This window comes from Onychostoma macrolepis, chromosome 15, assembly GCF_012432095.1.
Source record: "Onychostoma macrolepis isolate SWU-2019 chromosome 15, ASM1243209v1, whole genome shotgun sequence".
Taxonomy (NCBI): Eukaryota; Metazoa; Chordata; class Actinopteri; order Cypriniformes; family Cyprinidae; genus Onychostoma; species Onychostoma macrolepis.
The window spans coordinates 3,696,461-3,768,549 of NC_081169.1; the positions used below are offsets into that span (position 1 = coordinate 3,696,461).

Consider the following 72,089-nt stretch of genomic DNA (forward strand, 5'->3'; position numbering starts at 1 on the left):
TATAATTATTTTCAAAAATGAAAATATTTATTCTTTTTTTCTTTCTTTTTTCAGATTGTCATCCGATTGTTGTAAGTGATCAGTCAAGCAGTCATCCTGCATCTTGGATTTGCCATGTTCAGTTTGTACAAACATTATCTGATATTGAGTGAGGCTTTTTCTTTTGCTCCCCTTTGTTTGTGTGTCAGTAGCTGCTCCACAGCTCAGCACAGCACAGGCTTTGTAAGTATATATTTTTTAAGCTGACTGTCAAACATTTTCTCAATTTTTTTTTATTTAGGTTCATTAAATATAGGTCATGCAGCAGTTATTTATTTATTTATTTAACAGGCTTGCATTATCTGATCTGTTTTAAAAGTTATGTATTTTGTAGTTTGTTAGTGAATTTTAATTATTTAATTACACAACATATTATGTGAATAGTGTAATAATGTTCCTGCTACATTTCTTCTAATATTTTTGTGATTACTTTTCTTCCTACCTAGTCTTTATGCTAAGTTAGGAAAACCAGCTTCATGTTTAAATAGGCAAACTTGTGCCACATATACCAGACTGACACACACACACACACACACACACACACACACATACCAGGACAGCCAGGCACAAGAACAGTTTCTTCCCCAGATTTTCAAATAGTTGTTGTCAAATAGTTAAATGTAAAGTAATCTAAAAATTACCCTTATGACTGGTTTTGTGGTCCAGGGTCACATATTAAGTCCTGTTTTCCTTGAAATTGAACAAAATGAAGTTTTTCCTTTGAATTAATGAGATTTTTCTGAGCCCATTGGCAGATATTTGTTCGTTTTGATCGTGAAATCACTTTATTTTGATCAGTTTCTCAGAAAACAAGACTTTGTATAAAGTGCACTGCAAAACAAGACAGAAATACTGAGGAAGAGCATCGGTTTATTGAAGTGTGATCAGAAGGTTCGGTAAATGTTATTTAGTTACACACTTTGTTAAAAGAATGAAAAGTAATGGAGATCTGTTGAAAGTTGTATTTTCAAACTTTGAAGTGTTATTAATTTGCATTTAGAGACCATATTGACATGCTGCATTCAGTTTATCCCTTAAATCTTACATTTTTCTTTACCTTCATAAAATCTGCATAAACCCTGTACCTGCTAATATGCATCACTCAAATATGATTAAATACATATTTATTTTTCTTTCAATAGTGCCAAGTTATAATCACTCCAATCCAAGTCATTGTGAATGAATGATCGACAGGGTCATGTATGAATGTGCCAGAATGAAGGAGTTTGTCTTCACATCAAAAACAAAACATAATAATAATAAATAAATAAAATACATTTAAAAATACAATAAAGTAAAATAAACAAATTCATTACTTAAAAAACATTAACTTATACTAAACACTAAAACTATATAGATATATATAAAAATAAAAAAATGACTAAAACGCACAACAAATTGTAACTAAACATTTAACAAAATTAAGCTCAAAATTAAGTTTGTTAAAGTGCTATAATAACAACTTAAGCTTAATGAAAAAAAAAATAATAATATATATATATATATAAACGCACAACAAAATTACTAAAACTTTAACTGGAATTTTAAAATAAATATTGAAATAAAATATTATTAACTGTTAAGGTCTTTGCACACAGAGTCTGAAATTTCGGACGAAGTACACAACTCCGTTACTTGAGTGAAAGTACAGATAGTGCTGGTCAAATATTACTCCATTACAAGTGAAAGTTGTAAAGACAGAATTTTACTTTAGTAAAAGCACAGAGGTACTTGCTTTTAAAAGTACTTAAGTAGCAAAAATAAATCTACAGAACAGTTAAATGCCTTTTTATTCTCATCTTATTTTTATTGTCTGTGTGCCGTTGTTGTCTCTGTGAACTGGAAGCTTTTGACACTAAAAGAAATTGTTTGTATGTGCAAGCATACTTGGCAATAAAAGCTCTTTCTGATTCTGATGTATATTTTTTATAAATATATATTTATTTATTTTTCTGCATGCTGGTCACCAGCGTACCACCAGCATCCCATGCTGGTCACCAGCGTACCAGCATACCACCAGCATCCCATGCTGGTCACCAGCATACCACCAGCATCCCATGCTGGTCACCAGCATAATACCAGCACCAAAACACAACATATGCTGGTCTTGCTGGTATGACCAGCTGGTCTATGCTGGTTTTTCCAGCAGGGTAGTCATTGTACTTTAAGCCACATTAAGCATTTTTCACGTTCACATGTCCTGCAGGAAGCGGTGTGGGACGCTGAAGACCAAGCGGTTGCCGTGGTAACGAACAACTACGCTTTTGCTAGCGACATGAGATTGGGCTACTGTATAAACATTGTGGGTTTATGCATGTGATGCATGAAAGTGACAGCTAATAAAACTAACAAATCATAGAAATGAACATCTATTCATTATGTTTATATGTGTAATGTCTTTCATTTCTTCATCAAATGCGTGTGATTTTTGTTGGAATATATTCCTCTATATCTGTTTCTGCTGGTAAGTGCTACAAATTAACAAAAGACTACATGCAGATAATTTATCTGAAATCATTATTTAATGATATATTATACACTTTAGATTACAGAACAAGCAATGTTTGCAGTGTTCCTGCATGGCTTTGACCAGCAGATGTCGCTAGCGTGCCGTCACTCATGCATTGCGCATGCGTGGAGTAAGTCATTATTACGAGAAAGTTTCTCATTATTACGAGAAAATAAGTCATAATTTTGAGAAAGTTTCTCATTATTACGAGAAAGTTTCTCATTATTGCGAGAAAATAAGTCATTATTACGAGAAAATCAGTCATTATTTCGAGAAAGTTTCTCATTACGAGAAAATAAGTCATTATTACGAGAAAATAAGTCATTATTACGAGAAAGTTTCTCATTATTACGAGAAAATAAGTCATAATTTTAAGAAAGTTTCTCATTATTACGAGAAAATAAGTCATTATTACGAGAAAGTTTCTCATTATTACGAGAAAATAAGTCATTATTACGAGAAAATCAGTCATTATTTCGAGAAAGTTTCTCATTATTACGAGATGTTAAGTCATTATTACGAGAAAGTTTCTCAATTATTACGAGAAAATAAGTCATTATTACGAGAAAATAAGTCATTATTTAGAAAGTTTCTCATTATTACGAGAAAGTTTCTCATTATTACGAGAAAATAAGTCATTATTACGAGAAAATAAGTCATTATTTCGAGAAAGTTTCTCATTATTACGAGAAAGTTTCTCATTATTACGAGAAAATAAGTCATTATTACGAGAAAATAAGTCATTATTTCGAGAAAGTTTCTCATTATTACGAGAAAATAAGTCATTATTACGAGAAAATAAGTCATTATTTCGAGAAAATAAGTCATTATTTCGAGAAAGTTTCTCATTATTACGAGAAAATAAGTCATTATTTCGAGAAAGTTTCTCATTATTACGAGAAAATAAGTCATTATTTCGAGAAAATAAGTCATTATTTCGAGAAACTAAGTCATTATTACGAGAAAGTATCTCATTATTATGACTTACAGAATTATATTTTTTTCTCAAGGTGGCGGAAACGGGCTTCCATAACTTTCAGTTATTTCAAAGTAAAAAAAAAAAAAATAGGTCTACTTACATTAGTGCTGCTTAGTGAACCCTGTGACATTTTAAGAGAACTCAAGTATGTAACGTACACGTTCTGAGGAGAGAAAAGGACAAAAACAGTTTTTTTCTGTAAGTTAAATGAATCGAAAAATAAGCTATTAGATAGTCTACATGTAACATGGATGGGTAACGATTAACAAACGTAAACGACAACAAATTAGTTCAGAAAAGAACAGAGTTACAATGACTAAAAGTGAACATAATGAACAAAGCTGACTAAAAATCGCCGTTTGTGATTTAATACTCTCCATTTCGCCCCACTAAGTTCATTATGATAGTTAACATCGCGGCTATTAAATTAGCGGTTAAAGTGGTATACAACAAACATTTAAATATAAAAACATACAGTTAAGCGTGTCAGTACAGAAATTTGTGTACAAATAGTAAATCTGTATATTTATTTTGGAGAATTTACTCACCTTTTGTTCGACAGTCCTGCGCTGTGGTTGTTTCTTTGAGGAGAGGAACCGTTAATGATACTTTGTATTTGAAATCGCACTTGCGCGCGCGAGCAGACAGCAGGTGCGCGAGGACATTTTCTTCTTCCTGACAACAGCATACTTTTTTATTATATTAATTGTTAAACAATTATTTCTGAATAATTGAAAGTTATTTCATTAGGGAAATAAAAATTATAAATATTACACTACTGATTGTTATAATTAGTGTATTTTTAATTAAATCAATGTGTTGAGCCATATTTAGTTCAATAATATTTTTAATGTTTGCTTTAAAGTTTCAGGGAAAACAATATCTACCTTCAAATAATTTTACATTTGTTTCTAAACTAAAAACTATTTTTCAGTTATTGCAGTATTTAAGTTATACAACAAAAGTATTTAAAATCCAACAAATGGAGGCATAAAAGTGCAATCTGACAGAAAGAAATAAAGAAAATAATCTGTAATACCATGGTGTAGCCACTGCCTGTATGGCCTTGTGTGTATATTCCCTATTGCTGAAAACAGTGTTTTCAGACATAATTTACGTGGCTGATTTGTAGATTTTGCATGTCCCTTTTTTTGACAATTTGTAAGACTATTTAGTCTTTTCTAATCATGCCCAAGTTTTTTGTTTTCACATGCCAAGTGCCACAAAAGTGATTACGTTCCATACCATTCCAAAAAAGTAAATAATAATAATAACTAGATAGGAAAGTTTGTCGAGACTTTTCAAAGTTTAAGTTTGAAAAATGTTAAAAGTTTTAAGTTTGATGGGTTTCAGTCTGAAATAGTTTGAAATTTAAAGTAGTTTTAAAAGCTTAAAGTTTGACACATAGATAGATAGATAGATAGATAGATAGATAGAGTCAGATTATAGATAGATAGATAGATAGATAGATAGAGTCAGATTATAGATAGATAGATAGATAGATAGATAGACAGATAGATAGATAGATAGATACAGTCAGATTATAGATAGATAGATAAGAAACATTAGATAGATGAGTTTGAATGGATTAGAAATAGTCAGTATGACCCCAATCAACTTTCTTTAGTTAAAAAATGTTTCCCTTCATCTCAGTGCAATAAGATTTTGTGACTTTTCAACATTTTCTATCTGTATTCACATAAAAAAAAAAAAAAAAAAGGGCTTGATTCGGTTGTTCTGAAGGTATGTATTATTATTATTATTTTTTTTACTAATATGGTCTTTGAAAATTGCAAATGAATGGGAAATACAAAAAAATCTATATATTTTTTTTAATTTGTCAAAAAATAATAATAAATCTAGCATAGGTCTGAAAATTTTCACACAGAAATGAAAGCCTGGTACTAGATCACAAATGCAATGTAGAAAAGACGCGCACACACACGTGTGACTGCAACAAAGAGCATTTTTATAGAAATTGGCAAATAAATATTGTTATAATGTTTTTATTCTTTTCATTGTTATTATATTTCAAGCTTTGGCAATATTGTATTTTTTTTAAGTCATGCCAATAAAGTAATATTGAATTAAATTGAATTGAATTGACAGATAGATAGAAATAGTCAGATGATAGATAGATAGATAGATAGATAGAAATATTGCCACATTGATGGTTTAAGAAGGTGTAATTGTTCAAATAACACGTTGTTGTTGTTGTTTTTAAATATATATAAATAAATGTAACCCTAAAGTGTTTTTCAAGTGTAATATTTCTGTAAAGGCTAGGGACAGAAAAATTGACATTTCCATAGAATGACCCATTTACACTAGAGCAGTAGCCACACAGTGAAATAATTATAGATTCTATTTAAGTGAAAATAACAGTATTTTTTGCAATATGCTATTTACACTAGGTGCAAATAGATATAGATTCTATTCTATTCTATTTACACTCTGCAAATAGCAATATTTTTTGTTTTACTATTTATAATACTTATTGCAAATAATAGCAATCATCTGCACCTCAGTATTGTAGTACAGTATAGTATGCAATAATAATGTATTGAGTGTAAATTATAATTTTAATTCAAATTATTAAATGGATGCCACCTTATTGGGACAAAACCTTTTGTGTTGTTGACTACCCCAGTCACACCTTGGTGGGCGGAGTTAGTGTAAATAATAGTCATTACGATGCTTTCAAAATTGTTTTAATATATCGTGCAGTCTTAGAAAACGATCTAATAATATGGTTAATATATTTTCGCCCGTGGAATGCGCCACTTCCGGTGTTTTATGGGTAAATTGCAGTCAACATTTTTTGTAATAGTCCAGCACTCGAACAGAGGCATCGTGACAGCCCTACAAACTCACTACAAGCTCCGCCCCTCACTTCCGTGGACGCAGGTTTGGCGCCAAAGAGTGGAGCTGGAGGGATGGATGTAACTTTGCTCAGTGTGGGACGGTGCAGCAGGATATTTCTCTTCACTCCAGGTAAGTACTAAAAGGATTTCTGAGAGGTGATTAAGCGTGTGTTTTAATTAACAAATAAAATGTCCTTACTTTATTTAGGAAATGCTAAGTGACGGGTGATGGCGTTTGGTAGTCCTCCATAGTTAAAATGCTATTGACAATCGTCTAACGTTGCATCCCATTAAATGCACTGAAAATATAACGTTCAGTTAATGTGTTTTTCATTATTTGTATACTTTCACAATGGTGTAGATGGAAGATTTTAACTTTTATTTTTTATATTCCCACCGTGCCACACCTCGGATCCAAGATGGGAATCTGTCTTGCTGATCTTGCTGACTGTCATCATCTGTACTTCACCGTACCACAGGTAAGTAAAACAATCTTCTGTTTTAGAAGTGGTGCAGGGATGTTATCATAAACCTCCACAGAAATTTACTCACAAAAAAAAAAAAAAAAAACATTGCAGATTTCCATGGGAAAATCTCAAAAGAAATCAGAGATTAATTGGTTATCAGGTTCTGACATCTAGCAGATTTAGCATGTTTTATGGATCAAAAAAGGGAAAAAATGCACAGTTTGTGGGACTCTAGGGCAAAGGTTTAGTTTTTTTTTTTTTTTTTATTGTAGCAAACTTAAACTTCTCTTCAGATTATCTAAATATGGCATTATAATTTCTAGCAGCAGGATGAATAGTTTCAAATTCAGTAGTAAATTACAGTGTCTGTAAAGGATGTGCAGTTCTCTGTTTGCTTTAAGGGATACTTAACCCCAAAATGAAAACCGTTACCATTTACTCTCCCTCATGTCTTTTCAAACCCATATGACATTGGTTAATCTTCAAAGTGACACAACTAAAGATATAGATGTTAGAGAAGGATGGTGAGATGGTAAAGATGACAACTAATGTGAAAACACAGAATTATATTTTTTATTGTTATTGACAAACGGTTTAGAACAAACTATATACAAGCTAAAAAAGAACAAACAAAAAAGTTTTAAATAAAGAAAACATCAAATGTTAAAAAGTGAAAAAACCCACAAACTAAACAGACAGATAGATAGAACTATTTACTTTTTACTGTTCGACTGAGCTAACCTCTAAAACGCGTCTATTGATGTGCGTTAATTTTATCCTCATGGGCAGCTTGGAGATCAGGTCGTCAACATTTCAGGGATTTCAGGGATCACGTAGACCATGGAGTCACTGGTCAAAAAGTGGCAGGTATCGTGGATCTCAGAGACACCGATAACTTCAGCCACGGTTTCTTGGACCCGTCCCTGAGCAATCTGTAAGTTTTACAAAAAAAAGCAAATAAATAAAATAAAATGAGTACTGGACGTGCCAAGTGTTACACTGCATCCCAATTCACCTCCTTATACTATGCCCAATAAGTATGTACGCCTTTTGTGAACAAATAGTACATACTTTAGAGTGTGTAGTAGAAAAGCATGCAAGGTTTGGGACATACTACTAAAAGTGCTTTAAGTATTTGAAAGTTTACAGACAATCATAGTTGAGGGGTTTTCTTTTTTCCTCAGCATTGTTGCCGTTTGTTTATTACTGATTAGCCTTAATAGGCTGCATTCACACTAATGCACAGATCTATTTCAACATATCAGATGTTTTGTCCTGTTCTGAAAACATATGTGTTTACATCAATTTCATATCAAAAGTATTCAGAGATGCAGGTGCATTTAACTGTAGCCACGAGCTTCAGGACAAACCAACGTGAAAGTCTGTCAGTACATGAATTTCACCAGGATCAGACATAGAAGTAAAGAGTGCATTTAAACTGGCGTGGCGAATACTCAGTTGGCTATAATTGATTATGGTCTATTTCTGCATTTTCGTCTGTGGAATGTGCCACTTCTGGTGTTTTATGGGTAGATTGCAGTCAACATTTAATGCAACAATTAATTTCGAGAACCCTACTATTTAGGATAGATAGTATCTAAAATTGAGATGCAGTGTCAGTGTATCAGTATTGGAACGCTACACTGTTAGTATATTTCTTTTTCTATAAATTTGCTTTTCTAGATATTACATTCTTGTTTATTGACCTGTTGTATTAAAACAAAGACTATAACTTCAGATTATAGTTGTGCTTATATTAAGAACAGATGTGCTTTTGTTCATGTGATATTCATTAATTGACATTTACAGTTACAGCTCCAAAATGCATGTTTTATGGCCATAGTAGATGGATTTGTTGTGCATTATGTACCTTCACAGTGGTGTAAGTGGAGGAGTGAAATTTTCCTCGGCCATCATTGAGGATGCAGGGACGAAGGTGGGTGATGATCACTTCATCTCCTGCGTACAGGTCGCTCAGCGCCTCATCCCTCCACAACGAAACCTCAAAGACCTTTTCACCACACGTGAGGTGAAGATCCTGGATGGGGACGTGAGTGCGAGTCATCCTCACCCCACGCAGCTGCAAAATTTAATTTCAAGTGAGTGTAGCATTTCACAGTCCTGTTCCTCACCCAAATTAAGTTAATTATTCTTAGATTAGAGAACACATTTATTATTAACTAATTGCTGATTAGCATGTATATTACTAGCATATTGGCTGTTTTTATTTCTTATAAAGCACATATTAATGCTTTATTCTGGATCCCCACACCTAAACATAACCACTGCAACTACCATACTATCAGTAAACAGCAATAAACAGTTTTTTGGGGAAAAACTCCTGGTTATTACTGAATGTGTTCCATAACCTATAGTGTTACCATAGATAGATGGATAGAAAATTAGTGGTGTTAATCAAGCACATTTATTTTAAATTCTAAATCTTTATAAATAGTGTTGGTGAAGATTGTCAGATTTACCTTCTGCATCATTAACTTTACTATGTTAAATATAAAATATTTAAGGTGTCTTTACATTTTAGTTTCTAACTTTTATTTCTGAACCTTGTTGTTTTCAAAACTTTTGGTGCCTTTAAACTGCTATCCCTGAAATATTCAAAAATATTTTTTTCATTGTTCTTTTCTATTTACAACCTTTTATGAAACGATTAACACCCACTTTAGTGTTTTGTACAGAATAAAGAAATAATTGACATAAAAGAATAATGAAAAAATAATCAAATTAATGTCTTATAGCAGAGGTGTGAAAGGTTTTCTTTTCTTTTTTTCAGGGGTGTGAAATTAACATGCAAAGTTAATTGTTAGTGATTTACATTTTGAATAGAATAATGGCAATAATTTATACATATTAATAGATCTTATTTGTAAATTGCGCCTTTCTACAAACCCAGTAACATTATTGCATATGAGTAGATGAAAATTAATAATGATCGTAAATGCTACTACTAATAATAATGATAATAATATGATATATTCTGATATTTTTGTTTTTATGTTTGATCTTTTTTACAGTCTGAGTAATTCTGAGATTTGAACAGTCTCAAGCATCTATCTTGATAAAACAATATAATTTAAGCTGGCACAGGTATTGCACAAATAACTAATTATCTATTCTAGGCAACTTGGAGTTGGAACAGGATGATAGAGAGGTAACACTGTTAAACTGGTAAGTTACTTAAGGTTAAACTCTTAAAAGAATGAATTTAACACTGCAAAATTTACTGGATCAAAAGAAAATAGAAAATTCACTCACTTCTTTGATCTGCCCTTGGAGGCTGAGGTAGCCTCCCCTTGAAAATAGGTCCTCCTCTCCACCTGTCACACTCGCTGAAGACGGACACAGGGCCTCTCTTGCAGCATTCTGTGCCTCTTCACTGATGTCCTGTGTCACTGTTTTGAACTTCAGCGTTCCGGGCCCGACAAATAAATACATTTGTCCATACGTGTTGGACAGGGTGTAATTTTGCAAAATATAACTCACCCCTTCCTCAAATTCAGGGGTGAGCCCTTGTTTTTTATTAAGGTACACCTTTGTACCATCGCTTAATGCACTGACCATTTCAGTTTTCACTTTAGCTACTTCTATTTTTTTTGCTTTCATAGTGTAGGTCAGTGCGCGGCGATTGAGACGGGTGTCCACGCACTTGCACCTCAAAAATACTGGGGGAGAAGTTGGAGCTGCCATTCTGTGGAAAAGGAAATACAGAGAAAGGTACTTGTAAAAACTGTCTAAATAAATAAATATAAATAAAAACAATCAGAGAGTGGAAAGAGGGCACTCTTTACTTCATATTTGACAGGATTTCTCTTTTTTTTTTTTTTCATTCTTCACAACAATTTTTTTTTTTTATTCATGTAATTGATTTTATTTATTGAAGATCATTCAAAATATTTAAGATTTACCTCAGAAAATTAATTTTCCTGTCAGAGAGTGGAAAGAGGGCAGTCTCTGACTGGATTCCTTTTTTTTTTTTTTTCATATTTGACAGGATTTCTCTCTTTTTTTACTTCATTCTTCACAACAAATACTTTTTTCATTCATGTAATTGATTTATTTATTGAAGATCATTAAAAATATTTAATATTTACCTCAGAAAATAAATTTAAAAAAAATATTATTATTTTTTTATATACTTCATACTCTGACATTTTCCCCTTAACTTTTTAATGATCAGTAATGTAAAAATCTTAAAAAAGTACACTTTCCTGTCAGAAATCCTCCTCATACCAAATCCTCATCAATTGTTAAAAAAAAGAAGACTGTCACAACCTCTGTTGTCAGTCTGTCTTGTCACTGTCATATATATATATATATATATATATATATATATATATATATACATATATACAGTAGGACCAATCACTTTAATTTTATTGGAATAATTGATTTTTTTTTTAGCTTTGAAGTTATAACTTTTTAACATGGTTTGTAGAACAGTAGAAAGTGACTCACCTCAGAATATAGGCTGTCTTGAAGTTGTTGCAGATGCAAATGAGAGGATGTCAATGGGTCAGTGCCCTTGAACTTGGCAGGAGTCCAATCAGAGGATGTCGCCGAGGCACATGATGACAAGGCAGTTTTTTTTCCCTCTCTCTCCCCCTGTGTATCCCCCCACTCTACAGAAGAGTGCTTGTGTGTGTGTGTGTGTGTGTGTGTGTGTGTGTCTGTGTACAGGTTTGACTGTAATTATGTGTGAGGGCCAAATATTCTCACTCATATGAAATATTATGACAACTAACTAGTGAGGACATAGCACTGGTGCTCACTAGTTAAAAAGACTTAAAAATGGGCCAAAACATGTTTTTATTTAAATCCAGTGTCTTGCACATGCTGGGTTAGGTAATAGAAAATATCATTAACCTGATATAAATGTCAAGGGAAGTCTGTATAGTCAAAATAATAATAATAATTTAAAAAAAAAAAAGTTTCTGTGGACATTTGTATTGCATTGGCATCAAACAGAAAGAGCATGTAAAAAAAGTAGGAGAATTCATTGTACATCATAATGTTAATTTGATTAACACAGTCATGCAGCTAACAATGTAATTTTTTTTGTCTTGTTTTTTTGCAGAACATAATTTTATTCATTATAATGTATTTATGTAATTTATTTTTTAAAGATTTTTATTTATTATGAAGTATGTTTAAACGTATTTTAATGAATTTTATTTTTTATGTATTTAAATGCACTTATTTTAATTAATTTATAATATATGTATTAAAATGAAGTAATTTAAGAATTTTATTTATGATGTATTGAAGTGTAATTATTTTTTAATGATTTTTATTTAGGATAGTAATGTATTTAAATTAGCTTATTTTTAATTAGTTGTAATTATTATAATGTATGTATTCAAATTAACTTATTTTTAATAAATTTTATTATAAATTGTCAAGATCTGTCTGCTCTTGTAACCAATTGCTTCTTTCTGTTCACCAGTCCCGTTTAAAGATTAAGGGTGGCTTCTGCAGTTGCGGCTCCTAAACAATGCACTTCCAGTTGCCCACATTGGACACTTTTAAATCTAGATTGAAGACTCATTTAATCTCTTTAGTTTATGATGTTGCCTTAGAAAGTTTATGGTTTATCTTGCATGCTTTTATTTGTATTTTGAGTTTTTTTTTTTTTTTATCGATTTGTTGTTCCTTTTTGATATTATGTTTATAAATTGTACAGCACTTTGGTACAGCGCTTGTTGTATTTAAATGTGCTTTATAAATAATCGTGAACTTAAACTGTATGAAATAATAAATTTTAATAAACTACATATTTCCATTAATAAATATGAATTCATAACACATATCTGTGCTATTATGAATTGTATTTATTATATTAAGGGATGTATTCAAATTAATTTAAAGTAATGCTCAGTACTATACATTTTAAATTTACTCAAATTTTGACCGTTATCCCCAGTGGGCATTTGATGTCAATTTAACATCAATATGACATCAAACATTGATGTCAAAATTACGTCACGAAATAGGTCAAAAATGAAAGTCATTTTGACGTCAAAGTGTCGATGTCAATTTGATGTTATTTTGATGTCATGCTTTGTTGGCATTTGATGTCAGGATGTCATGATGTTGATGTCATTTTAATGCTATTTTGATATCATTCAATATCAAGCTTCGATATCAATTCAACATAAATGTGACATCAAACATTTTTTGACATCACAAATTTATTGACATATTTTGATATTTCAATGTCAAGCATTACTCAATTTCAACCTAAATGTACAATGACTGACAACATACACATACTTTGAGATCTGATATGTTTTTATTTTATTTTTTTGTAATATAGTGGGGCCGCTATGGATTCACACTTCCAGAGCTCTCAAGTGCCTGTAAAAGAGAACAAGAAAGCAAACATTAAAATGGGCCCTGTCCATTAACATAACTAATGCTTAGTACCCATCAGTAGTAGGCTACTCTTTATTATATTATATTATTATTAATAGTATATAGACAACTAAAAGATAACCCACATTATAGCCTAATCACATGCAGTAGTCAGAGGTGCAGATGTGTACTAATATATGATAATGGATCAAACCTTTTGTTAATATCTGTTAATAGTGTCATATGTCAGGATCTCATTTCACTGCTAGTAATCAGTCCACATTTTGTACTGAATTGTAGAATGTGAACATTCATTCAAAGCCAGAGAGCAGCGTTTTCAAAACATCATATTCTCTTGGCTCTTCCCTATGTAAGGCTAGTGGTGTCTCATTTCCATGGTGAATATTTTTACCCCCATGTCTTGCCACTCTGTTTAGAATGACATGGTGTAGGCGTAAAACGAAGGGGAAGGGTAAAAACAGAGAAATGGGATTGGGCCTAAATCTACATCGTTGTTTGCAGCAGCTCCTACCTTCCGGCACAGCGCCCAAATGGTTGGCCATCAGGCTACCAATGGAAGCTTCTGTGATGCCAGGTTGTGACTTCTGGATGGCACCTGAAAAATTTAACAGCACTTGCCATTTATCTTGCACATACTGATCAAAATAAAACTCATGTAGAGAATAGAGCTACCACGGGCATGGGTAATGAGCATCATTACTGATTGCCAGAGTGACTCGCTGAGCAAATTCACATTGTATGGGTAAAGTTATGTAGCATCGGTATAAAACCTCTAAAAACAATCACAAATAGGGCAGTTCATCAATTGTGGTTTGGAAATAGACCTACTGCAACTGGATTGATAAAAAGTCATGTAGTTGCAAACATCTCACCTGGCTACTTGTATTTGGGAAGAGCAAAATCTGTGACAGCTTCCGGTGCTTGTACGCTGAAAAAAATTGAAAATATTTCACATGCTTAGGAAATCATTTTACATTCAATCATTGTTAATTTGTTAACTCCTTATTAAAATAAACACTTCTTACAAAATTGTACAGTTCAAGTATTATTAGTCATAATATGGATATTTTATTACCACTACAAGAACATACATTTGATCGGGTGTATTTTCGTGGGCTCAGGATTGAAGGGGAGCGACAATTTATTCCCGTGTCACTAAAGTGAACCACCAATGGTCGGACACGCACACACACACACAGTCACACACACGTCAAATTTGACTGCGAACAGTAAATTAAGGGGGGTAGCAACAGTGTTTAAGGTTAAGGTGAGATACTACAGGTGAATAAAAAATTTTAACTAGCAGATATCACCATGAAATTTTCCCAGTTGATTACCTACATTAAGATGAGAAAAAATTTATTACAAGTTTTCTGTAATTTAATGTTTAAATAAGCAAATTAGGCAATATCTAATTAAATATGCACTAATTTGCATACATTTAAAAAAACGAGTATTGGATAAAGCCAGGTAAAAAAAAAAATTCTATTGTGTTCACATATAATGGAAAAAAAATTGAGGGATTTATGGATATCTACTTTTGTTATCCTGTAAATCAGAATATTGTCAATAGCCTTAAAAATGATTTCCGCCATGTTTTTTGGAATAAAATGTTATATAAATCAGGCTAGGAATAATATATTTACAAATCCCTCTGTAAATGTCTTCATAATATAACTAGGTACAAGACTGGAAAGTTTGGTGTATATAGGTACTACTGAAGTGGAGATGTCGGACTTTGAGTATGAGAGAAAAGTCATTTAGAGAAAATGGGCTTTAAATATTTATTATCAGCCAATTAGATTGCGCATTCAGCCCTTTTACTTTCACCATTGGTTGTTGATAAAAAAGGAAATGACCATATTTGGAACCGACAGCATTGCGGTGCGGTGCATGTGATGACGGTGCAGGCAGCGATCGCGGAGCAGTTAGAACGTGTATTTCAGACTTTTTTTCACCACAAGTCTGAAAGAAGACATGTTATTGAAGACAAATATCCAAAAATAAAAAAATTGACCATTAAAAAAACCCCGATGTTTTTGCCTGCCGTGTCTCGGTTTGGTCATGCGGTCGTCAGTCCATGTGCTGTTCATGAGCAAAAATATCCGTTCAACGGGAGCATTTGTGCCCAATAGAGACATGGCAAACTGACAGAGGAGACCTATGTGTAGCTACTTTTTTGAACTTAATCTCCCTGCTTTTGAAATGCAGAATCAGAATCAGATTGCAGAAGCAGACCGCTAAGTGACGCGCGCGCGCACACACACACACACACACATTGTTAAAATCATACGATGGCAGATATTAAGGATCATACCGGAGTGTAAACGTTACACTAACATCAGGTTAAGTTAGCTAGCGTTAGCACGCTCAGGTAAAAGGATGGCTGTGAAAGTATTCGACATAATTCGGAAAATTACACCCATTAAAATTAAGTAGCCTGTGTATAAGATGGTGTATTGACATAAAAACAACAATAGCATGCTAGCTGGTTACTTACCAGGATTTGGAAGTGAATAATTTTGTAATTGCAAATCTGTGGCAGTTAGGCAGTGAGACTACAGTGAGTGAGAGCGAGCAGTTATGCAGATCTGCTACTTTCCCGCGCGACATGGCCAGGATGTGACGTCTTTTTGTAGTCAATTTGTAGTCCATGATGATTATTTAAAAAATCAGCTTCAATATCAGATTAAATTTACCTTTTATAGTATATGCAATTATAGTGTCAGCTGTCATTTTAAACGTGAACTAAATGTAAACATGCTAGGATTTAAATAAATAAAAACACACATGCAAAATACATAGATCTAGGCCTACAACTTTCAAGATGTTGAAAATGAGTCGCATTGATTTACAATGAGTAATAAATATACTTTTTCAGACATTGTTTTGACATAAACAATGTCAATGTCAACAATGTTTCCTGTAGCTCAAATAGTAGAGCATGGCGCTAGCAACGCCAAGATCATGGGTTCGATTCCCAGGAAAGCAAGAGCTGATAAAATGTAAAAACTGTAACTTGAATGCAATGTAAGTCGCTTTGGATAAAAGCGTCTGCTAAATGCATAAATGTAAATGTAAATGTAAATAAATTTGACGTCTTATTTCCTGACATCAAATCAACATCGATTTAATGTCAATGATATTGACCTGAGATATAGGGACCAGAAAAAACATGTCAGATTGATACCTTTGTTGGGCCTCTTTACAACCACAAGAAAATTATTACAAAATATAATGAAAATATGCATATTCATGCATGTCATACATGGTGGTCAAAATCTTGACTATTTGTTGATGTCAAATTGACGTCAAGGTGCCCGCTGGGTCTCTTGGTCACGTGATTAATTTCAGCCAATAACTAATAAGCTGTACTGTATTTATCCGGTTGGCGGTCTTTTCTTCAGGTGAGTACAGAAAGATTTCTGAGGTAGTTAATCAATCAAAGATTATAAAAATGTGTGTGGGTTTAATGAATGGGATGCAGTTAAACTTGATTATGTGATTCTTAATGTATTATTACTGCTGAAACATGAATGAAATGATAATTTCCGTTAGTCATTACGATAATTAGTCTCGTGAGGGAACTGCAGGAAATTGTGTAACGGTTTCTGTCTTCCGTATATTTTGTTCGTTTTGTTAAAAGCATTCACTGACATCCCCAGTGTTCGTTATTTTGATATATAAAGAGGAACAAAAGCTTAATTTAATATGAAATAATATGAGCCTCAATACATTGAGGGGGTGAAAATCCCGCACGGGAAATTACGTCCGTCTCCCATAGCCCAAAAAATGTACACATTTGGAGAAATATTGATTGATTTTCATAGGATTACTTAAAATGTTGTTATAGATTAGTCTTATTTTTAACCAAGAATAGGCGATGCGCCAATTATGAAGCGCTAAACTCTCTCATAATACCCGTTTCATTCATACTTGACGCTGGAGGGCGCCCTCGTGCAAAACAATCCACGAGCGAGAGTCATAGAAGTAACGTTATAATGATGTTTCAGGCAATCAAGTACATAAAGGCATACTCCGTAGCTGAATAAGAAGCTGCCAGAAATGCTTTAACTTGACAATAAACACACGATTGAGACAATATGTGGTTTATCTGTGTTTTTCAAGCCATCTCGGGTATTTTAATAAGAATAAAGTGCATGTATAATGTAATGGTAATCGACTTAGCCTTTATCACTATAGTATAATACATTTTCTAATTTATTTAGTGATAAGAAGCGTCTTTAGATCGAAAACAGAAGTTATTTAAAACACTTTTAAACTGAGTTTTGAGCAAAAACGTATTAATCTCATAAAATGTTGATCCTGTGCTAAACTAACATAGTTGGCACTTTTGCACCAGTTAGCAGCAGCAATTATATTTTACGAATAACTTAAACATAATGAAATAATTGACACTATACTCTCTCTCTCTCTCTCACTTGACGGCGAGAAAGGGCACTTTTCTTTTCTTTTAAAACAGAAACGCATAGTAATAGAAACACATATTCGTCCATCCGTGCATTTGTATTATTTTACCTATTTCTCCCTTTTCCTTGTTTGCAAACAGGTCGTTGCTCCTGCTGTGTGAGTATTTGACTGACGGGCTGACAGATTCTCAGTATCTTAATTTAACTTACCTTCACTAGATCAGACCTCAATTTTAAAACAGCAGAATAATTAGCAGAGATAAAGAACATGGACATAAATTGTGATGTCATTCATCTTCATTTGTTGCTGTCTTGTTACTTTGTGGTAAATTAATATAAACTTCTGTCTGCCATCGTGTATGACTATTTTAGATTTTCCATTTTCATAAAATTAGTAGGCAATAATAATTTATGTTTAATGACTTTAAAGTTATTCTATAGTAGTCAACATTTGAAATGGATAAAAAAAATTCATCAAAGAACGCATTTTGGTTTTAGGTTTTAGGACAACTCTGATGAAAGGTGTTGATCCACTTCAAATGTTGACTAGTGTATACATGTCAATCTATACAGACCTATGTAATATTTGACTCTTATATCAGTGAATGATATACAAGTAATCACTTTGTTCTGTAAATCTGCTGTATCTGTAGTCTTTGCTTGTCAGATCATTGCCAGGCTGTTACTGTAAATAATTAGTTCTTAAGCGACTTGCCTGGTAATAATAATAACAATAATAGTAGTAATTGCATCCTCTGTGGTAAGTGATCTTTTTAATGACTGTCTGGCACATAGATGTATAATAATAATCTATATCAGCTTATTTACAGCTTGCAATACCATCTGTTTTAAGCACTTAGCATTTGCATAATATTTGTGACTAGCTGATAAAGATCTTAACTTATTTCGTTTACTTATTATATTTTGTCGTCTTTCAGTGTTTTCCTCCCTGCTTCCAACTGTGGCCATCTGCACCTTCATTTCAAGGTAGTTTGTTTATATTCACCACATTAACAGTCAGATACAAATAAGCAGTTGCTCTCTTGCATGGTTTGCTTTCTTTTTGTTCACTAGTTATTTATTTTCTTCTTCTTTTTTCCCCCAGAGGTGACATTGCTGCTTTGAGTGTCTATGTAAGTATCCCTTTAAACTTACTGTACCATGTTAATCAGAGCCATTAGTAATTTCTTTATACTATTAGTACTCTCAGTGTGCATGCATTTTATTTTTTTAACAAGGTTCCATTAGTAAAAAAACAAACACATTACACTGGTGTTACAAAATGACAATGTACTATTATGGGACAGCAGACCCATCCCAGCTTGAATAAATCACTAGAGAGTTTGAGCTGTGTATAATGCTATATTGTATTCTAAAGACATTTTCTCCCTAGGAGATGGAATGTGTCTTTTTGTTAATGTAAGAAAATAAGCCACATTTATCAGATTTTAAGGGGTTATCCACAGCTAGAAACAATGATTTGTCAGCTTGAAAAAAGTGTGGGGACCTTCAATTGCGTAAGTAACTTCCTTACACACAATTTTAGTTCAAGTGATATTAATAGTGTGTTCTTTATTGTTACCATTGTTTAGGGATGCACCGAAATTTCGGCTGCCGAAAACATGGTGTTATATAGTCTGTACTAGGCAACACTGGTAAAATGACGCTACCCTCTTGTTCACTAATCTGCTCCCCTCTATGCTCTGCTCAGATGCTGTGATAATAATAGCTTTGTAGGGCTATACATTATTTGGATATTTAGTAAAAAATAAATTAAATAAAATCTGATTCTGTCGCATAGAACTGAATAAAAATAATATATTGATATTCCATATTAATATATATTTTTTGGCAAATGTTATTGTGTTGCCTTCAACAAAAGTGTGGTTATTTTATTGGCTTGCATTTTTAAAATTCAGTATCATTAAAATGATTGAGTTAAACTAAAAAGTCTTACAAAATGATTTTTTATATTATTTAATAAAATAATTATTAAAAAGCTGTTTTGGTTTTCGGCCAAGTGCATCCAGAGTTTTTGGTTTCGACCCTTAATTTTCATTTCGGTGCATCCCTACTATTGTTATCATTCTTACTAATAATGTGTATTATATTAATTATTTAGTAATTTATGTAAATGTTGCTTGCCAGTTTGCATTTAACAATATAACTGACTTTTTTTTCTTTCTGTGTGTGTCTGTCTTCACCTCTCCTGTCCTTTCCTGTCCATACCTTTATATTCTTCACTCAATACTTTATCTTGCTTACTGATTTAAACAAATGCTTCTTCCATCCTTTCTCTTCCAAACTGACAACTGGCCTGCACATCAAATGCTGCTGCACTGCTTGCTGCTTTGCTTGCTCGCACTATAAACTGCAAGATGCAAATTCAGATCTGCTACTAACCCCTTATGCACCTAAGCTTTGCTTGCAAACGCATCTTTTAAAAAAAGGCCATACCCCATGATTTTTGATCTATGATAATCTATGTTTCTCGATACAATCTGATACACTCTTGATTGCATACTTAATACCACAAAGATTTACACCCATATCACACTTTGAAAAATCAATCTCAAACCACAGGTAAGAAAACTAATCTGCATCTTCAGAAATAGTAAAAAAAAAAAAAGTGTTGAATTTACATCTACACTGTTTTACATTCTTCAAGGACTATTGATTTGAAGACTACAGCAACTTTTCTTTGAGTTCCATTTATCAGTATATTTTCAATAATAAGAAATTAAATACATTATTCTTATATTTATTGCATTTAGTTCTCAGTGTTGAAACGTTACCATGCCAAGAAAAGGAAAGAGGAGTGAATCTCAGAAACAACGCAGAAAGCTACAATCTTCATTGGGCACCAATAACAGTACCAACCCTGTATCAGGTATGAATGATTCAATTCCATACGTTGTGTCTGTTACAGCGTCCCATTGTCAAACTGACCCTAGATACAACATTTACTCCAGAGGCCGCCAGTGTACTTGTAATTCCTTAATGTTCCTAGCAGTCCATAATGAACGAAATGAGCTACAGAGTTTCGATTTAGATGGCATTTTACAGAAAGGTGATGCAGTTTACACTAGTGTCAAACGATCTCTGCAGAACAAAGGAAAATTTGTAGGTAATTTTAAAATTTTGACGAGCTACCAAACACAATTGAGACACACTCTCGCTGCTACAACATCCTGAAACATCCCCAGAGGTTTGGATTTCTCAGAGATATACCTGCTCTAGGCAACTATGAAAATCTTGAGAATACTCTGCAGTGTCTCAGAGCTGATGTGAGTGATGCTTTGCTGTTGTGTGGAGGCTCATGCATCGCTGTATTCAGAGATCGATCAGGGAGGTTTGGTTATTTTGATTCTCACTGCAGATCAATATATGGAATGCCTGCCGATGAAGGCACAGGTACGGCTGTTTCTTTGACGTTTCATCAGTTGCCAGATCTCGTGGATAGGCTTTTACTATTGTTTCAAGGGTGTTTCGATTTGAGAGACCAGGAAGAGTTTGAGCTGCTGCCTCTATCATTCATTAGCATGATGACTGAAAGCTGTGTACATACTGAAGTCTCCCTGAACTGCTGTGATCTTCAACATGTGCAACCATCCATCTCGTTTGAGAACAAAGCTCTGTCAAACAATGAACAGTGCACGTCTGCTGATGTCCTACAACATGTTCAATTCCAAGATCCAGTTCAACAACTATCTGAGACTGCTGTTAACAGAGCCACATCAACTGATGAACAAGACCACTTGACTGAAGTCTTCCTGAACTGCTGTGACCTTGAACATGATGTGCAACCATCATTCTCATTTGAGAACAAACCTCTGTCAAATGATGAACAGTGCTCGTCTGCTGATGTCCCACAACAGTATGTTCAAGTCCAAGGTCCAGTTCAACAACTATCTGAGACTGCTATTACCAGAGCCACATCAACTGATGAACAAGTTCAAACTACTGTCACTAAGAATCAAGATAAATATAAAAATGTACCATTGAGTGAACTTTCTCATAACATACTGTCACATGATCAATTGGCATTGTCAGCTCCAAATCACCAGAATTCACAATTCACAGTCAAGCAGACAGAAAAACTGAACAAGACTCAAAAGAGAAAGTCATACTATAAAAAATGGCACAAAGAAATGGTTCAGAGCCAAGGTGTTTATGACAAAAAACAGACTGTACGTGAAGTCTATGATTATAAAACAAGCAGTGAATACAGACAAAGACATAACCAAGCCATGATGAACAACTATTGGAATAAAATGACTTATAGAGAAAAACACAAACAAGCAATGAAAAACAACTATAAAAATAATGAAAAATACAGAGGGAATAAAAAGAGTAAAATAACCTTAAATTACAAGAATGATGAACAATACAGGGAGAGACAAAAGAATTATATCATTCAGAATTACAGGAATCGGGAACAATTCAGGGAGAGACAAAATAATTATATCATTCAGAATTACAGGAATGATGAACAATTCAGGAAGAGACAAAATAATTATATCATTCAGAATTACAGGAACAATCCTAAATATGAGAAAAAGCATAAGCAAAATCTTGTTGACAGATAATTAAAAGATCCCATTTTTAGGCAAAGGAAAAAGGACCATTACACAAACCGATGCAAAAATGATCCTAATTTCTATAAAAAAAGGAAGGACATTTTTAAACAGCATTATCACTGTGATGCTCATTTTAGGGCTCGTCAGAGAGAATATTATTTATTCAAATCTAAAAACAAAACATCTGCGCTTAAGATGCTTCACAAAGTACATTGTGCAAAAGAGATACAGTACAAATACAAAAAAATGTATTTGATGCGCCGGCAGAGAGAAGCATTACAAGATAGCCAGCATGACATAGTACAAGATCCAGTCATGTTAAGAGCCTTAAATATCTTCAGAGATGTTATAAAACAGGGGCCAACTTATGTCTGCACATGCTGTGCCAGAGCGCTCTTCCCCAATCAAGTGCGTAATTGTGAAGTGCGTAAATATAAACAAAATCCAACAGTTGCTGCACTTTGCTTGACTGGAAACTATGTTCACATCTGCTCTGACTGCCCTGATCGATGTGCCTTGGAAGACATGAAAACAGAATGGATCTGTCACAGCTGCCATACAACACTTTTGAGAGGTGTAATGCCAGATATTGCTGTAGCTAATATGCTTCAGTTCACTCCCATTCCTCCAGAACTGTGTGACTTGAATATTCTAGAAAGACATGTTATTGCAAAGTACATTCCCTTTGCAAAAATTTTAACACTTCCTAAAGGCCAACAGAGAGCTATAAAAGGAGCTGTAATTTCTGTCGCATCTGAAGTGGAAACAACAGTAAATTGTTTACCCAGACCAAGAAGTGAATCACAGCTGCTTACAGTGAAACTGAAAAGACGTCTGTGCTACCAAGGTCACTATCAGTTCCAGACTTTGAACATGCATAAGGTCTTGTCTGCTTTAAGAAAACTAAAAGAAATCCATTCAGAATATAAAGATATCATCATTAATGCAGCACTCTCAGAAGAAGAGATGTTCAATGAGCATGAACAGTCCGCAAATGACATCAGTGCTCCTGATGAGGAAATGGATATTGAGAGCAGCAGCCTAAATGAGAACACTGAAGAACAGAGCAATGAGAATGAACACAATGATTCAAGTGATGACCCTGAGAATACTGCAGAAGAGCAATCAAGAGGCCTTGCTTTGGATACATGTCTTCAGCCCCCAGATCTTGGTCAGCTGCTGTTGTCTTATGATGACGGAATATTTTGCATTGCTCCAGCAGCAAAAAACAGTCCTGTAAGCATTTTCAAAGTAAAAAAACTTGAATCCATGTCGTTCCCTGTGCAGTTCCCTGATGGGAAAAATACCTTTGATGAGCCTGACAGAGCAAAACATGTTTCCCCCAGCAGATACTTTAACACAAGGCTATTCTCTGTTGACAATCGTTGTGCAAAAGACACAAGCTACATCTTCTTTGCTCAGTTTGTCACTGAAATGCACATGGCCACATCTAGTATATCTATCCAGCTGAGAAAAGCAAAACCCATGACCCGTAATGGACGCAGAATAAACTCTTCACTGCTGCAAGACAAACAGGAGTTAGAAAAGCTTGTGAATAATAAGGAGGCAACACGTTTCATGCAACCATTAAGAGGGACTCCAGCGTACTGGGAGAAAACTGTACGTGAGCTTTTCTCGATGTTAAGACAACTCGGTGTTCCTACATTTTTCTGTACGTTTAGTGCTGCTGAGATGAGATGGCCTGAAGTGATTACTGCTATTAAAGCACAACAAGGTGAAACTGTGAACTTTGATGAATTAGACTGGTCTGAAAAATGTGAAATATTAAGAAGCAACCCAGTCACAGCCATGCGGATGTTTGAAAAACGCGTTGAAGCCTTAATGAGGGATCTAATCATGTCACCCGCTCGGCCTATCGGTGAGGTAATTGACTTTTTTTACAGAGTAGAATTTCAGTTACGTGGCTCTCCACATTCACTGCTTATTTTGGGTGAAAGATGCTCCAGAGTACGAAAAAGATCAAGATCAGGATGTTTGTGATTTCGTTGATAAATACATCTCATGCAAATTACCAGACCCAAACAAAGACCCAGAACTGCACAGAATTGTAAGTGAAGTACAGATGCACAGCCGTAATCACTCCAAATCATGTAGAAAGAACAAGAAGCACTGCAGATTTGGATTTCCTAAACCACCCATTAACAGAACCACGATAGCCCGCCCCAGACCTCCTCCTGCAGAACAGTCTGATGATGAGAATGGATCAGAGGAAAGAGATTATGCCAGTGTTGCAAAAGAACAGCTACAGAAGGTGTGGGATCTACTGAATGACTCAAAACAGAGTTTTGAAACCATTACACAGCTACTTAATCAAGTAAACATAACTTATGAAGAGTATGAGAAACATATTGAGGCTCTGTCTACATCAAGTTTAATAGTTATGGAGAGACGACCACAGGACTGCTGGGTTAATGGCTACAATCCAATGTTATTAAGAGCTTGGAATGCAAACATGGACATACAGTTCATTCTGAACCCCTACAGCTGTATCATGTACATGCTCTCGTACATTTCAAAAGCTGAACATGAGATGAGCGATTATCTAAAGAGAGTGATAAAAGACTCGAGCCATGATGACCTGTCTGACCGTGAGTGCATGAAGCAGGTCATGAATGCCTATTCAAAGAACAGAGAAGTCAGCGCTCAAGAGGCAGTCGCTCGCACATGCAGTCTGAAATTGAAATCTTCATCACGTTCTGTCATTTTCATACCCACTGATGACAATGCTGTAAAGATGAGTTTACCAATGAAGTACTTGCGGACCATGGATGATGACGTAGAGAATGTGTGGATGACAGGATTGCCAGACAAGTACAAGGCCAGACCTAACAGACCTGAATTTGAGAACATGTGCACAGCTGAATTTGCAAGTGAATACCGCATTGTTTATGGAGGACGGACAAAAGGTAAAAATGTTTTGCCACTTCAAAACAACATGGGACACATACAGAAAAGAACAAGGGGAAAGCCTGCTGTTATTAGATTTGCTCGTTTTTCACAGCAGAAAAACCCAGAAAAATTCTATGGAACCCTTCTAAAACTTTACCTGCCATATCGCAGAGATGAACAGCTGAAGGCCACAAGATTCCCTACATATGAATCATTTCATGCATTTGCTTCAGTAAAACTACCAGGCACTGATGAACTGCAACGTGTGTTCAATATTGTAAATGAAAACCGTGGGAAATATGAAAAACATAGTGAGGCTATAGAAAAGGCAATTGAGGATTTTGAACAGAATGGTCCAATTGAAGATGCATGGACTACACTGGCACCTGCAAATGAACTGATCAGATTGGAGAGCATTATGGAACGCGAACCCACTGATCCTAATGAAGTGAATGAGCAAGAAGACATTCCTGAATATACAGCCCAAACCTCTGTCAGTAACACAGCTATGCCACTCATGGAGGCTGCCCAGCTAAATCATGCACAGATTCGCAAAATGTATCAGAGCTTGAATCAAACACAAGCTTCAATATTTTATGCTGTGCGAGACTGGTGTAAAAGATGTGTTTCTGGTGAAAGTCCACAACCGTTTCTGTATTTTTTGAATGGAGGAGCCGGAGTTGGTAAATCACACGTTATTAAATCTATTCATACGGAAGCATCCAAAATCCTGCGTAGGCTTCCATGCATGCGAGAGCATACTGACATTTCACAGCCTACTGTTCTTTTAACCGCATTCACAGGCACTGCAGCCTTTAATATCTCAGGAAAAACACTGCACTGTCTTTTGAAGCTCCCAAGAAGCTTGAAGCCTCCTTACCAAGGCCTGGGAAACAGCTTGGATGAAATGAGGGCAGACCTTTTTAATGCACACATTTTAATTATTGATGAAATCTCAATGGTGTCAAAACAGTTGTTTGCATATGTGAACTGGAGACTGCAACAGATAAAAGGAAACCAGAAACCTTTTGGTGGATTGTCCATACTCGCTGTTGGCGATTTCTTCCAGCTGCCTCCTCTTGGAAGAGCAAAACCACTCTGTGTGTACGAGGACCATATGCTGGACTTCTGGAAAGATAATTTTCAAATGATAACACTGACACAGATAATGAGGCAGAGAGATGATCTCGCATATGCTGAGCTTCTCAACCGTCTGAGGGTGAAACAGAAGCACGCAAAACTGACTGATGCGGAGAAGTGCATGTTAGAAGCGGTCATAAGATCCTCCCCTGAAGAGTGTCCTATTGATGCATTACACATCTATGCAACCAATAAAGAGGTAGACAGTCATAACACTGAAGCCATATCCTCACGCTTTTCAAATATCATTAACGTTGATGCGCATGACTACAAAAAAGATCCACGAACAGGTGAAATGAAAAGGCAAGCTGTACCATTAAAAGGAGACAAACGTGATCTAATTGACACTCTACAGATTGCTATTGGTGCACGAGTGATGCTTACTAGAAATATTGATGTAGAAGATGGACTGGTTAATGGGACTTTTGGCAATGTGGCAAAATTAACAGCTCAAACTCGAGGTGGTGTTCCTGTTGTTCAATTAATTGGTCTTCATCTAGATAATGTGACTGCTGGACAGAAACATCGCAACAAAGCACCTGATGGAGATGACAATATTGTCTATATTGAGAGGTCAGAGGAACCACTAAAAAAAAAAGGAACAGTTCGAAGGCAATTCCCCATGAAACTTGCTTTTGCATGCACAATCCATAAAGTCCAAGGAATGACGACTGATTGTGCTGTCGTATCTCTGAAGCGCATATTTGAATCAGGCATGGCATATGTTGCACTCAGCAGAACAACAACACTCAGCGGACTGCATATTACTGACTTTGATGAAAAGAAAATATTCTGTGATCCAGAAATAAGGGCCTCCTTGGAGAACATGCCTAAAGTAGATTTTCACAATATTCAACCCATCCTTCATATTGTACAGGATTCAAAAATGAGTTCAGCTCTTAAAATCATTCATCATAACACAGAGGGACTGGAGTGTCATATGGATGATTTGAAATGCCACCATGAACTTTTACTGGCTGATGTTTTGTGTCTCACCGAAACACACCTGTCAGGCTCAGCTGTTCCTGCATACCTCCAACTGGATGGGTACACCATGTACAAACGCAACAGACATGCATCCTACACAAACTACGTCCATTTGGCAAATAAGAACGGTGGTGGAGTGGCCATTTATGTGAAGAACAGCTTTCAAGTTTCTCCTCTGATGTACATCCAGAATGTTACTGACCTGGAATATTTGGTTTTGAAGATAGAAGCCCCCAAACAAGCACTTCTTGCAGTGATCTACAGACCACCCAGTTATAATTTAGCAGGCTTTTTGGCAAACCTGAATGCCCTCTTGACATCTCTGGAGATAATGGATTTCAGGCCTGTTATAGTGTGTGGAGACTTTAATGAAGATCAGCTGTCTCACTGCAACAAACCTATTCTCAATTTGTTTGAAGATAAAGGATACACGCAGCTAATCAGCACTGGGACAACCGAAAACAACACTCTTCTGGATCCTGTGTTCATAAGCGGTGCACACTCAAACGTCAGAGCAGGAGTTCTACAGACATACTACAGCTATCATGATCCTGTGTATTGCGTTTTAGAGTAGATACATCACAAAAGCTGCACAGATCTCATTTAGCACTTCTGTAAAATAATGTCATGATTTTAAGAAATAATGCTGTCAGGGTTCTTCCATAAATTTCCAGGAGACGATCATAGAATTTTCAAAATCTTCATTTTTATTCACTGCCCCATATTCTGCCCACAACGGTGCAGAAAAAAATGGGAACTCACTCATACACAGAATAACTAACGAATGTACTATCAGCACAACTGCGTTCTGGGCCTTAGATGTTTCTCCAGGGATCCCTCGCCAGAACTGACTCGGCCATCGAAAATTGAACCCTTTTAACAAATCAGACCATACCATATTATAATTACAGGGGGTCTCACAGGATCCTAATTCAAAAGTTTAGTACATCATAAACAAAATTAATATAAGATATACAAAAACTTTATACACTTATGAAATTACATTCAACAAACCAATAACAGAAATAAACTAAAACACAAAAATAAACTTTGTACATAACATCCAAACAAACCCCAAACCCAAACGGTCCCCCAAACTACATTTCCCATAATTCCTAACAAAAGATATAAAAGGACATCAGGAAATGCCGCGCTCTTTTAATACCAGGCCTTTACTCCATGCTGCAGTCATGGATCCCGGCGGAACCACGGGTAAGATAAACAATTCAAATAATTAAATAAATTTAAACCCATTTCTGTGTAGTTGTGATTTCATTCAATCACTAGCGTGCACTCTAGTAAGGAACTGGGTCACTCTTAGTTCTTTTAATACTAACATAAAGAGTCAACCTACACCTCTAACACAAAATATTTTGGGTAAATAAAAAAAAACTAAAATAAATACACAAATTATAAACAAGCAGACAAACAATAAAAATAAACCAATTTAAATCAAATGTGTACTAAGTGTGGCCTTGGCCATCACAAATGCCAATACAAATGCGAATAAATTGTGTATATATTAAAGCTTTACATTTTCTGTCTATTTCTTATGTGCATGTGCATGTGTGTGTGTGTGTGTGTATGTGTTAAATAGGGAAGGTATGTTTGTGTTTGTGTGTGTGTGTGTGTGTGTGAGTGTGAGTGAGTGTGTTAGATAAAGAACGAATGGAGAGTGAATGTCCTTTCCAAGGATCGCCACCTTGCCGTGGTGGAAAGGCTTGTGTGTTCCAGTGATCCCAAGAGTAAGGCATTCTGGAGCTTTTTATTCCAGTTTGATATGCTTACGGGTGAGGTTCCAGACTAAGTGCGATCCAAATGGGCATTAAATAAAATTATATTTTAAGCATGATTACTTGATTTTGTCTGTCTTGATCATTTTATAACAAATATTGTGTGGCTATTATACTATGCGGTAGTTGCTATGGTTGCTAGAGTGTTGCTATGAAGATAGATAGATAGATAGATAGATAGATAGATAGATAGATACAGTCAGATTATAGATAGATAGATAAGAAACATTAGATAGATGAGTTTGAATGGATTAGAAATAGTCAGTATGACCACAATCAACTTTCTTTAGTTAAAAAATGTTTCCCTTCATCTCAGTGGAATAAGATTTTGTGACTTTTCAACATTTTCTATCTGTATTCACATAAAAAAAAAAAAAAAAAAAAGGGCTTGATTCGGTTGTTCTGAAGGTATGTAATACAACTTGTGTGGCATTTCTGCAAATTTATGTGGCATTATTGCAAAAGCGAGCACTTCAAAATACATCAAACAACAAAAACTAATTCTAACCTTTGGGAAAAATACTGTTTTTAATGTATTTTATAATGTTTAAATATATAATTAAAAAATATATATCATAAAAGTTGTGAGAGGAGCAGCTGACCACTTCCAGAAAAAATGAATGGCTCTCTATGGGCCTCTGCTGGATATATATGGTCATTACACTATTCTTTCAAAATCAGATTCTAGCTTGAAAGCTCTAGGAGATGCATTCAGAAATTTAGTCTAAGAAGAATAATAATAACTAGATAGGAAAGTTCGTCGAGACAAACTTTAAGTTGGCTTGAGAAAGACGGACCAGAAAGTTTGAAAAGTTTGAAAAAAGTTTAAGAAGTTTAAAAAGTTTAAGTTTGAAAAATGTTTCAGTCTGAAATAGTTTGAAGTTTAAAGTAGTTTTAAAAGCTTAAAGTTTGACACATAGATAGATAGATAGATAGATAGAGTCCGATTATAGATAGATAGATAGATAGATAGATAGAGTCAGATTATAGATAGATAGATAGAGTCAGATTATAGATAGATAGATAGATAGATAGATAGAGTCAGATTATAGATAGATAGATAGATAGATAGATAGATAGATAGATAGATAGACAGAAAGACAGATAGACTTTAGATAGATAGATAGATAAAGTCAGATTATAGATAGATAGATAAGAAACATTAGATAGATGAGTTTGAATGGATTAGAAATAGTCAGTATGACCTCAATCAACTTTCTTTAGTTAAAAAATGTTTCCCTTCATCTCAGTGGAATAAGATTTTGTGACTTTTCAACATTTTCTATCTGTATTCACATTAAAAAAAAAAAAAAAAAGGGCTTAATTCGGTTTTTCTGAAGGTATGTATTTTTTTTTTTTTACTAATATGGTCTTTGGGGTCAATATTATATTTAAAATTTGTCAAAAAATAATAATAAATCCAGCATAGGTCTTAAAATTTTCACACAGAAATGAAGGCCTGGTACTAGATCACAAATGCAATGTAGAAAAGATGAGCACACACACATACAAAAACACACATGTGTGACTGCAACAAAGAGCATTTTTATAGAAATTGGCAAATAAAATCAATAAATTCTGCATAAATCTGAAAATGTCCACACAACAAAATCAAGGCCTGATACTAGAGCACAAATGCAATGTGGAACGAGCATACTCACTCACGTACGTACACACACACTCTCTTACACACATACCCGCCATTCATATCTGCTTATTGCAGTTGTTGTTTTTAGTTTAGGTTTTTTCGTTTCGACATTTATGTAAAATAAAATAAATGTATATTTTACTTTTTAGATTGAAATAAATATGTACCTGCAATCAAGTTTTAGTGACAACTTGTGTGGCATTTCTGCAAATTTATGTGGCATTATTGCAAAAGCGAGCACTTATACAGTTTTACTTCCAGAAAAATGAATGGCTCTCTATGGGCCTCTGCTGGATATATATGGTCATTACACTATTCTTTCAAAAACTGATTTCTACAAGTTTTTCTCTAACCACCAGATGGCAGTATTGTACACCTAACACCTAGATCAATATCCAGAAACAGTTTAAATTAAATTTAGATCATCATTTATGAGATTTATTCATAAAAATGTAATATTTCACATGTAAGCTAATGGTGTAGCTGAGGATTTTTGTGGTAAACAGGTACAAAAGTACTTCATATCTCCCAAAACACAGCATTAATGTATAGATGAGAAGTAAACAAACAAACAAAAAGATATATTATTTGTATGATTAAACATTTATAAATGTTTTACAATTACTCTTTCAATTTTGGGGTCATATTGCCCCCAAAGGACACAGGTGTAAACAGGAAAAACAGGTCTTATGATTGAAAGGTCTATGTTTGTTTATTTGTTTGTTTGTGTGTGTGAGGCGTGTCTGTGTGTCTGTGTGTGTGTGTGTGTGTGTGTGTGTGTGTGTGTGTGAGATAGATCTCAGATAGAGAGATAGATGAGTTTGAATGGGTTAGAAATAGTACATAGAAGCGAAGTCTGATAGATAGATAGATAGATAAATAGATAGATGAGTTTGAATGGGTTAGAAATAGTACATAGAAGGGAAGTCTGATAGATAGATAGATAGATAGATAGATAGAGATAGATAGAGAGATAGATGAGTTTGAATGGGTTAGAAATAGTACATAGAAGGGAAGTCTGATAGATAGATAGATAGATAGATAGATAGATAGATAGATAGATAGATAGATAGAGAGATAGATAGAGATAGATGAGTTTGATTGGGTTAGAAATAGTACATAGAAGGGAAGTCTGATTGAGTCTAATGGGCTTCAGTGTGTTTAGATTTAAATTTTGACAGTTGGAGCTGGCAAGGTCAGGGCTCATCTGAACATTCCGTCACTGTAAGTCTATGGGAGTTTTATGATTTTTAATCTTCAGTTTTATGAAAACCGTAAGTCTGATCAGTTAGAAAAGATATAGCAACTCGAGTCAGACCAGTCTGAAGATCCGGGCTGAGTTTGGAGTCTGTAGAGTTAAAGCTCTAGGAGGAGTTAGAGTTGTAAATTTAGTCTCAGAAGAATAATAATAACTAGAATGTACATTTCCTGAAGAAAATGTGAGTGGTGCTTGCAGTGGCAAAACTCGGCGCTGGACAGATACTACAGTGTTCTGCGCGATTGTAGAGAGCCAACTCCCATGTCTGTATGATGTTGTGGAGCTGAGATATGGCTTCTTTATGTAGCTATACGGTTGCTAGGGTTCACTATATGGTTGCTAGGGTGTAGCTGCACAGTTACCATGGTCATACTTACAGACTGGTTTCTCAGCCAAAACAAAAGAGGCCACCCCCATATCTATACCACTTTCTGGTTCTGACATATGGCTTATTCATGTCTTTGTACGGTTGTTAGGGTACTCTATATGGTTGCTAGGGTGTGCTTATACATTTTATGGGATGATATTTAAAGATTATTTGCCAGTCTGAGTCAAAAAAGCCCAACTCCACATTTCTACAATATTGTGGTGCTGAGAAGCGGCTTGTTAATGTTGTTATACTGTTGCTAGGGTGCTTAAAGTAGTTGCTAGGGCGTGGTTATAAAGTTGTTATGTCACTAGTTATTGGTTGCTTGATAGGCCAAGTCAAATGAGCCCACCCCCAAGCCTCTGTGACTTCCTGATCCAAAGATATGATCTCACAAATTTGATACCAATGTTAAGCCTATGGGATTTTTATGATTTTTAATCTTCAGTTTTATGAAAACCGTAAGCCCGATCACTTAGAAAAGATATAGCACACCTCTCGCCAATGAGCCGGTCGATTTGGCACCTCATTCATGGGTCTACGACAAACTTTGTAGGAGAAGTAGCGTGCCAAAGTTTTGTCAGGGCGAATAGTAATAACAATACTATAATGTACATTTCCTGAAGAAAATGTGAGTGGTGCTTGCCGTGGCAAAACTCGGCTCTGGGCAGATACTACAGTGTTCTGCGCGATTGAAGAGAGCCAACTCCCATGTCTGTATGATGTTGTGGAGCTGAGATATGGCTTCTTTATGTTGCTATACGGTTGGGTTCTCTATGTGGTTGCTAGGGTGTAGCTGCACAGTTGCCATGGTGATACTTACAGACTGGTTTTTCAGCTCAAACAAAAGAGGCCACCCCCATATCTATACCACTTTCTGGTGCTGAGAAATTGCTTATTCATGTGTTTGCTCAGTTGCTAAAGTACTCTAAATGGTTGCTATGGTGTGGCCATACAGTTTATGGCATGATATTTAGAGACTATTTGACAGTCTGAATCAACAGAGCCCAACCCCCGTGTTTCTACAAAGTTTTGGTGCTGAAAAAATGGTTTGTTAATGTCCTTTTATGGTTGCTAGGGTGCTGTAAGTGGTTGCTAGGGCATAGCTATGAAGTTGTCATGTCAGTACTTATTGGCTGCTTGATAGGCTGAGTCAAAAGAGCCCTCCCCCAAGTCTCTGTGACCTCCTGATCCAAAGATATAATCTCACTAATTTTATGCCAATGTTAAGTCTATGGGATTTTTTTTGCCCAAATTTTTTCGTCCACCAGACGAACATCGTACACTCAATTACTTATAAAAGATATAGCACACCTCTCCTCAATATGTCGCATGATTTGACATCTCATTCATGGGTCTCGACAAAAGGTGCAGGAGGAGTAGCGAATCAAGTTTTGTCTGGGCGAATAGTAATAACAATACTATAATGTACATTTCCTGAAGAAAATGTGAGTGGTGCTTGCAGTGGCAAAACTCGGCGCTGGGTTGATACTACAGTGTTCTGCGTGATTGTAGAGAGCCAACTCCCATGTCTGTATGATGTTGTGGAGCTGAGATATGGCTTCTTTATGTAGCTATACGGTTGCTAGGGTTCTCTATGTGGTTGCTAGGGTGTAGCTGCACAGTCACCATGGTGATACTTACAGACTGGTTTTTCAGCCCAAACAAAAGAGGCCACCCCATATCTATACCACTTTCTGGTGCTGAGAAATTGTTTATTCATGTGTTTGTTCAGTTGCTAAGGTACTCTAATTGGTTGCTATGGTGTGACTATACAGTTTATGGATGATATTTAAAGACTATTTGACAGTCTGAATCAACAGAGCCCAACCCCATGTTTCTACAATGTTTTGGTGCTTAAAAATGGTTTTTTAATGTCCTTTTACGGTTGCTAGGGTGCTGTAAGTGGTTGCTAGGGCATAGCTATGAAGTTGTCATGTCAGTACTTATTGGCTGCTTGATAGGCTGAGTCAAATGATCCCTCCCCCAAGTCTCTGTGACCTCCTGATCCAAAGATATAATCTCACTAATTTTATGCCAATGTTAAGTCTATGGGACTTTTTCGCCCAAATTTTTTCATCCACCAGACGAACATCGTACACTCAATTACTTATAAAACATATAGCACACCTCTATAACTGGGAGGTTACTAAGCGTATTGCTAAGCGGTTGGTAGTTGTCACACATCATTACTATGTAGATTTATAGAGTTATTCGTATGTTCTTAGTCTGATTTAACACTTAGCTAATCACTATTAGCATGTAGCTATTCACTGCTAGCATGTGTAGCATGCATGAGGAAGTCCTGTTTGCGATCACGAGTCAAAAGAGCAAAATCTGCATGTTTATATGACACTTTTATCCAAAGATATCCTTTTGATCTGTTTTCAATGGAGGTCTATGGGTGGTTGCTAGGGTGCTGTAAGTGGTTGCTAGGGTGTGGCTATGAAGGTCATAGGTCATTACTTATTGGTTACTTCAAGGAGGAGTCAAATGAGTGTGTGTGAGTTACAGAGAGAGAGAGAGAAGGGGCTCTAAGGGCCTGCGTGTGTGTGTGAGAAAGTGACAGTTGAGATTTAAATTCACGAACATTCCGCCAATGTAAGTCAATGGGACTTTTTTGCCCGCTTTTTCGTCCGCTGTGCAAACATCGTAGGTCCGATCGCTTAGAAAAGATATAGCCCACATCTCCTCAATGAGCCGGTCGATTTGACACCTCATTCATGGGTCTGTGACAAACGGTGCAGGAGGAGTAGCGAACCGAAGTTTTGTCCAGAAGAAGAATAAGAAGAAGCAGAATAATAATAATAAGTATGCAAGAGAATAATAGTGATGCCTTGCCTTTGGCAAGCACCACTAACTAGATTAAAAAGTTCGTCGAGACAAACTTTAGGTTGGCTTGAGAAAGCCTAGCCTGAATGTTTAAAGCAGTTGTGAAAGCTTGAAGTTTAAAGGTTTTCAGTTTGAAATAGGCTAGTTAAGTGTTCATTTACTAGTTTTTAAAAGTTAAAAACCAGAAAAAGGTTGATAGCATGATTAGCATGTTATTAGCATGATTAGCAAGTGACTAGCATGATTAGCATGTTGCTAGCATATTGCTAGCATGATGAGCAAGTGACTAGCATGTCGCTAGCATGTTTCTAACTTGATTAGCATGTTACTAGCATGTCGCTAGCATGTTTCTAACTTGATTAGCATGTTACTAGCATGTCGCTAGCATGTTTCTAACATGATTAGCATGTTACTAGCATGTTGCTTGCATGATTAGCAAGTGACTAGCATGTCGCTAGCATGTTTCTAACTTGATTAGTATGTTACTAGCATGTCGCTAGCATGTTTCTAACATGATTAGCATGTTACTAGCATGTTGCTAGCATGATTAGCAAGTGACTAGCATGTCGCTAGCATGTTTCTAACATGATTAGCATGTTATTAGCATGTTGCTAGCATGATTAGCAAGTGACTGGCATCTTGCTAGCATGACTAGCAAGTGACTAGCATGATTAGCATGTTGCTAGCATATTGCTAGCATGATGAGCAAGTGACTAGCATGTCGCTAGCATGTTTCTAACTTGATTAGCATGTTACTAGCATGTCGCCAAGATGTTTCTAACATGATTAGCATGTTACTAGCATGTTGCTTGCATGATTAGCAAGTGACTAGCATGTCGCTAGCATGTTTCTAACATGATTATCATGTTACTAGCATGTTGCTAGCATGATTAGCAAGTGACTAGCATGTCGCTAGCATGTTTGTAACTTGATTAGTATGTTACTAGCATGTCGCTAGCATGTTTCTAACATGATTAGCATGTTACTAGCATGTTGCTAGCATGATTAGCAAGTGACTAGCATGTCACTAGCATGTTTCTAACATGATTAGCATGTTATTAGCATGTTGCTAGCATGATTAGCAAGTGACTAGCATCTTGCTAGCATGACTAGCAAGTGACTAGCATGTCGCTAGCATGTTTCTAACTTGATTAGCATGTTACTAGCATGTTACTAGCATGTTGCTAGCATGATTAGCATGTTACTAGCATCTTGCTAGCATGACTAGCATGTGACTAGCATGTCGCTAGCATGTTTCTAACATGATTAACATGTTACTAGCATGTTGCTAGCATGATTAGCAAGTGACTAGCATCTTGCTAGCATGACTAGCATCTTGCTAACATGACTAGCATGTGACTAGCATGTTGCTAGCATGTTTCTAGCATGGTTAGTATGTTGCTAGGATAGATTGAAAGATTAGAAATATTAGATAGATGAGTTTGAATGGATTAGAAATAGTACATAGAAGGGAAGCTTGATTGAGTCTCAAAGATTCTGGGAGTTTAAAAGTTGTATTTTGACAGTTGGAGTTTGAATTGTCTTGGCTCATTTGAACATTCCGTAATGGTAAGTCAATGGGATTTTATGATTTTTAATCTTCAGTTTTATGAAAACTATAAGTCCAATCAGTTAGAAAAGATATAGCACACTAGGCTTTCCTGTAGCTCAAATAGTAGAGCATGGCGCTAGCAACGTCAAGATCATGGGTTCGATTCCCAGGGAAAGCAAGAGCTGATAAAATGTAGAAACTGTAACTTGAATGCAATGTAAGTCGCTTTGGATAAAAGCGTCTGCTAAATGCATAAATGTAAATGTAAAAGTGAGATCAGTCTGAACAGCTGGGCTGAGTTTGGTGATTCTAGCTTGAAAGCTCTAGGAGATGCATTCAGAAATTTAGTCTAAGAAGAATAATAATAACTAGATAGGAAAGTTCGTCGAGACAAACTTTAAGTTGGCTTGAGAAAGACGGACCAGAAAGTTTGAAAAGTTTGAAAAAAGTTTAAGAAGTTTAAAAAGTTTAAGTTTGAAAAATGTTTCAGTCTGAAATAGTTTGAAGTTTAAAGTAGTTTTAAAAGCTTAAAGTTTGACACATAGATAGATAGATAGATAGATAGATAGATAGATAGAGTCAGATTATAGATAGATAGATAGATAGATAGATAGACAGAAAGACAGATAGACTTTAGATAGATAGATAGATAAAGTCAGATTATAGATAGATAGATAAGAAACATTAGATAGATGAGTTTGAATGGATTAGAAATAGTCAGTATGACCTCAATCAACTTTCTTTAGTTAAAAAATGTTTCCCTTCATCTCAGTGGAATAAGATTTTGTGACTTTTCAACATTTTCTATCTGTATTCACATTAAAAAAAAAAAAAAAAGGGCTTAATTCGGTTTTTCTGAAGGTATGTATTTTTTTTTTTTTACTAATATGGTCTTTGGGGTCAATATTATATTTAAAATTTGTCAAAAAATAATAATAAATCCAGCATAGGTCTTAAAATTTTCACACAGAAATGAAGGCCTGGTACTAGATCACAAATGCAATGTAGAAAAGATGAGCACACACATACAAAACACACATGTGTGACTGCAACAAAGAGCATTTTTATAGAAATTGGCAAATAAAATCAATAAATTCTGCATAAATCTGAAAATGTCCACACAACAAAATCAAGGCCTGATACTAGAGCACAAATGCAATGTGGAACGAGCATACTCACTCACGTACGTACACACACACTCTCTTACACACATACCCGCCATTCATATCTGCTTATTGCAGTTGTTGTTTTTAGTTTAGGTTTTTTCGTTTCGACATTTATGTAAAATAAAATAAATGTATATTTTACTTTTTAGATTGAAATAAATATGTACCTGCAATCAAGTTTTAGTGACAACTTGTGTGGCATTTCTGCAAATTTATGTGGCATTATTGCAAAAGCGAGCACTTATACAGTTTTACTTCCAGAAAAATGAATGGCTCTCTATGGGCCTCTGCTGGATATATATGGTCATTACACTATTCTTTCAAAAACTGATTTCTACAAGTTTTTCTCTAACCACCAGATGGCAGTATTGTACACCTAACACCTAGATCAATATCCAGAAACAGTTTAAATTAAATTTAGATCATCATTTAAGAGATTTATTCATAAAAATGTAATATTTCACATGTAAGCTAATGGTGTAGCTGAGGATTTTTGTGGTAAACAGGTACAAAAGTACTTCATATCTCCCAAAACACAGCATTAATGTATAGATGAGAAGTAAACAAAGAAAATGAAATATTATTTGAATGATTAAAAATGTATAAATGTTTTGCAATTACTCTTTCAATCTTCACATTTTCTGTCTATTTCTTGTGTGCGTGTGTTTGTGTGTGTGTTAAATAGGGAAGGTATGTTTGTTTGTTTGTGTGTGTGTGTGTGTGTGTGTGAGATAGATCTCAGATAGATAGAGAGATAGATAGATGAGTTTGATTGGGTTAGAAATAGTACATAGAAGGGAAGTCTGATAGATAGATAGATAGATAGATAGATAGATAGATAGATGAGTTTGATTGGGTTAGAAATAGTACATAGAAGGGAAGTCTGATAGATAGATAGATAGATAAATAGATAGATGAGTTTGAATGGGTTAGAAATAGTACATAGAAGGGAAGTCTGATAGATAGATAGATAGATAGATAGATAGATAGAGAGATAGATAGAGAGATAGATGAGTTTGAATGGGTTAGAAATAGTACATAGAAGGGAAGTCTGATAGATAGATAGATAGATAGATAGATAGATAGATAGATAGATAGATAGATAGATAGATGAGTTTGATTGGGTTAGAAATAGTACATAGAAGGAAGTCATCTATCTAATATTCTTATCTATCTATTTAAAATTCCTATCTATCTATCTATCTATCTATCTATCTATCATCTATCTAATATTCCTATCTATCTATTTAAAATTCCTATCTATCTATCTATCTATCTATCTATCATCTATCTAATATTCTATCTATCTATATGTCTATCTATTTAATATTCCTATCTATCTTATTTAAACTTCAGACTTCATCAAATGAACACCTTCAAACTGCAAACTTTTTAAACTACATTTAATAGGTCAGACTTTCTTAAGCCAACTTCAAAGTTTGTTCACAAACTTAATTTGTCTAGTTATTATTATTATTCTTTTTCTGAGACTAAAATTTCTGACTGACTCAATGTAAGTCAATGGGATTTTTTATGATTTTTAATCTTCATTTTTATGAAAACCGTAAGTCGGATTAGTTAGAAAAGATATAGCACGCTAAGTCAGATCAGTCTCAAGACTTGGGCTGAGTTTGGAGTTTGTAGAGTTAAAGCTCTAGGAGGAGTAGCAGTCAGAAATTTTAGTCTCAGAAAAAGAATAATAATAAGAAAGACGGACCAGAAAGTTTAAAAAGTTTAAAAAGTTTAAAAAGTTTAAGTTTGAAAAATGTTAAAAGTTTTAAGTTTGATGGGTTTCAGTCTGAAATAGTTTGAAATTTAAAGTAGTTTTAAAAGCTTAAAGTTTGACACATAGATAGATAGATAGATAGATAGATAGATAGATAGATAGATACAGTCAAATGATAGATAGATAGATAAGAAACATTAGATAGATGAGTTTGAATGGATTAGAAATAGTCAGTATGACCCCAATCAACTTTCTTTAGTTAAAAAATGTTTCCCTTCATCTCAGTGGAATAAGATTTTATGACTTTTCAACATTTTCTATCTGTATTCACATAAAAATAAAAAAAGGGGCTTGATTCGGTTGTTCTGAAGGTATGTATTTTATTTTTTTTTTTACTAATATGGTCTGAAAATGAATGGGAAATATGAAAAAATCTATATATTTTTTTTAATTTGTCAAAAAATAATAATAAATCCAGCATAGGTCTGAAAAATTTCACACAGAAATGAAGGCCTGGTACTAGATCACAAATGCAATGTAGAAAAGATGAGCACACACACATACAAAAACACACATGTGTGACTGCAACAAAGAGCATTTTTATAGAAATTGGCAAATAAAATCAATAAATTCTGCATAAATCTGAAAATGTCCACACAACAAAATCAAGGCCTGATACTAGAGCACAAATGCAATGTGGAACGAGCATACTTACTCACGTACGTACACACACACTCTCTTACACACATACCCGCCATTCATATCTGCTTATTGCAGTTGTTGTTTTTAGTTTAGGTTTTTTCGTTTCGACATTTATGTAAAATAAAATAAATTTATATTTTACTTTTTAGATTGAAATAAAGGAATTTAATTTTTTGCCCACTTTTCCGTCCGCTGTGTGAACATCGTAGGTCCGATTGCTTAAAAAAGATATAGCCCACATCTCCTCAATAAGCCGGTCGATTTGACACCTCTTTCATGGGTCTGTGACAAACGGTGCAGGAGGAGTAGCGAATCGAAATTTTTGTCCAGAAGAAGAATAAGAAGAAGCAGAATAATAAGTATGCAAGATAACAATAGTGATGCCTTGCCTTTGGCAAGCACCACTAATAATAATAATAATAATAAGTTTAAATAGGATTTCAGTAAGTTGGCTTTCTCAAGCCAACTTAATAACAACAATAATAATAATCAGTCCTATTTCATTTCTGTCACATGAATCTCTGGGTTCCTCCAGATGCTGGCTTATACAAGTCAGATCTTCCAGGAACCATTTCAATGTTAACAGATCTTACAAAAACCCTTTTAAAAATTTGAGTTCCTCCAGGAACCTCCAGAGCACTTTGAGGTCTCAGTGTAATGAAAGGGTGACTCCAGAACCTCAGAACTGGAAACAAAGTGCTTCAAGGATCCCATAAGTTCTTGCAAGAACTGCAAAGACTGAAATGGTTCCTCCAGGAACCCTATTATGAAAAAAAGAGCTTTGAGGCACTTAAATTACATTTTGAAGTTGCTCGAGTACTCAAAAGGATATTTGAGGCACCTTTAGTTTTTACAGTGCAGAGCCCAAAAGGAAAACATATAAGTTTAGTCATTTTAAAAGTTGGATATATTAAAGCTTATATATATGTATGTGTTGCAAGCCAAGGCACACAATTTATATTAAAAAGCCTCTATTATCTCATGGCTTAAACATTAAAAATAAGTCACAGATGACCGCACACCTACACGTTGCGGCTAATATGCCTTCATCAGGGTGTGGAAAACAAACACTCTCAGAGTCTCTTACACAACAATCACCTGATCACATGACTTCACAATCACCACAAGGAGAAAGAAGAATGGAAAAAATATATACTTTCACAACATATTACAAAATACATGAATTAAAATCATCCAATTCAATTAAAAAAAACAAAAAAAAACAAAACAACATATACATAAATAACAATGTCAGAATATCAATAACAAATCACAAAAAAGGTGAAAAATCTAATTAAACCTGGAAACTGATTTGCTCTCAATGTATAGTTCCAAAAAGACTCTCTCTGTTGTAACTTTTTTACTCTATCACTTCCTCTTATTGACTTAGGAATGTGTTCTATACCAACTATTTTCAGTGTACTAGGACTGCCATGATTTTTATTTCTATACGAATGGCCTTCTTATGTTCTGCTAATCTGGGCCCGTATTCATGAAAAATCTTAGTGCTAAGAGATGCTCCTAGTAACAAAATTCTAAGAAAATTCTTAGAAATGTGGGTGTTTCCCCTTAAAATTAAAGAAAAGATCCTAGTAAAGAAAAAAGTAATTCATAAAGCATCTTAACCCTTAAAAGACGTCTTAAGGTCCAAAATTGTTAGAAGTATGGACGAGGACTTTTAAGAGGCTTAAGAGTTTCTTTAGCAGTGGAGAAAATGGACGAAACATGAAGAGGGAGAAGAAATGTGTTGCACACAATACATGACAGTGAGTTAATAAGACGCTACACATTAAATCGTGCAGGGATCATGTTTGTGACCGATCTTATTAGAGACACGCTAACATCTTAGACACCGCGCAGAAATGCCATAACGCCAGAAATGGACGTAATCACTATATTAACTACATTAATATACTACATTAAATATACGGGCCCAGGGCCCGTATTCTTAAAGATTCTAAGAATCCTCTCAGAGAGCTCCTAATTTAGCTTAAAAATTTCTAACTAGGAGTCTTAGATTAAAAGTGATTCAGGAGCAATCTGAGAGCAACTCTGAGCGAGAAAAAGCAACTCTAGCGATGACACAGTCTTTTGAAGACTGTGATTGGTTGGTTGTCCAAGAAGGAAATAAAAGAGCGCTTTTAAGAGTAGGGTTTATTTTAAGCTTTCACAATTACAGGCGTAATTTTTCCTGTTTTACCGTACTCTCTCTCTCTCTCTCTCACACACACACACACACACACACATTATATATGTATATATATATATATATTCTTTATTTACCATGCTGTCATACTTAACGTATTTTATAGGAAATGAACAGCAACACAATGCGGTTCTGAAAGTGCTGAACAGACCCAAATCATCGCTGCTGCATAGTTGCATTTTTCCAGTTGCCAAATATGTTCATGTAGTTGATGTAATGATTACTTCCATATCTTCTGGCGCTATGGCATTTCTGCGCGGTGTCTGAGATGTTAGCGTGTCTCTAATCAGATTTGTCACAAACATGATCCCTGCACCATCTAATGTGTAGCGTCTTATTAACTCACTGTCATGCATTGTGTGCAACACATTTCTTCTCCCTCTTCATGTTTTGTCCATTTTCTCCGCTGCTAAAGAAACTCTTGAACCTCTTAAAAGTCCTCGTCCGTACTCCTAACAATTTTGGACCTTAAGACCTCTTTTAAGGGTTAAGATGCTTTCTGAATTACTTTTATCTTTACTAGGATCTTTTCTTTAATTTTAAGGGGAAACTCCCACATTTCTAAGAATTTTCTAAGAATTTTGTTACTAGGAGCAACTCTTAGCACTAAGATTTTTCATGAATACGGGCCCAGATTAGCAGAACATAAGAAGGCCATTCATATAGAGATAAAAATCATGGCAGTCCTAGTACACTGAAAATAGTTGGTATAGAACACATTCCTAAGTCAATAAGAGGAAGTGATAGAGTAAAAAAGTTTCTAAGAATCCTCTCAGAGAGCTCCTAATTTAGCTTAAAATTTTCTAACTAGGAGTCTTAGTTAAAAAGTGATTCAGGACCAATCTGAGAGTAACTCCGAGCGAGGAAAAGATAAAAACTTTTATCTCAGTGAGGAGGCGGGGCTGACCCCGTTGCTAGCGATGACACAGTCTTTTGAAGACTGTGATTGGTTGGTTATCCAAGAAGGAAATAAAAGAGCGCTTTTAAGAGTAGGGTTTATTATAAGCCTTCACTTTAAAATTACAGGTGTAATTTTTCCTGTTTTACTGTACTCTCTCTCTCTCTCTCTCACACACACATTATATATGTATATATATTCTTTATTTTTCTATTTACCATACTGTCATATTTAACGTATTTTATAGGAAATGAACAGCGACACAATGAGGTTCTGAAAGTGCTGTAACAGACCCAAATCATCGCTACAGCAGAGTTGCATTTTTCCAGTTGCCAAATATGTTAATGTAGTTAATGTAGTGATTAAGTCCATTTCTGGCGCTATGGCATTTCTGCGCGGTGTCGGAGATGTTAGCGTAAATCTATAAGATCGGTCACAAACATGATCCCTGCACGATCTAATGTGTAGCGTCTTATTAACTCACTGTCATGCATTGTGTGCAACACATCTCTTCTCCCTCTTCATGTTTAATCCATTTTATCCACAGCTAAAGAAACTCTTAAGCCTCTTAAAAGTCCTCGTCAGTACTCTAACAATTTTGGACCTTAAGACCTCTTTTAAGGGTTAAGATGCTTTCTGAATTACTTTTTTCTTTACTAGGATCTTTTCTTTAATTTTAAGGGGAAACACCCACATTTCTAAGAATTTTCTTAGAATTTTGTTACTAGGAGCAACTCTTAGCGCTAAGATTTTTCATGAATACGGGCCCTGGTCTTTAATTTCCTTTTAGTCATCCCTATGTAAAAACAACCACAAGGACACTCCAATCGATACACGATACATTGATTTATCAATACATAAATGATCTAATGGTAACACTTTAGAATACTGTTTAGAATACTGTTCTAATACGGTATATTAACATTATATCAGTTAATGAAATTACAGTATTTAACTGTAAATTTAAGTTAAAACCGTAAAACCTCAAATGTTGTTACCGTATTTTTTACAGTAGAATTCCGGCAACCACAGCTGTCGTTTTTTTACCGTAAATTTTACTGAATTTTTTTTACAGTGTATATATACATACAACACAAGTAGGAACATATATGTGAATAGAGAATGTGTTTGCGCGCGTGTGAAAGGAGAATGTGAGTGCATGAGAAAATTAATTATGGGCTGTACAGCCTCACACAGGACAAAACCAACGGAAATGGTTTCTACATTAATCAACTGTTATATATAAACACATTCTGTCTCTCCAGAGCCAATAGGCATCCACCTTGTGGTGGGGGAAAAAAAAAAAAAAGAAAGAACAATCTTTGCAACGATGCTGAGGCTTACCATGTAAACATCAGAAGTGTGAAATGCGTGGGGTTGTGCTAAGTGCAATTTAAAAGGAACAGATCAACCAAAATGCCAAATTGTTCCAAATCTGTATAATGCTTTTTTGTTCTGTGAAGAATTTGTAAAGACTTGTTTTTGCAGTTCTTTGCCATATAATATAAGGTGATATTCACCATAATCTTGCCTTCTGCCTTTGAAATAAACTATAAAATTCGTATGAACTACAATCAAGAGCACTGATCTCATGTCCTAATATAATCACGTCAGACCTCCTATAATGATGTCGTCATCCTGTAATGAGGCCATATTTGATTTTTAAAACTGCATGCTGAAAGATTTTCTGTGAATTAAAGACTTATGTTTCGGACTTAATTTAATGTTGCTTCTTTGTCATTTTGGAGTTTGCTGCTCTCAGTTCTCATTCACTTTTAATGTACAGAAAAGAGTGTCTTGAATAGTCTTCAAAGTGTCACCATTTACTATATATTCCATAGAAGGAAGTACACAAACATCTACGGTTCTTTGACGAACCTTTAACATCCTTGGAATGTGTATATTACACAAAAGGTTCTTTATAGTGGAAAAGGTTTTCTAAAATGTTCTTCACAATAAGAAAATTGCATCTTTTTAGAACTGTTCATTAAAATGTTCATCAGGGAACCAAAAATGGTTCTTCAATGGTACCGCTGTGAAAACAGCAGCAACGTTTATTTTTATTAGTACAAGATTTAAAATGAGATGAGAGTGAAAAAATTATGTCAGAATTTCTATTTATAGGTGAACTCTCCAGTTAAGTGTTGACTTTTCTTCAGTAAACAGTTTTGAGAGCTGTGGTTGACACGGTTTTTTGGAAAACACCATTTCGTTTTCGACCTTCTTCCGGTCCATCTCTTCATGCTGCATTTTCACATGCAAGGAAACCACAGCTAGGTATGTGGTTTCAAATCAAAATATCTTTTCCATCTTGCAAATGGTTAATGCTCGTTTTACTTTGTTGCTCAGTCTTTACAGATTGCTGATACTGAGCCCAGTGCCTATTGAAGGCCGCCTGTTTTCACGGTTTACCGATGGCATCTTTTGCAAAAGTGACTCTCTGAATGTCCTGCACATGAAAAAGTAGATGACAGGATCCAGACACACATTAAGGGCGGACAGGAAGAGCGTAGCTTCTTTGACCTGGAAGAGAATGAAGCGGTTGTAGGCGCTAAAATCATCCTTGTGGTTTTGGCTAAGTGTATAGGGCACACGACAAACGTGGTACGGAACAAAGCAGAAGACAAAGACAGCCAGCAAGCTAAAGATGCTACGATTTGATCGCTGTCTCGCCTTACTGCTGTTCTGCTGCACGCGTTTGTAAGAGCGGTAAACGTGACAAGCGATGGAGGTGTAGCAAAACACCATCAGCAGGAACGCCACCCAGAAGATTCCAACATTGAAGTGGGCTGAAACTTCGTGCCAGCGCCGACCCAGGTTGCTCTTCAGGGCCATGCAGGAGAAAACCTTAGGCATCGGCTGGTTGGTTAATATGGTGTTCGGAAGCATGAAGAACATCATGACGCACCAAGTTAGCAGAGCGAGAGCCTTCGCTACCGAAACACGCTGCAGAAAAGAAGACACACTGGAGGTACTGCGCACGATTTTGAAGTAGCGTTCCAAGCTGATGAGGCTCATGAAGGTTATTCCTGTGTACATGCTGAGGTAGAAAAGCACAGCTGTGAAGCGGCAAACTATCAGCTTCAACTGCAAGCCGCCGTAACCGAGGTCACCCACTACACGCCACGGGTAGGTAAACAACATCAGAATGTCTGCCACCACCATGTTTTTTAGGTAAACTACTAAGGCTGAGGAGGTAGGAACCCTGAAGAAGATCCAAGTGGCGAGTCCATTGAGAATGAAGGCACAAGCGCAGATGATGGTGTAGAGCACTGGCAGAACCTGATGTGTGAACACGCTGCTGATGTTCGTGCTGTTTTTTGGTTCTGTCTGTGTAGTATTGATGTAGTCCATGTCTAAAACGGAAAATGAAAGAACTTCTTTAGCTTTGATGATATCAGGAAATATTGTGACAATGATTCAATGTTGTAACTTCTGCTAGACTATTTTTTTGCTGATGTTCAGAAATTAAAAGTGCCATTTATGCCACTTTCATGAAAAATCTACATCTTTGTATAGTCCTTGGACTTTTTATGCTTTTATTTCTGCTTCAGATTCTCTCTGACGTCCACTTTAGCATACTTTAAAAAAGTGTATTTATTATGGAATTAATATACTTTAAAACAGCATAGTTAATTGTGAATTGAATGTAATGTTTTCAAACTCTTAATTACATGTAATTGCCATAACATGAAAATATATTCTAGTTAAAATGTATATTAATTGCATTTAGATCAGGGGTGGGCAAACTTGGCCCTTCCAGGCCACTTTCCTTTAGAGTTTATCTCCAACCCTAATCAAACACACCTGAACCAGCTAATCATTGTCTTCAAGACTACTAGAAGGCTACAGGCAGGTGAGTTGTATCAGGGTTGGATCAAATCTCTGCAGGAAAGTGGCCTGGAAGGGCCAAGTTTGCCCATCACTGATTTAGATGATGCTTTTCTAACCTACTTAAGCAGCACTTAAGTACATCTTTCTATGTAATTTCATAATTAGTTATGTCATCTAAAATATGGTGAAGTGTACTACCAAGTGTTCTGACAAGCATTTATGGTAAACTAGAATAGACGTTTCAATAGAAATTAGATCAAAGTATATTTCATGTATTTAAATATATTTTTAATTGCACATTTGTAATGTTGTAGTTGCAGTTATTACTTTTCAAATAATTGAAATTTAAATGTAATACAGAATAACACACCACAGTTAAAATTATAATTAAGTACTTTACATAGTTAGATCAAAATAAGTGTACTTTAAAATAAAACTTTTAATTTGACATGATTATAAAGTGCACTTAAGCATTTTATTAATATTATCTATTTTTGTAATAATATAATACTCAAATAGTATCAACTTTTAACATTTTAAGTACACTACTGGTGCACATTCAATGCAATACAATATAGTCACCAACATTCTGTTTAATGTCTCTTTGTGTTAACATGTTTTGTTATTTCCATGTGAACTACTGCATTGTTTTTTCTGTATATATCTGCTGGCTATATTTCAACTTTTAATCAAAATTACCATTTGAATGTTTTTAGAAATAACATGGTGCTATTTGTAGTAAAATTGTAAATCCCTCAAAGTAACTTTATCACATATACTGATATTAGAAGAAAGAAAAAATGATGATAACATTATTACAAAGTTTTCCATGATAAAAAATAAACTTACTTGAAGAGTTGAGTCAGCTTGTATCATAACACAGAATAAGAAGAAGCGTGTTGGGATGAGCCTCACATGATATTTCAGAGGAAGGGGGCGTAGACTTTGATACAGGAACTAAAGAGTGGCTGGGTTTGTCTTGTGGGTGAACACTTACTCAGCACTGCAGGAGTTTCCTACCACTCATGTCTGTACACAAACAGCTTCCTCCTCCCTGTGCTCCAGCATAACCCACAAGACAATGTGATTGCTCTTTCATTGCTCATTTCAATAAAACATCAACTTTGCCTCAGACGTTTCTAAATTCAAAAGAGCTTTATTGTCAGCACATTCATATACGTACAATTGCACACAAGAATTAAAATTTTCCTGGGACTCATGATGCTACAATGAATGTAAGTTTAAATTTTATTCAGCAAGATTGCAATAAATTGATCAAAAGTGATGTATACAAGATGTACAATAGCATATCTGATTTTAACTTAAAGCGCCATATACATATGTAAAATAACTACTTTTTACTGTAAACACTATAACTTGAAGTAACTTTAAATTTAAATACTTTGTAAGTCAGTTTTGCAAATACATTCAAATCCAATAAAATAAATTACAGTATAAAAAGAACAGAACACACAAACATTTACAAACATAAACAACTGATAACATTTACCAGTTGTCTGAATGGTTTTCCTGGTTTATTATTATTATTATCTCTGTTAGATATTCCTATCTGAGGTTTCAGTGGGAGTTCAAAGCGGATATAAATATGGATGTCGTGTTTGTAAAGAAAAGTTTAAGCTGGTTTCCTCTCTCACCCCATGCTGAGAGTTGTGGAATATGAGGCACTAATAAAGAAGCATCATAATGCAGTTTTTGTGTTATTATTATTAGGATTATTATTTTTTAATAATGAATAAAATAAATTAAAAATAATATGTATTTCTATGTCACTAAGTAAATTTGATAATGTGAACGGTGAGATGTTCTTGCCTCCATTGAAGTACAAGATGCTTATCCATTCTCAAAAGATACTGAAGAACATGATCATAAAGTGCTTAGGAAATATTTTTTGAACACAGATATTATTTTTTCAATTCTGTTTGGTGCTGCTAGTGGTGAGGAAATTTCATTTACTCACCCTCAAGTTTTTACAAACCTGTATGAGTTTCCTTTTTCTGCTGAACAATGTAGAAGATATTTTTAAAGAATGTGGGTAACCAAACAGTTACTGGTCCCCACTGACTTTCAGAGTATTTCTTTATTTTTTATTTTTTTCATAGAAGTCAGTTGCTACCACAAACTCTTTGGTTACACACATTCTTCAAAATATCTTCAGTTCTGCTTTGTTAAAGAAAGAAACCATACAGATTTGGAACAGCATGAGGGTGAGTAAATGACATAATTTTCATTTTTGGTAAACTATCCCTTTAATTCAACTTACTAGAGCTCTTTATCTCATTCGGATTGGCAAAATCTTTGAAGGTTAAGCTGTGCTCTGAAGGTCTTGCAAAATACAAAGTAAATAATTGGATCCAAGCAGGCATTTAGTACTGTGAGCAGGACAGTCAGCTCCTTCAGAATGTAGAAAACCTGCTCTGCTCTGCAGTCTTGCAGCAGGGGTTTGATGAACATGTACGGCAGTCTCACCAGGTGATATGGCACAAAACACACGCAGAAAACCACCATCAGAACTTGCATGTTACGCTTTGACTTGCTGAGCTTAGCGTTACCAGGCTGATCCGGCATTGTGCGCTGAGCTTGACGAAGCTTCTGTACATTCAACCAGTAGAACAGAATCAGGGATACCAGCACCAAAAAAAACAATGGAAAGCAAATGATCTGCAAGGCCAAGTAGATCTGTTTGAGTAAGCTGTTATGAAAGCTGTCACAGTCGAAACCACTGTGGGCAGAGGTTTGTTTATCAGTGCTGACAAAAGCAGCAATGTAGGCACAATTTGAGCACAGCAGGACAGCCCAGGTCACGATGCAGATGTAGCGTGTCGAACGGACTGTTTGCAGCATGTGAGTCTCCAGTGGCCGTGCAATCTTCATGTACCTGAAACAAAAGAGCAGTGAATCGTAGAATACAGAGAAATATGTCATATAGAACTAGGGCCATCCTCAGGAACCAATGCTGTTTGTGTCTCTATGATTTGCTACTGATAATTTCAATAAGCTTTCAGCCAAACAGACACTTTTATCCAAAGCAACTAGCATTGCATTTAAGGTATACATTCTATCAGTGCATATAAAACAATAATCAAATTAAAATCTGGTGTTACTTTTTATTTATTTGACAATGCTGAATTTGTCTTTTTGTCTCTTATTTACTGTTCAACCCTGTTATGCTGTGTTAAAACATAGTTATACATTACAAAGTTGCATTACTCCCTAAAAAGTAACTAATTGTTACTAAACTAGTTTAGTTTAGCATTTAGTTACTTTTTATGGAAAGTAATGTGTTGCATTACTTCCGCGTTACTTCTGGGCAAGGCTTGCTTGTATGTTTTTAATATAAAAAAGTGTTATTTTTTGCACGTAAAAACCCTTTCAGCCCAAATGTGAACTACGCCTCAGGCTGAAGCAAATGTAAATTCACATCTGTACAGTAGAGGGCGCAGCTCAAATAGCTGTCAGTCAAATATATGAAATATACAAAATATGAAAACAAAGTAACTGGTGTTACTTATTTGAAAAAGTAACTCAGATGTTTTCTTGTGAATTAAAAAGTAATGTGTTACTTTACTAGTTAGTTGAAAAAAGTAATCTGGTTATGTAACTCATGTGTACTTGTGATGCATTACCCCCAAAACTGCCAATAATGTCATCAAAACATCCGGTAGTGTGGGTTTTCCAGGTAACAGTGTATAATGCATGTTATTTTTTGACAGACATCGATGTTGTGATATTCAAATGATGTAGATTTGAAAACAGATGGATCATAAGTTAATAATTATTTATTTTTTAGTATTCAATGAAGTGACTGATGCCCATGTGTTGTATTAATGTTTTCAGTTGTAATAGTTTTGACGAATGTGATAACGTGCATGAGGGATGAACTATGACTTATTTTTGGGTATTATAAAACCTGCTGGAGACATTTGAAATGATTTTTGTGCAGTTAATTACTTATTTTACAGAACAAACATTATTTAAGTTATTTCATTGCATAAATATTTATGTCACTCAGAGACAGACATATTTAACTTGCCAAAAATGTTACATTAAGCTGTCACGTTTTAATTGAAAATCAAGTTGTTGTTTTTTTTTACCAGAAAAGGATGAACATCCATACCTGTTTGCAGCGATGTAGCCCATGAAGAGAATACTGGAGTACATGTTGAGGTAGGAAGCTGGAGCACCAAAGTTACAGTAGATACGCTGAATTTCCATTGAACTTTTAGCATGTTTAGCGATGCGTAATATCAAACACAGGCACACAAACAAGTCGGCTATAGCCAGATTCTTCATATAGATTGTGATGCTGGATTGATTTGTAGCTTTGCAAAAGTACACATAAACTGTAATGCTGTTGAGCACCAGGCTTGCCAGGAAAATCACTGTGTATAAACATAGGAAGAACGGACGAGCTGGCATTTCAGACAAGCCACAAGGTCCTTCAGTTGAATTGGTTGCGTTTTGGTCCATGATGGTTACTTGCTGGACAGTGAACCAGAAATGATTGGTACCTATACTGCAAGAGAGATTACAATATATTTGTATATGTAACAATTATATATACAGTCATGGCCAAAAATATCGGCACCCTTGGTAAATATGATCAAAGAAGGCTGTGAAAATGAATCTGCATTGTTAATCCTTTTGATCTTTTTTTTTTTTTAAATCACAAAAATCTAACCTTTTATTAACCTTTTATTAGATAATAAGAATTTAAAATGGGGGGAAATATCATTATGAAATAAATGTTTTTCTCAAATACACGTTGGACACAATTACTGGCACCCCTAGAAATTCTTATGAGTAAAATATCTCTGAAGTATATTCCCATTCATATTCACAATTTTGAGCACTCCAGGGTGATTATGAACGTGAAATTATCCAGCCATGGCTTCCTGTTTCACAAAAATATAAATAGGAGGGAAAACAAAGCCCAAATTCCCTTAATCATTCATCACAATGAGAAAAACCAAAGAATACATTTCTGATGTGCAGCAAAAGATAATTGAGCTTCACAAATTAGTGAAGTGGCTTTAAGAAAAGAGCTAGAGCAGTGAAAATTCCCATTTCCACCATCAGGGCAATAATTAAGAATTTCCAATCAACAGAAAATGTTACGAAACTGCCTGGAAGAGGACGTGTGTCTATATCGTCCTAATGCATGGTGAGAAGTAGAGTTTGAGTGGCTAAAGACTCTCCAAGGACCACAGCTGGAGAATTGCAGAAAATAGTTGAGTCTCGGGGTCAGAAAACCTTAAAAAAAAAATTGTCAAACAGCACCTACATCAATCACCAACATGTTGTTTGGGAGGGTTTCCAGAAAAATTCTCCTCACTCATCCAAAAACAAACTCCAGCATATTCAGTTATCATACACGACTGGAACTTGAAATGGGACTGGCTTCTATGGTCAGATGAAACTAAAAAATGAGCTTTTTAGCAGCAAACACTCAAGATGGGTTTGATAAAAAGTACCCCATGTGTACAATGAAATATACTGCTGTATTTTTGATGTTGTGGGCCTATATTTCTGCTGGAGGTCCTGGGCATCATGGATTCTATCAAATACCAACAGATAAAAAATCAATAAGTGACTGACTCTGTTAGAAATCTTATAATGGGCCATGTTTGGATCTTCCACCCATACAATAATCCAAACAAAAACCTCAAAAACAACACAAAAATGGGTCACTGAGCACAAAACCAAGCTTCTGCTGGCCATTCCAGTCCTCTGACCTGAACCCTATAGAAAATGAGTGGGTGAACTGAAGAGAAGAAGCACCGACATGGAGCTGGGAATCTACTCAAGTCACCTTTATTTATATAGCGCTTTTAACAATACAGATTGTGTCAAAGCACTTAACAGTATCAAATTGGAGGATAAAGTGTCAGTAATGTATAATGATAAGATTTAACACTCAATATTCAGTTAAAGGCATTTCATTATTGAATTCAGAGATGTCATTGTCTAGCTCAGTTTAGTTTAAATAGTATCTGTGCAATCAAATCGGCGATAATCACTAGAAATTAAGTGTCCCCAACTGAGCAAGCCAGAGGCGACAACAGCAAGGAACCAAAACTCCCTCTGAGACAGAATGGAGAAAAAAACCTTGGGAGAAACCAGGCTCAGTCGGGGGGCCAGTTCTCCTCTGGCCAGACGAAACCTGCAGTTCAATTCCAACCGCAGCCATGTCAGATTGTGTAAAGGGCTCATCTGATTCCCGTGGTCTCATCCCGATGGAGCATTTTAATTTATAATTTAATGTATTTGTTATATTTGTGTTTTATTCATTATTTGAAGTTTTTCATTTATATGATTTATTCATTTGCTATAATTGTCTAAATCTAAATGGTCTGGAGTGATTCTGGATGAAGGAATGGTCTCTGATCTCTTGTCAGGTGTTCTCTAACCTCATCAGGCATTATAGGAGAACATTTAGAGCTGTTAAACTGACAAATGGAGGTTTCAAAAAGTATTGAATAAAAGGGTGCTGTTAATTGTGGCCAATGTGTATTAGAGAAAAACATTTATTTCATAATGATATTTCCCCCCATTTTAAATTCTTATTATCCAATGAAAGGTTGTGAATTTTTTTAATAAAAGATCAAAAAAATGAACAATGCAGATTCATTTTCACAGCCTTGATCATATTTACCAAGGGTGCCGATATTTTTAATATGATTATATATATATATATATATATATATATACACACACACATATACATATAAAACACAAATGTATATATTAAAAACAAAACATTGAAAAATATATTTTGTGCTATATATTTTAAATCTAAGAACATACATTTATGTATGTCACATTTGAATAAAAACATCATTTTTTGGTCTATAACACAAATGAACATATATTTTTGAATAAAATTCAATTATGAAATGATCTTATAAAATAGATCATTATTGTCATAATCACAATGTAGTTTTGATCTCTTGGCTATTCCATGAACATTTGCATTTAGTCTAAATGTAGGCTGCTGAATCTAAATTTCGAAAAATGACACTTAAGACTGGTTTTGTCGTCCAGGGTCACATTTCATAGAGATTTACTGTTTACAACATATATTTAAAATATATTTTGGTTACTTTTTAAACTTTTTTGAACTTTTTTTTTTTTTTTTTTTGCTGTATGGAAAACAGACATTTTTCAAATATGCTTTGTGCATCCTCACAGTTAAATTTGGAATATATACTCAAAATAAAGAAAATAGCATCATTGTTAACTTTGATGTCAATTTTGAAGGAATGGAACAGTTCATAGACCTATACAAAACAACAGTAAAGGAGTCCATGTACTGTATGGCTTATATTAAATAGAAGAATTTTCATGTATTAAATACACTTGAAAGAGAAACAACTTTTTGTAACATTTTGTTTATTTATCTATATGTTATATACTACATATCGAGGGTTGAGAACCAGAAAGGCGTAAGTGACATTTCACTAACTTTACAGGAGAGCCAAAACTAAAATTTTACCATAGTTTGATCTGATTTTGTGTACTGATTTCAACTGTTTATAATACAAATTTGTACACTCATGGATGACAGTACCTTTGCCAGTAGAAAGAGCTCATTAAGAGCTTTCATTTCACCAAAAATGTCACTTATGCCCTTCTGGTTCTCACCCCTACACTGTAAAACCCGACAAGTTAGAGTAACTCAAACTGTTTGAGTAAACCAGGGGTGGGCAAACTCGGCCCTTCCAGGCCACTTTCCTTCAGAGTTTAGCTCCAACCCTAATCAAACACACCTGAACCAGCTAATCATTCTCTTCAAGACTACTAGAAGGCTACAGGCAGGTGAGTTTTATCAGGGTTGGATCAAAACTCTGAAGGAAAGTGGCCTGGAAGGGCCAAGTTTGCCCATCACTGGAGTAAACCAATTCCCCTTGGCTTAAACCATGTTAAGTTTTAAAACTTGCAGTTAAGTAATTAAGTGATTAATTAAGTGCTGATTGAGCATTAGTGATGAACACCTGCTGTTAAAAAAAAGAAACTGAAGAAAAGAGAAACACAAGAACTACTACAACTGACTTCAGCCATAGCCTTAGATGAAATCAACTGAAATAAAATACATTAAATCTCTCAAAATCTGATTAAACAACCCCACAAACAGCATCACCAGCTCCACTTATTAATAACCAGACTGACTTTATTTCTGTCAGACATCTACAGAAGATCTTATTGAGAATTAACTAAGGTTTAGATGTTGATGTATTGTTTAATTCGAAGTAACCATGTTAGAGATCAGTGTCTGCTTTAGTTGGGCTCTTGACCCTTGACTTCTGTGTTAGTTTTTTTTTTGCATATTTTTCTCTGGTGGTTGTCACCATAAGGCTGTGACTAAAGTTAAGCCCGGCTCACACTGTGTGATTTTGGCCACGATTTGGTCGTCTGAGACAAATTTTGAAAATCCTAAAAGATTCCTATAATTCTAGGCTAAAATCTGTAGTCTTTGATCGCTGGTTTGACATGTTCACTGACAGCCGTTTAATGGCTGTTGCGATCAAATTTCACCTCCAATGAAATTCTGGCAGTGTCAGAAGATTTGGCGCACAGTCCTGCAGTGTGACTACCCCTACGATGAATGTCGAACTGTCTCCGTTTTTCAAGACAAGCTATGAGCAGAATTAATGCTATTAATTAATTCTATCTGCTATAAACTCTGGCGCTCCCATCCTCTGCTCACGGAATTCATCTGATATTTTGCTTTTTCTATATAAACACTGGTTGCGCCGCTGTTTTCATGTGGGTGTGTAGAGCTGCATACACTATAAATATGCCAGTATTGCCACCGTTCATATACTTTTCATGATAGCCAACATTTCGGTCCCACGTGCAATGCAGTTCGCAGTCACTGGACGTGTGTGGGTTGATAATGTAAAACTCCGGACAAGTTTTTCTTGCGCGCACCCGTTTTTAACTCATCTTGACTGTCGTACAGTCTGACATTAATGACAACTGAGATCCCATAGTGTGACATGATCATCATGTTCGTACAGTCTGACAAGTACAATCCTAAAGGACTTTTAAAAAATCGCACAGTATGAGCCCGGCTTTAGTTGTTGTTCTTGTGTTTCTCTTTCTGTCAGTGATTCTGTTTAACAACAGGTGTTCATCACTAATGCTCAATCAGCACTTAATTAATCACTTAATTACTTAACTGCAATGTATATCTTATTTTATTGAACTCAACTGAAATAAGTTCAGAGCACTCATAACTGTTAGTTTTATGAAACTTAAATGTTTTCAGGCAATCAGTTTCCTCAAACGGTTTGAGTTAACCTAACTTGTCGGGTTTTTAAGGCAATCGGTTTACTCAAACGGTTTGAGTTACTCTAACTTGTCAGGTTTTACATTGTACTTTGACAGTCTGACCAGAAATAATGTTCATGTCTTAGTCCACGTATCTTGTTTCCTATTCGCTACACTTAAACCTCAATAAGGCCACAGTTCACCACACAGCCACTATGAATAATTCACGCCTCATAGACACACGAATGATCATTTATGCTAACTTTTATTCATTATTTATGTATTCATTAATTTGTTTCATTACTATACTCTTTTATACTATTTTTCTCTGTGGTCAGTTGTTCAATAGATTTGTTACATGCTGTTCTAAAACCTAAGAGAAAAAAACACATCTCACTTCGCTTTTCTATTCTGAGAATCATGAATCCACATATGAAAATTAAAATTTGAGCTTAATTAATTTACTTCTTACTCTCATTATCTGTATAACTATTTTTGAGATACTTCTAGTTTCACATTACTTAAAACAAAGCAAGACTTACCGTAGCGTTCTACCTTGAGACTCTTCAGATGAACACTGTCTGCCACTTCCTTAAAAACAGGAACCTCATCTTGAGTTTGTCAAATGCTTCATATGACGCAGTAAAATATTTGTTTGTTTGGTAAATGGAAATGGGAAGAAAGATTAAATTGCATATTATAGACACTGTGGGAGTTATACACTCTTTAACAGTAAAGTTGGAAGAATCTGTAGCGAGTATAAAGATTTTTTTCTTTTCTTTTTTTTTTTTTTGCTGCTCAAATATGTAAGTTCCTCTTCTCACATTGCTATCCTCCTCACCATATTGCATTCATCTAAATAAAGCCAAATGACCTCTCAGCTCAGTATTTACTTCAGCTTGTTTGCAGTCCAACTCCGCATTAGTTCTTGCGTGTTTTCTCAGGACAGCGATGACCTCCGGCACTGCTGGATTCTGACCCTCTTAGTCCCCTGGAATCAAGACAGCGTTTGTCTTTCTCAGCTTTCCTCTTTGGGAAAATTTCCTTTTTTTTTCTGTTGGTCACTGTGGAGGTCGGGAAATCTCTGCCTTCGGTGTACCATAGACAGAAAAACAAGACATAAATAGTGTATAACAGAAAAGATAAAATTGCACACATCACTTACAAAGCATGAAACATGCAGGTCAAATGTCAAATTATTCAGACACTTTGTAAGGACTAGCAAGCATCTTGAATTTTCCTAAACTGATCAAAAGTCACAGTAAAGACATGTATAATGTTAAAAAAGATTTTCTATTTGTCAAAGAATCCTGAAATGCAGTACAACTGTAACTTAACATTGCAATGCAGCTCAACATTGAAAATAATCAGAAATATTTCTTGAGCAGCAAATTGGCATATTAGAAGAATTTCGGAAGGATCATGTGACACTGAAGTTGAATGCATTATTTTGCATTTCAAATTTAAATTAAAATAGAAAACAGTTATTATTTCACAATATTACTGTTTTTACTGTATTTTTGATTAAATAAATGCAGCCTTGGAGAACAGAAGAGCCTTCTTTCAAAAACATATTTATGAGTTAAACCAGAGATCTTTTACTAAAATGGAAATAGTAATGCATAAGACAAAAGCATTTTTCTAAATAAATACATAAATGTATCCACAAGCAGAAATGACGGGCACATGCACTCAAAAAAATGATTCGGTCTAAATTGACATTTTATGTAATTCAATTGCATAACAATTTTCCATCCATTTAGATTACATAGTTTTAACATAAACAAATCAATAATCTTAATATGATTCATATCCATCAGTCATACGTGAATGAAACAGGTAAGATTTATGTAATAATTCACAGCAAAGTCCCCACACTGCTCAGTGTTCATGTGTTTCCACACTACAGAGTGTTCAAGTAGAATTGAAGCAGTGTTGAGTTAAGAAGATAATTATGTGATGATTGATCATTAATGATGAACAGCTGCTGTTATCAAGAAGAATCACAGAAGGAAAGAGAAACACAAGAACTACAACTTACTTCAGCCACAGCCGAAGATGAAATCAACTGAAAAAAAGAAGACATTAAATCTCTCAAGATCTGATTAAACAACTCCACAAACAGCATCAGATTGACTTTATTTCTGTCAGACTTCTAGAGAAGCTCTTGTTGAGAATTAACAGAGGTTTAGATGCTTTATTGTTTTGTTTGAAATCACCATCAAAGAGACCAGTGTTTCCTTTTGTTGGGCTCTGGGCTCTTGACCCCTTGACATTTTGGTGTTAATATTACATTGGTTGCTTTAACTGTGTGTTTATATAAGACACACTTCGCTTAGCCAGCAAAGCTAAGAAAAAAAAAGAGTTGTGGGCAAATGATCCACCGATTTCATTTCAAGTCCAACATCTGATTGTATGAATGTAGTACTGCTTTAGATTTTTTATTTAGCTTCAGATCTAGCAGTCTTGTAAAATCAGATAATTTAAATAATTTACAAATCACTTTGTGCACAACAAGTTTTCATCTGTAGCAATGCAAAGACCACAGACATCAAGAATCAGTGCATGAATCTCAACAATGGTGACAGTCAACAAAATGCTTCATGTTGCAATGCATGCTGGGTACCAGCGTAGTACAAGACTCTCCCATGTATCCCAGCATGCTTTGCAGCATGAATAAACAACACAGCTGAATTGTCTGATTTTCTTTTATTCTTACTATTTTATTTTACGTATGCTTTTATAGTTGTGACTTTTAGTAGCTTGTTTTGTGATGTTCAGAGTTTCATCTGAATATTTTCTTGACTGTCACCATTGTTGAGATTCATATACTGATTCTTGATGTCTGTGGTCTTTGTATTGCTACAGATGAAAACTTTATGTGCACAAAGTGATTTGTAAATTATCTGATATTTACGATACTGCAAGATACGAAGCTATGAAAAAAATCTAAAACAGTATAATGTCTACATAATCAGAAATTGGACTTGAAATGAGGTCAGTGGATCATCTACCCACAACTCTTTTGCACTCGGCTTCACTGGTTAAGCTAAGTGTATTTTAAATGATCACACAAATAAAGCAACCATTGTAATATTAACACCAAAATGTCAAGGGGTCAAGAGCTCAACAAAAGGAAACACTGGTCTCTTTGATGGTGATTTCAAACAAAACAATAAAGCATCTAAACCTCTGTTAATTCTCAATAAGAGCTTCTCTAGAAGTCTTCTGGTCATTCTGATGCTGTTTGTGAAGCTGTTTAATCAGATCTTGAGAGATTTAATGTCTTCTTTTATTTCAGTTGATTTCATCTTCGGCTGTGGCTGAAGTCAGTTGTAGTTCTTGTGTTTCTCTTTCCTTCTGTGATTCTTCTTGATAACAGCAGCTGTTCATCATTAATCATCACGTAATTATCTTCTTAACTCAACACTGCTTCAGTGCTACTTAAACACTCTGTAGTGTGGAAACGCATGAACACTGAGCAGTGTGGGGACTTTGCTGTGAATTATTACATAAATCTTACCTGTTTCATTCACGTATGACTGATGCATATGACTCACATTAAGTATATTGATTTGTTTATGTTAAAACTATGTAATCTAAATGGATGGAAAATTGTTATGCAATTGAATTACATAAAATGTCAATTTAGACCGAATCATTTTTTTTGAGTGTGCATAACGTCATGCACATTGCAAAACTGTGATGGCTCACGAGTCACCTTCATAAAGCGAACAGCCTTCCTGTCATCAGATCTTAAAAAAACAAAAAAAACAATGGGTGTTTTGTTAAAATTGAGAAAATAGTTATGCAGATAAAGTAAACTGGGCACTCGGACTCAAAGACTTTTCTAGACAGTGTGGTTCAAAAGGTGTAAGCAGAACATGAGTGCAGATTTAAGCTGTTGGTGGCACTAATAATGCTTTATATTTAAATATAATTTAATACAAAGTATGTATTTTATAAATGCTTTTAACATCACTTTATATTTCAGTCGAACCCTGTAATTTGAAAAGGACTGTGTTTGTGCTTGTGTAAACTGAAAGTGAAAATTTGTTTACTGGAAATTGCGTCACTGTCTATTTGAAGTTTTGATTAACAGAAAGATGAGTCAAACGAGTTGTGAAATGACAGCAGCTGAATCTTGTGATTTGTTGGTTGATTGTGGTGTTTTACAGTCTAAAACACGTGTTTTAGTCTGGTCTCTGTCCTTGGTGCTGAACCACATCAGGTGTGTCAGCCAGACTCAGGCTGAATGCTGAATGTAGGGAAGTCAGTAGAAACTGAAACAAAAATTGGGTTAGCTGTTTTCCCCAAGAGGAACAGTCCTTTGCCTTGACATGATGACATGTTCCTAGGAATGCAATAATATTAATAAGTTCCTTAGGATATGATATATGTTGCTAGGAAATGCTTGTTTTGTTTACTGTGTTGAGACGTACTGAAGTTGCGCTTGATCTTATGTATCAGGAGCACCTTAAAAAAACCACAACAAATTCCTCGTGTGTTTGCGCACACCTGGCGAATAAAGCTAATTCTGATTCTGATTCTGATTCTGATTAACTATGGCTACTCACAAATCAGGCAACCAACTGGACCTTATTTACACACAACACTACTCCACTGCTCTTTAAAACATTTTCCTCCCTCCTTTGTCCTCCTCCTCCCCTTCCTTCCTTCACCTAACTCTGACAGCTAACGACTTTGCCACATTGTGCATTAATAAAATTAAAACCTTTCAGTGCACAATTTTCCACACCACAATCTGTCAAGCACATCTTACCAGCAAATATACACTTGTTCACATCCTTCTCTTCACTCTCTGAGGCAGAAGTCTCCAAACTCATCCTTTCTAATCATCCTACTGCTTGTCCGGTTAATCCTATTCCATCTTATCTCCTTCAAGCCATTTCTCCAGTAGTTGTACCTGCAACCCACCCTTAACCCATCTCTTTTAGAAAACTACTACCCTTCTTCCTTTCATTGCAAAAACAAGTTTCTGCCTTTCTCACACAGAACAACCTCCTCGACAGCAACCAGTCTGGTTTCAGTAGTGGACATTCAACCGAGACTGCCTTGCTCTCAGTTGTTGAAGCCCTAAGACTGGCAAGAGCGGATTCCAAATCTTCAATACTTATCTTGCTGGATCTGTCCACTGATTTTGACACAGTTAACCACCAGATCCTCCTGTCAACCCTATTGGCAAAGGGCATCTCAGGAACTGTGCTCCAGTGGTTTGAGTCTTACCTCTCAGATAGGTCCTTCAATGTATCTTGGAGTGGTGAGGTGTCCAAGTCGCAACATCTAACTAGTGCCTCAGGGCTCAGTTCTTGGACCACTTCTCTTCTCTGTCTACATGGCATCACTAGGCTCTGTCATTCAGAAACATGGCTTTTCATATCACTGCTATGCTGATGACACTCAGCTCTACACTGTAAAAAATTGTGCCGTTAAATAACAGTAATGTACTGGCAGCAGAGTTGCCAGTAATGTACCGTTAATTTACAGCTTTTCATTTTTACAGCATGTTACTGTTATACTACCATGGAAATGAACTCTGCCCCAATTGGTTCAAACAGTTCGAGTTTAAAATATTAGTATTCATATGGCATTAATAATGTGAACTTATATCATTTGAGTCCACTGAGAAGATATATTTCTTAGTATAAAACTGCAAACACTTTAAATAACTAAAAAGATGTCTTAAACTCAAATTGCTTCAGTTCATCATCAGCTACAGCACATATGCTGGAGCACGTAACAAAAAGATCATTGCTGCTTAAGCAACTCTTCAGTTACTGTCTTTAAATAAAGCAGCGGAACGTCAGTGTTTGTGGCTCATCATTGACTGACGCACAGGCTCTACTCTCCAGCACAACGGTGACCCACAAAACTACATTAAACTAACAGATCTCTCTTGTACAAAAACACATTAATACAGTTCAGATTAATATTTACTCACCTGATCAGTTCATGACTTTGCATTACTGTTTTCTGTGGACCTTCACTAATATTTCAGTAAAAATAACTTTTTTAGTTTGGTTAATCTGACTGTTACGTTTTACAGTAAATTGCTGTTTTTCCTTGAATTAACGGTAATCTACTGGCAGCACGGTTGCCAGTAAGTAACTGTTTTTCTACAGTTTGTTGCCGTAAATTAATTACAGTTCATTGCTGTTAAATTACATTTCATGCTGTTTTTTTCTCTTCTTACATCTTTAACCCTTTAAAGTCCACGACAAAATCCTCAGTTTTAAATGAACACTTGTAATGTGTGCACACTACAGAGTGTTAGAGTAACAATGACTCAGTGAAGTTAATGAGATAATTCTGTGATTAAGTGATGATTGTGCATTAGTGATGAACAGCTGCTGTTAACAAGCAGAATCACTGAAGAAAGAGAAACACAAGAACTACAACTGACTTTAGACACAGCTTAGATGAAATCAACTGAAATAAAGAAGACATTAAATCTCTCAATATCTGATTAAACAACTCCTAAAACAGCATTACTTCACACATTACTAACCAGACTGATGCTATTTCTGTCAGAAGTTCACAGAAATGCAAGTTGTTTTTAAACTACCATGATGGCGATCAGTGTTAGCTTTAGTTGGGCTCTTGAACCTTGACTTTTTAACATTAACTTTTCTTTGGCTGTTGTAAACGTGTTTTAAAGCACATGTGTTATGGCAAAAAGAACCAGAACAAAATCTGTAATGCTGTTAGTTGTGTTTTGTTAATGACATAACTATCTTTACACATTATATTCACAGATTTTTTTCTCTCCAGTGTCTTCTGTTACCAAGTTGATGATGTAATAACAGTCTGCTCATTATTTTGCTCTAGTTTATGTAAGATTGTTAAAAACATTACTGACAATTAAAAAAGAAAGCTTCAAAGTGCTATGAAACACACACCTCAAGAATCAGCGTATGAATCTCAACAGTGGTGACAATCAACCAAAATAAATAAACAGATCAGCTCTGAACATCACAAAACCCGCTACTAAAACTCAACACAAAAACAAAAGCAATAATAAAAGCAAATAGAAAGAATTAGAGAAAATAAGAGGACAATTCAGTGGCATAATTTATTCATGTCGCAATGCATGCTGGGAGTCATGGGTGAGTTTTGTACTGTGCTGGTACCCAGCATGCATTGCATACATTGCATTTTGTTGTTATAACGTATGTTTTTTACTAACACAATTATAACAACCAAAAAAAAAAAACTAACATTAAAAAGTCAAGGGTCAAGAGCCCAACTAAAGCAAACGCTGATCGCCATAATGGTGAGGTCACACAAAATATTTTCAATAAAGTATCTAAATGTCTATTAATTCTCAAGTAATTTTATAAATATGTGGCAGAAATAAAGTCGAACTGTGATGCTGTTTGTGGAGTTGTTTAATCATCCTCTGCTGTTTTATTTCAGTTGATTTCATCTAAGGCTGTGGCTGAAGTCAGTTGTAGTTTAATTTTTCTCTTTTCTCCAGTGATTCTGCTTGTTCACAGCAGCTGTTCATCATTGGCTGAAATCAGTCATTAGTGTTCATTCTCTCTGTCAGGTGGGTTATATTAGTAAACTCATGTAGGGAATAGTGAATGAGGGTGTAGGGTGTGATTTGAAACACAGCCTCTGAGTGTCGACTCTGAGCGCTGTTACTTTACAGGACTGCAGAAGGATACTTTCTCGAAAACAACAAATATTACCCAGAATTCATTATTTTTTTACGGAATTTTACTGTTGTAATGAAAAAACAGGATGTTACTGTCAGAATATGGCCGTTTTTTTACAGCATTTTTTTACAGTGTACTTTTCATTCCATCCTGATGAACCGATGATAGCTACTCGCATCTCAGCTTGTCTAACTGACATTTCTTGCTGGATGAAGGACCATCACCTTCAACTCAACCTTGCCAAGACAGAATTACTTGTGGTTCCAGCAAACCCATTGTTTCATCACAATTTCACCATCCAGTTAGGCACATCAACCATAACTCCTTCAACAGCCAGAAACCTTGGAGTTGTGATTGATGATCAGCTGACTTTCTCAGACCACATCGCTAAAACTGCCAAGTCCTGCAGATTTGCTTTATTCAACATCAAGAAGATCAGGCCCTTTCTTTTGGAACATGCTTCACAACTCCTTGTTCAAGCTCTTTTTCTGCCCAGGCTGGACTATTGCAATGCTCTCTTGGCAGGTCTTCCAGCCAGTTCTATCAAACCTTTACAATTAATCCAGAACACGACAGCAAGATTAATTTTTAATTAGCCAAAAAGAATGCACGTCACACCTCTGTTTATCAATTTGCACTGGCTACCAATAGCTGCTCGCATAAAATTCAAGGCATTGATGTTTGCCTACAAAACCACCACTGGCTCTGCACCCTTTTACCTAAATTCCTTACTTCAGACTTATGTGCCCTCTAGAAGCTTGCGTTCTGCAAGTGAATGTTGCTTTATTGTGCCATCCCAAAGAGGCACAAAATCACTTTCACAGACTTTTAAATTAAATGTTATCTCCTGGTGGAATGAACTGCCCAACTCAATCCGAGCAGCTGAGTCCTTAGTCATCTTCAAGAATCGGCTAAAAACACATCTCTTCCATCTTTATTTGACCCTCTAACTCTAGCACTCTCTATTCTAATTCTACACTTAAAAAAAAAAAAAAAAAAAAAACAATATCTTGCCCCTTTTAGACTTGCACTCTATTCATTTAGTAACTGCTTGTTTTCTTTAAAAAAATAACAGCTTATCTATTCGTTTTGTATTTTATCTATTTGTTTTCTTTTTATTTATTATACAATTAACAAAAGCAAAAAAGGCCTCTAATACTAGCTTGCTCTATTCTTTTTCTATTCTATCTGTTTTCTTTTTATTTGTTATATAATTAAAAAAAAACCTTGCTACGTGTACTACGTTAAGCTAACTGAGACTTGTTATAGCGCTTACGTGACATTGCTCTTTTATTGATTTTGATTGCTTCCATTGTCCTCATTTGTAAGTCGCTTTGGATAAAAGCATCTGCTAAATGACTAAATGTAAATGTAAATGTGATAGTTGATCATGTGTACAGCCATGTTATATAATGAGTCAATAGTGGACAAAGAAACTAGAGCGACAAGTGCAAAAGTGCTATTTAGTCATATTAAAATTGTTTGCCTTTCAGGTTTATGCACATTATACTGCATATGTTGATGAAAACCACAATAATAAGAAAAACAGGTAACACTTTGCATAAGACTGATATGACACCTTCATAATCATGACATGACTCATGTCATGAATATGAAGAAGGTTTTATGCCTGCTTATGACAACTGTCATTAAGTGTCATTCGCTCAGTTATGTAATTTTTAATGCAAAGGTGACATTATTTGACCTAACCCTATCACTGTAAAAAGTGATCCACTATATTTACTCAATAAAATACAGGTAACAATTTGCACTCACACTCAAAAAAATGATTTGGTCTAAATTTACATTTTATGTAATTCAATTGCATAACAATTTTCCATCCATTTAGATTACATAGTTTTAACATAAACAAATCAATATACTTAATGTGAGTCATATGCATCAGTCATACGTGAATGAAACAGGTAAGATTTATGTAATAATTCACAGCAAAGTCCCCACACTGCTTAGTGTTCATGTGTTTCCACACTACAGAGTGTTCAAGTAGAATTGAAGCAGTGTTGAGTTAAGAAGATAATTATGTGATGATTGATCATTAATGATGAACAGCTGCTGTTATCAGGAAGAATCACCGAAGGAAAGAGAAACACAAGAACTACAACTGACTTCAGCCATAGACGATGAAGGAATCAACTAAAATAAAAGACATTAAATATCTCAAGATCTGATTAAACAGCTTCACAAACAGCATCAGAATGACCAGAAGACTTCTAGAGAAGCTCTTATTGAGAATTAACAGAGGTTTAGATGCTTTATTGTTTTGTTTGAAATCACCATCAAAGAGACCAGTGTTTCCTTTTGTTGAGCTATTGACCCCTTGACATTTTGGTGTTAATATTACAATGGTTGTTTTATTACGTGTGATCATTTAAAACACACCTAGCTTAACCAGTGAAGCCAAGTGCAAAAGAGTTGTGGGTAGATGATCCACTGATCTCATTTCAAGTCCAATTTCTGATTATATAGACATTATACTGTTTTAGATTTTTTTCGTAGCTTCGTATCTTGCAGTACTGTAAATATCAGATAATTTACAAATCACTTTGTGCACATAAAGTTTTCATCTGTAGCAATACAAAGACCACAGACATCAAGAATCAGTGTATGAATCTCAACAATGGTGACAGTCAAGAAAATATTCAGATGAAACTCTGAACATCACAAAACAAGCTACTAAAAGTCACAACTATAAAAGCATACGTAAAATAAAATAGTAAGAATAAAAGAAAATCAGACAATTCAGCTGTGTTGTTTATTCATGCTGCAAAGCATGCTGGGATACATGGGAGAGTCTTGTACTACGCTGGTACCCAGCATGCATTGCAACATGAAGCATTTTGTTGACTGTCACCATTGTTGAGATTCATACACTGATTCTTGATGTCTGTGGTCTTTGCATTGTTACAGATGAAAACTTGTTGTGCACAAAGTGATTTGTAAATTATTTAAATTATCTGATTTTACAAGACTGCTAGATCTGAAGCTACATAAAAAATCTAAAGCAGTACTACATTCATACAATCAGATGTTGGACTTGAAATGAGATCGGTGGATCATTTGCCCAGAACTTTTTTTTTTTTTTTTTTTTTTCTTAGCTTTGCTGGCTAAGCGAAGTATGTCTTATATAAACACACAGTTAAAGCAACCAGTGTAATATTAACACCAAAATGTCAAGGGGTCAAGAGCCCAGAGCCCAACAAAAGGAAACGCTGGTCTCTTTGATGGTGATTTCAAACAAAACAATAAAGCATCTAAACCTCTGTTAATTCTCAATAAGAGCTTCTCTAGAAGTCTGACAGAAATAAGGTCAATCTGATGCTGTTTGTGAAGCTGTTTAATCAGATCTTGAGAGAGTTAATGTCTTCTTTTATTTCAGTTGATTTCATCTTCGGCTGTGGCTGAAGTCAGTTGTAGTTCTTGTGTTTCTCTTTCCTTCGGTGATTCTTCTTGATAACAGCAGCTGTTCAACATTAATGATCAATCATCACATAATTATCTTCTTAACTCAACACTGCTTCAATTCTACTTGAACACTCTGTAGTGTGGAAACACATGAACACTGAGCAGTGTGGGGACTTTGCTGTGAATTATTACATAAATCTTACCTGTTTCATTCACGTATGACTGATGGATATGAATCATATTAAGTTTATTGATTTGTTTATGTTAAAACTATGTAATCTAAATGGATGGAAAATTGTTATGCAATTGAATTACATAAAATGTCAATTTAGACCGAATCATTTTTTTGAGTGCACTTTGTTTGAATAGATTCTATCCTATATATTGAGTAAAGAGTACCTAAATTTTACAGCTATGACAAACTAAAAGACATTAGGTAATGTCTACCTAATATTTTTCATGAAATTACATAATTACTTACAATAGAGTTAATGTTACTCAATTTTTATTAGTACGCAACAATTCATCACTGTAAAACCCAACAAGTTAGGGTAACAAACCGTTTGAGTAAACCGATTGCCTTAAAACATTTAAGTTTTTAAAACTAACAATTATGAGTGCTCTGAACTTATTTCAATCAGACATCTACAGAAGATCTTATTGAGAATTAACTAAGGTTTAGATGTTGATTTATTGTTTCAATTGAAGTAACCATGTTAGAGATCAGTGTTTGCTTTAGTTGGGCTCTTGACCCTTGACTTCTGTGTTAGATGGGGTTTTTTTTTTTCTCTGGTTGCTGTAACCATGTGTTCCTCGAACATATTTGTTACAGCTCGAAACCCAGAGGAAATGATCGGTAGTTGGTTGTCATATATTTATAATGACGGTCATCTGTAAGTGAGCTGATCTTATTCAGAGTGAACACAGACTCGTTGTGTGTCTAATCTCTGGTTAAGTGAATGTTACATTGATTATAGTAAAAGTGTTTCTGTGACAGTCAGTTAACAAAGGAGTTTCTAAACTGTTTGTCCACAAAAAGTTTCAATCTATGGCAGCAACTAGAGTCACACAGACATCAAGAATCGGCTTGTGAACCTCAACAATGGTGACCAATAAAAGAAAAAAAAAAAATCATGCTGCAATGCATGCTGGGTACTAGCATAGTACAAAACTCATCCATGGCTCCCAGCATATAGTGGATTACTCAATTTTATTGAGTAAATATAGTGGATCACTTTTTACAGTGTACCCTTACCCCTAACCCTAGCCCATAACAAAAACATCTCAATGTCATCTTTGCATTAACTGAGCGAATGACACTTAATGACAGTTGTCATAAACATGCATAAAAAACCTTCATATTCATGACGTGTCATGTCATGATTATGAAGGTGTCATGTCAGTCTTATGCACACCCCTTCAAGTAAAGTGTAACCGAAAAACATTATCAAAAGTGATTATACGCATGGGCAAATACAGCACAGAAACTCAATTCTATTATCTAAAAAGTCTTGAATATTTACTAACAGTAACACTTTAGAATAGTGATGAATTCTCACTATTAACTAGTTGCTATTAACATGTGGGTGCAGCACATGCAAAGCATGCTGTTGCAACTTAAACATTTGAAAGGATACTATGGCAAAGTTTTTTTTTTTCCATGAATATATGGTTGCCCTGAAGAATGAAAGCTATATCATACACTTGGAAAATTATGAGCTATATCACCACTTATCAACACTAGGGGTGTGACAATATACTTAGATCACGAGATGAGACAAAATACAGATAATTGGTTTACTAGAACGAGAAAATTTTAATGCTAAGCTATTTTTAAGAAATTTTAAATGACAAAATATGTTTTTTAATTACAAAAAGTAAAAATACAGTTTTATTTTGAAATATTTTAACTAATCTATGGCTGTAACTAATGATTATTTTGGTAATCAAGTAATCTACTGATTATTTTGACAATTGAGTAATCTGATATTTTTATTAACACAAACAGACCTAAGTGAATACTAGGCTGTAGTATGATTATTTATATATAACCTAACGATGAGGCAATAATAATTGGCTCAAATAAAATATCACAACCAAGTAATTACATGGTTTTATTGAACAACAGTTAAAGTACATAATGTAATATGCCTATACATAATATGAACATAACCAATTTAAGTAAATTATGCATTATAACAAATACCTGCAGAGGGCGTCAACGGCCTGGTGACGTTTCGCTTTACAGCGTGATTAAACAATGTTTTAATCCAATAAATTTTAATATTTGGCCACATGCAGAAACTTTTATTTTGAAATCGCGATGTACAACATGTCATTTAGACATAGGTTTCCGCCATTTTTCGAATATAACGCCGCCTCTCCCGCGGCCTCATGGGATAGTAAAGTGTTCATCGTATGCCTACTACAGAATTCGGAAGGAAGTAGTAGGTCATCCGGGTACTTCTGGCCTACTATTTTTCGAATACTATGAATTCGGACATACTACTCGCCTCGCATACTGTTTTTCGCATACTATATAGTAGGGAAGTATGCGATTTCGGACGCACCCAAAGGGAAAACTGGAGTCGGCCCATTCAAACCAGCGTAGATTCGGCTACATACGGGCCGTTTCTCAAACGGAAGGCTGCATCCTCTGGAGGATGGTTTATTTCAGTTAACTGAGCATCACATTTGCGAGTCAAAAGCATATTACAACAATTTACACTTAACTAAGAACAATGGTCAAATTTATAACCATTAATATACTAAAATAAGATCTTCTTTGTGACGTATGCAGCCTACAAATGCGACCTCCGGAGGATGCAGCCTTCTGTTTGAGAAACGGCCAAGGAGCTTAAAATATCTTCTTGTTGTGATGTTGGGTGCCAGAATCGATGTAATACAGCCTCAAATTAGAAATTTGATCGCATACCTGCTGCCACTGCCAGACAAAAAAAACGACGACAGCTGTGGTTAAACCAGATAAAACGAGCGGACTGGACAGAAACTATTGTCAAAAATGCTCGCGTTTGAAGCGCACACTTCTTATCAGAAAAGGTTCAATAAAGTATTGTCTTTTGTTGTTATGGGCGCATCTAAAGATTTCTTGCGACGTGGCTGTCTTCAAGTGTAAAGGGAAAAACCTCAAAGAAAAACATTGTTGTTCATTGTGGTTAACTTGTACTTGTTTAACATCATCCAAGTAAACGGCTGACTTGTTGAGGGTTTAACAAACAGATTAAACTATTGTGTGAATTGTGTGTAAAAAGATCTCTAATCATTAATCATCAGATGGAGTTATGTTAACCTCATTGTAGTACATCAGCTTGTTAACGCTGCTTTCTTTAAATAGGCGGTTCGTTAAGCGTTAAGAATTTAAATCATTAACGATGTTTGCGCAGTGAAGTGGGCTCTTTAAATTTTCGCGCTGTTGTGAAGACGCATGACACGTGACAACATCAACATGGCGGATGTAGTACGTCCGAATTCCATTCATACTACCCTCATTCATACTATATAGAACGTACTTTTTTAACGGTCGAGTAGTACGTTCGAATTCAAATGTAGTACCTACACAAGTAGTAAGCGATTTCGGACGCAGCCTTTGTTTTGCCTCCAGCTAGCGCTGTGACGTAATTGTGACGTCGGCCCTACATGACCCTACTTACCTGTGGTTGGCCTAGCCGTGCGTCACTCCGAAAACAACAGGCCAATCAGAAGATAGGCTCATGAATATTAATTAGACACGCCAAAATTGACCTGTTCTCAGCAGAGCTCCTGAGAAAAGAGCTGTAAAAATATATTGAGATGTTTTTTGGTACTTATACCGCAAATATCTTAAGGACATCAAAACCTAAAACAAAACTCCAGAAAGGGGGGAAAAAGGGACCTTTAACAACTACCACATTAACTATTACAGTTTTTCTCAGTCGCTTTGGTGCATTTCTCGAATCAGAAATGAAATTCTCAAAACTACTTGTTCAACGTCCACATCATCTAGTCACTTGTGCACATCATAAAAGCAGTTTCTCATTCTTTTGAGCAAGTTGCGATTGCTTTGGTACATTTATGCAATTGATTATGTTCATTTGTCTGCAGTTTCCTACATTATCAGTTGCTATTGTCATGTTGCTCAAAATGTATTATATAGTTCTCTGTGCTATAGTCTTACCCCTCAAAACCTCAAGTCATTAGTTCATCGTATAAGTCATTAAATGCAAAATGGTTGATCGAGTTGTCCTAAACTGTCAAGCATATGTTCTACACATTTCTATTAGACTTTTTGTAAATTTGCCATGAATTGTGAAAGTGAATATTGACTTTCACTAATGAAGAGAATATAGATTAACCAATGATAAACCACCCAGTCAACACGTGAGATCACGCGATGATCACAGTGACATCACACCATTC

General features: G+C 35.1%; 3 protein-coding genes and 1 long non-coding RNA gene across 15 annotated transcripts; 1 reads left to right on the forward strand and 3 right to left on the reverse strand.

The window, feature by feature from the left end:
* Positions 1–13,151: 13,151 nt before the first annotated feature.
* Positions 13,152–15,834, reverse strand: LOC131520711 (uncharacterized). Its single transcript, XR_009266113.1, has 4 exons — positions 15,749–15,834; positions 14,121–14,176; positions 13,760–13,843; positions 13,152–13,230 (listed from the first exon to the last, which is right to left on the reverse strand). It is a non-coding gene; the product is annotated as an uncharacterized LOC131520711 (long non-coding RNA).
* A 785-nt stretch (positions 15,835–16,619) lies between these two features.
* On the forward strand, positions 16,620–29,099 carry LOC131520733 (uncharacterized). Of its 11 annotated transcripts, XM_058745196.1 has the most exons (6): positions 16,642–16,655; positions 17,819–17,835; positions 18,617–18,665; positions 18,784–18,811; positions 20,057–20,261; positions 20,453–29,099. In XM_058745196.1, exon 6 carries the CDS (start codon positions 24,342–24,344, stop codon positions 27,867–27,869), a length of 3,528 nt encoding a protein of 1,175 aa, XP_058601179.1. In that variant the 5' UTR covers positions 16,642–16,655; positions 17,819–17,835; positions 18,617–18,665; positions 18,784–18,811; positions 20,057–20,261; positions 20,453–24,341; the 3' UTR covers positions 27,870–29,099. The 11 variants fall into 11 exon arrangements, with proteins under 11 accessions (XP_058601176.1, XP_058601177.1, XP_058601179.1 ...); XM_058745193.1 differs by lacking the exon at positions 20,057–20,261 and having other exon boundaries at positions 16,620–16,655; XM_058745194.1 differs by lacking the exon at positions 17,819–17,835 and having other exon boundaries at positions 16,623–16,655.
* Positions 29,100–43,077: 13,978 nt separating this feature from the next.
* On the reverse strand, positions 43,078–48,174 carry LOC131521004 (P2Y purinoceptor 14-like). The gene is made up of 2 exons (XM_058745616.1): positions 48,127–48,174; positions 43,078–46,799 (listed from the first exon to the last, which is right to left on the reverse strand). The coding sequence occupies exon 2, from the start codon at positions 46,795–46,797 to the stop codon at positions 45,796–45,798; it is 1,002 nt and encodes a 333-aa protein (XP_058601599.1). The 5' UTR covers positions 46,798–46,799; positions 48,127–48,174; the 3' UTR covers positions 43,078–45,795.
* Positions 48,175–48,420: 246 nt separating this feature from the next.
* Positions 48,421–57,339, reverse strand: LOC131521005 (P2Y purinoceptor 14-like). 2 transcript variants are annotated; one of them, XM_058745619.1, is made up of 3 exons: positions 57,111–57,339; positions 51,413–51,806; positions 48,421–50,173 (listed from the first exon to the last, which is right to left on the reverse strand). In XM_058745619.1, exons 2-3 carry the CDS (start codon positions 51,763–51,765, stop codon positions 49,573–49,575), a joined length of 954 nt encoding a protein of 317 aa, XP_058601602.1. In that variant the 5' UTR covers positions 51,766–51,806; positions 57,111–57,339; the 3' UTR covers positions 48,421–49,572. The 2 variants fall into 2 exon arrangements, with proteins under 2 accessions (XP_058601602.1, XP_058601601.1); XM_058745618.1 differs by having other exon boundaries at positions 51,413–51,811.
* Between the last annotated feature and the right edge of the window lie 14,750 nt (positions 57,340–72,089).

Excerpts from the sequence above, each read along its gene's own strand:
- LOC131520733 (XM_058745193.1), top strand. The coding sequence starts at position 24,342 with ATGCACAGCCGTAATCACTCCAAATCATGTAGAAAGAACAAGAAGCAC.
- LOC131521004 (XM_058745616.1), bottom strand. The coding sequence starts at position 46,797 with ATGGACTACATCAATACTACACAGACAGAACCAAAAAACAGCACGAAC.
- LOC131521005 (XM_058745619.1), bottom strand. The coding sequence starts at position 51,765 with ATGGACCAAAACGCAACCAATTCAACTGAAGGACCTTGTGGCTTGTCT. Across the intron at positions 50,174-51,412 it reads GGCTACATCGCTGCAAACAG|GTACATGAAGATTGCACGGC; the intron begins GTATGGATGTTC and ends CTTTTGTTTCAG.